The sequence below is a fragment of the Watersipora subatra genome, chromosome 4 (assembly GCF_963576615.1).
Source record: "Watersipora subatra chromosome 4, tzWatSuba1.1, whole genome shotgun sequence".
Taxonomy (NCBI): Eukaryota; Metazoa; Bryozoa; class Gymnolaemata; order Cheilostomatida; family Watersiporidae; genus Watersipora; species Watersipora subatra.
In genome coordinates, this window is record NC_088711.1 from 49,500,215 (window position 1) to 49,572,303 (window position 72,089).

The 72,089-nt window shown below is 35.9% G+C and overlaps 1 pseudogene; it reads left to right on the forward strand.

Annotated features, from left to right (window-relative positions):
- The first annotated feature begins 4,187 nt into the window (after nucleotides 1-4,187).
- On the forward strand, nucleotides 4,188-44,382 carry LOC137394326 (dolichyl-diphosphooligosaccharide--protein glycosyltransferase subunit STT3A-like; annotated as a pseudogene).
- Nucleotides 44,383-72,089: the final 27,707 nt, after the last annotated feature.

Below are 72,089 nucleotides of genomic sequence, written 5' to 3' on the forward strand. Positions count from 1 at the left end.
ACGAGTCTGTTCATCGGCTCGAGCCGATCACTGCCGAGTCTGTTTATCGGCTCACCATCGAGTCTGTTTATCGGCTCACCATCGAGTCTGTTTATCGGCTCACCATCGAGTCTGTTTATCGGCTCACCATCGAGTCTGTTTATCGGCTCACCATCGAGTCTGTTTATCGGCTCACCATCGAGTCTGTTTATCAACTCACCATCGAGTCTGTTTATCGGCTCACCATCGAGTCTGCTTATCGGCTCACCATCGAGTCTGTTCATCGGCTCACTCTCGAGTCACTTTATCGGCTCACTCTCGAGTCTGTTTATCGGCTCACCCACAAATCTGTTTATTGACTCATCAAGTTTGTGTGAACTCGCTCTTGAGTTGGGAGTTGTCTATCCTTGTCGAGTAGAATTTACTTCACTGGTTGCAGCGGTGGGATATTTCTGCTAGAGCAATCTAGACGAACCCAGAATACCTACACGCACTCGATGACAGAGGTTAGAAAAGGAAAGGTTAGAGAAAGAGAGGATAAAAATGGAACGGGGGTGTCATGACCATTACAGTGGTGATGAGGAAGAAATAGGGCGACCACACATGAAGGCAGCTGTCCCACCACATCATCCAATCCCCGCACCCACATTTGATGGAACAGAAGATGTAGACACATTTATCACTAGCTATGAAGCCATTGCTAAACATAATAGATGGAGTGATGCGGAGAAAAAGCTACGTCTGCGGCTATCCCTAAAGGGCCCTGCTACAATGGGAACTACTGGCGACTCATGTGAGGAAGTGTACGATAAGCTACAATCGCAGTATGGACTCACTACAGATATGGCAAATACTCTTTTGCGGGGGTTGAAGTTAAAACCTAAAGAAAGCGTTCATAAATTTGGGGGAAAAGTAATGACATTGGTGAAAAAGGCATACCCAAATTTAACAACTGATCAACCGGATCAACAAGCGAAACAGGAAGTTCTGTATGCAGGGTCAACAATGCCACAATTGGCATGGACATTACGGTTGTCACCACCAAGTTCTCTCGCAGAGGCATTCGATATCATCCATAAATATTGCTCAATGACAACTGCCGATGTAGGGATCCACCAGTTAGAGACAGAGGACGTCCAAGACCTGAAGAAGCAAATAGAGCTGCAGGCTGAAGAGTTTCGCAACTCTCAAAAGGAAACGCTGGATAAATTTGCTTCCATGCAAATGGAACTAACCCAGAAATTGGTGGAATCACAAAGACAGTTGGCAACCTCCCAGCGTGAGCTGTTAAATGGACTGGTGGCTAACCAGAGGCCTCGAACCACCAAGGACATACGCTGCTACAATTGCCAGAGTTTAGGACATATTTCTCGTAACTGCAGACAAAAGAAGGCGGGAAACGAATCAGTTCAGCAGTCATAGGCCCCGGACAAGCTGAACCAAACCTAAGGGGTGACACACCAGTTAGTTTCTGTCAACCTTTCGAGCCCACATCGTATTATGTTCGGGCTCAGGTAGAGAAGACAAAATTTACGCTTCTTCTCGATAGTGGTTGTTCCCAATCCATAATTCCTAAAAGAGTCCTACAACAGTTACCCCCGTCTTCCTTTACCCACCCCCTACCTTTTGAAGGCCAGGGTGTGCTTGCAGATGGCCAACGAATTCCATTGGAAGGGACAACGAAAGTCACATTGAAGATGGGCAATGAAGTATTTGTAACAAACTTTTTCATTGCCGAAATAGATAACCATATCCTGCTGGGTTTTGACTTCTTCAAGAACTTTAACTGCCAGATTGATTTCAAGAACAATCAGCTGGTCTGCCAAGGACAGAAGATTGATTGCTGTGCTGCCAACGGAGAACCTTTGCAGGTCAAGGTCTAGGCCAAATACACTACATCCATTCCACCCCGTAGTGAGAAGCTCATTCAAGCTAGGTTGAATCGCGTTTGGAGGCATGGGGCAGCGTGTATAGAGCACACTGGCGGGCTGCCAGTGCTAGTAGTGGCCTCTTCCATACATCAACCAAAAAATCAAGATGTCTGTATACGCATAATGAACTATTCAGATGCAGAAATTGAGCTGAAGTCGGGACAGGTCATCGCAAGCTGTTCCATAGTTGGGGCGGTGGAAAATAACCCAAACATGGGGCCGACCAACGGAGCGCTTCCGGAAGACTTTGAGAATGCTTTTCAACAACTGTGTCATAGGTTGGACGATAACCAAGTAAAATGGGCAACGGGGTTATTGCAGAAAAATCAGTCAATTTTCAGTACAGGCAAGTATGATCTTGGAAGGACAGCTGTTGTTCAGCATACCATTCTTTTGGTTAGAGATGCACGACCCATCAAACAAAGGCCTTATCGGCATGGCCCTGTTCAAGAGGCAGAAATAGAGAAGCAAGTGCAAAAGCTCAAGGAACATGGCCTAGTCAAGGAGGGCCATGGCGCTTGGAGCTCCCCAGTTGTGTTGGTGAAAAAGAAAGACGGCAGCTGGTGCTTCTGCGTGAACTACCGTAAGCTGAACGAACTCACCACCAATGATGCATACCCCCTCCCTAGAATTGATGATAGCTTGGATGCCTTGGGTGGTAGCAAGTGGTTCAGTACTCTAGATATTGCCAGTGGCTATTGGCAAGTGGAGCTAGAAAGTTCTGCCAAGGAAGCTGCCGCTTTTACTACTAGATCTAGTCTTTGGGAGTGGCAAGTTCTTTCTTTCGGCCTCACCTCAGCACCATCTACATTCGAACGATTAATAGAAACAGTTCTACGGGGCTTGCATTGGCGCACACTGTTGATCTACCTAGATGACATAATTGTGTTCTCTGCCGATTTTGACACTCACCTAGAACGCTTAGAAGAGGTCTTTCACAGACTCAAGGCTGTCGGATTAAAGCTGAAGCCATCTAAATGCACGCTTTTCGGGGAGAGGGTACATTACCTGGGGCATGTGGTGAGCGCTGATGGGATGGAAACCGATGCGACCAAAATTGAAGCTGTTAGCGAATGGCCCTTGCCGAAGCATAAGTCTGATGTCAGGGCCTTTCTGGGCACTATTGGGTATTACCGCAGGTTCATTGCAAATTATGCAGAGCTATCTCGACCACTCAGCCAGTTGTGTTCTATCCGAGCAGAATTTTGCTGGGACAACGAGTGTCAGCATGCCTTTCAGACTCTCAAGAATCGTCTGACAACTGCGCCGGTGCTGGCCTATCCGGACTACTCGAAACCATTCATTCTAGATACGGACGCAAGCCAAGTGGCTTCTGGAGTGGTCCTGGCACAAGAACAAGATGGTCAAGAGAGTAATTGCATACTATTCTAAGATGCACTCACCGGAAGAAGCAAACTATTGTGTGACGCGGCTGGAGCTACTGGCTATTGTGAAGGCCCTAAAACATTTTCGTACGCAACTATATGGACGGAAATTTGAGATACGCACTGACCATGCCAGCTTGCCATGGTTACTGCGAGCTTCAACGCCGACAGGTCAGCTAGCCCGATGGTTCGAGGTACTCTCGGAATTTGTATTTACTTTGAAGCACCGCAAGGGGCTGAACCATAATAATGCAGACGGACTAAGTCGGCAGATCTGCCAAGATTGCAAGCAATGCCAACGCTACCTTGTCCCCGAAGCATCCCAAATGCAGCCAGTATGCATTGATGCAGTATCCACTCATCTAGCGGGACGACAAATTGATTTGGCCAAGGCTCAGGAGTTGGATGAGCACATTGGGGATGTGTATCATAGGGTCCGGGAACAGAAACCCCTTTCAGACCGGTACCTAGGAAGGCATGCAGAAAAGCTAGTTAAATTATGGGAGCACCTAAAATTAGATGAATCTGGTGTGCTGCACGTAGAGTTGCCTTATCAAAGTAGACGAGCCTCAAGGGTGATATGTCCCTGAGTTAAACAAGCAGAGGTAACACAGACCGCGCACCAATCTGCCCATCTTGGTTTTAATAAGACCCTGGCCATAATCCGCCAAAATTGGTTTTGGCCTGGCATGACGAGTTATGTCAGGAAGTGGGTGAATGGATGTGTTGCTTGTCAGAAAGCAAAACCAGCACGCCACCGACACTCTGATCCCCAAAACAAGCTGGGGACCGGAAGACCATGGCAGGTTATTGCGGTAGATTTATGTGGGCCCTTGCCAGAGACTACCGAAGGTAACACCCAGATTTTAGTCCTTGCAGATCATTTCACCAGATGTACGACGCCATTCCAATCCGTGATGGGCAGGCCTCAACAGCTGCTAAGGTTCTAGATGAGCGAGTGTTTAGCTACTTTGGGATCCCTGAAACAATACACACGGACCAAGGAGCACAGTTTGAGTCAGCTCTATTTAGGGCCAGCTGTGAACTATGGAACTGCAAGAAAACCCGTTGCGCTCCCTATCATCCCCAGGGAAATTCGATAGTGGAAAGATTGAGCCGGACACTGGGAAATTCCTTGAGGGCTATGCTGGCCGAGTCAGAACACCAGGAATGGGATCACCTAGTGCCCAAAATCATACGGATCATACGGGCTACGCCACATCGAAGCACTGGAGAGACGCCCAACTCATTGATGCTAGGGCAAGACGTCCGACTGCCGCATGGCCTCCTGGTCAACTACCCCACTGGGTTAGATTTTACAGAGGACGAGTATGCAGCACAACTACAAAAAGACATGCAGACCGCATACATAAAACTACGGCAGCATCAAAAATGCAAGCCTCGGACAGATGACAGTGAAAAAGAGCCAAAATTTGTCAAAGGTGATCAAATCTGGCTCAAATCATACTTTAAGACAAAAGGTAGAGGAACAAAACTTCGACCCAAGTATGTTGGGCCTTACCGCATTACCAAATCTCTGCCCTATCAAACGTACGAAATGGAGCGAAACGGAAAATTGTCTGCAACAAAAAGAGAACCAAACCCCATAATATAAAACAAGCCCCAGTGAGGGGCTTGTAATAAAAAAAGTGGACGACCAGTACGACACCGAGTTTCCACCATTGTTGTCGCAGAACAAAACCCTTAAAACGGAAATGATAGCCCTAAAAAGGGCTGAGGTGGTTGGTGAGACTAGTTGCACTCAAAAATCGATTTTGACTGGTGAGTCCAGTAGCCCGAGAGGGTCACTGTCGTCCCCGATAGGATCTACGGATGGGCGAATGGTCTTGGACCCCACTTCATGCTTGTAAAAGCGAATGAGCTGTCAATCAGTATGTACCCGTATTTGTAGACGTCAGAATGCGTATGAGTTGATGACGTCTTTTTTAAGCCTATAATCCGGCAGCTTCAAATTGCTAACTCAACGGATCTATATTACGTTCATCGCAATTCAGACAAATTTGAATAGTCATTTATAAGGCGCACGCTTAACATTTGTTCAATTTAGAGTGTATGTATGTGTGATACTAGCAATTTTTTTATGTTAACCATTTATTACCATATTGTTCTAAGATTTGCATGATACTATACAAACACTAAAAAAAAATTATTAATACTCGTATTGCGTGATTAGTTGGTGACAAATGTTATCGTTTTTGTATTCGAAATATGTTATTGTAGAATTGGTTGACCTGATTACTGTGCAGCCAATCAATTGTGGATTTTTATATATATCCTGCCGGTTTGATCAATGTTGGTGTGTTACTGCTTGGTACTGAGAGATATAACACCAATAAAGATACTGTGTTTCTTTACAAATAGGCTCTGCTTGTGTTTGAAAAGCAAATAGGTATAACATTCTTGTCACTGTTTCTGACTTTAGCATTGTGATATTAGCCAGCGTATTATAGCTGCATTTACTATAAATGCTATTGACCGAACATCAAGAATTATTGCGCTTGGCTTGCTAGGGTGTAATAGTTGAGAAAAGACACCATCGAGTCTGTTCATCAGCTCACCCACGAGTCTGTTTATCGGCTCACTCCCGAGTCTGTTTATCGGCTCACCATCGGAGTCTGTTTATCGGCTCACCATCGAGTCTGTTTATCGGCTCACCATCGAGTCTGTTTAACGGCTCACCATCGAGTCTGTTTATCGGCTCACCATCAAGTCTGCTTATCGGCTCCCTCTCGAGTCTGTTTATTGGCTCACCCGCGGGTCGGTTTATCGGCTCACCATCGAGTCTGTTTATCGGCTCACCATCGAGTCTGTTTATCGGCTCACCATCGAGTCTGTTTATCGGCTCACCATCGAGTCTGTTTTTCGGCTCACCATCGAGTCTGTTTATCGGCTCACCATCAAGTCTGCTTATCGGCTCCCTCTCGAGTCTGTTTATTGGCTCACCTGCGAGTCGGTTTATCGGCTCACCATCGAGTCTGTTTATCGGCTCACCATCGAGTCTGTTTATCGGCTCACCATCGAGTCTGTTTATCGGCTCACCATCGAGTCTGTTTATCGGCTCACCATCGAGTCTGTTTATCGGCTCACCATCGAGTCTGTTTATCGGCTCACCCGCGAGTCTGTTTATCGGCTCACCCACGAGTCGGTTTATCGGCTCACTCTCATGTCTGTTTATCGACTCACCATCGAGTCTGTTTATCGGCTCACTCTCGAGTCTGTTTATCAGCTCACTCTCGAGTCTGTTTATCGGCTCACTCTCGAGTCTGCTTATCGACTCACTCTCGAGTCTGTTTATCGGCTCACCCACAAATATGTTTATTGACTCATCAAGTTTGTGTGAACTCGCTCTTGAGTTGGGAGTTGTCTATCCTTGTCGAGTAGAATTTACTTCAGGCTCTCAGTCTGATTTAAATTGTCTGTAAGCCCCACAGAGGGGCTTATAATAGTGCATGAGTTAAATCAGTCACTACAAGGCAAATATGGTAATCATTATTCGATATCAAGTTGATTTCAACCCTTCGGGCATCATTTTTGCAGATCTGCGAGTGTGCAGTGGCTTTGTGTAAGACAGTTTTGTAACTGATCAACAATTTGAGGTTTCTTACCAAATAACGTCAAATCACGTCCATTAGTAGTGAATAAATCACTCGGCGATATTCATTCAGAACTCTTTTGGCAGTTTTAACACAACAACATGAGTATAGGCAGCGGTAATCACATCGGTAGTTTCAAAAAAAATCACCAATTTCTCGGAATCTCCAACAGGTATTCGGCGTTAAGTATGACTCGCTTGGTCTTCCATAACCGTGGTTTTACGACGCTTTGTCAGTTTACGTCTATTAAATCTTTACAAAGAGATTAAACACTCTTTTGTATTACTGTATTAAAATATCAACCGAGGTTGTTTGTGGGCATATACATAGAATTTAGTTATAATTTTTTTGAGACTTATGAAGTTCGATGCGTGGGAAAGATAAAAATCCGCATCGAACTTCTTCGAAAGAGTTTAAAGGTATGCATTTACATCGTATTATGCCTGAAAATATTGGACAGGGCAAAACTGGGAGGAGGAAATATCCGCCATATTGATTTATTTTCCCTGTGGTTGTAGTTTAATTAATGATTTAACGATGCTTAACTCATCTGCAATGCTTGCAATAAAATTCACAATATAGTAATAATTGATATTGACACTTTTTGCAATCGTTATTGCAGGTGAGTAAAGTTTTTTGCATTGGCACAAATTCAAGTTTTTCTCTGTAAATAAAACCGAGTGTTAAAGACGTTGTTTCTAAATAATTGTACTCCATGGTGGTAAACTGCAGTGGATTATCGTTCTTGGATGCGTTTGACGTTGGAAAACAGCTTGAAAAGCATTTGCGGGTCATAGAATGGATATAATTTGTCTTTAAAATGTCACGATTCTGTAAACAGGAATTCATTAAAAAGAGTAGGCCTATGGCACTAAAAGGGTTACATATTGCTTTCGTTCTTTAACTGTACCTCTATGCTTCAAGAGAAATACAACTTTATATTTGATATTTTCACGTATCGCAACCGTGTTATTGAATGTCTTAATAACTAATAAAAACACTTTTGCTGGTTGAGTGAGCTTTTGCTAATAGAATTAAAATGGCTTTGAAGCCATATATGCGTGAAAAAAAGGTGTAAAGCATGTTACCGAGTAGTAGCATGTGTCTTTTGATTTCATTACCTACTTCAGAGGCATTGTTGATAATAAATCTCATTGCGAGAGACTGTGTGTTGTGGACAAACGGAGTAATGGTGAATCATTAATAGTTTTTGACTGCCATAAAATAGAGAAGACAACTCTGATGTGACCAACTCATACAAGTTTGAACGCCATTTCCTAAACTTAATTTGAAGAATTCTTTCTTTGCCATTATTTTTGTCTCCAAAATTTCATAAAGATGAAGATCTATACGCATATATCAAATGAGTAAAGACATGTTTGTTAGTCACTGAGCTACTAAACTTGTTATTCAGTTGGAAAATGTTGAGCAATATTAGTAGTGACCAACCAGCAGTTTTTAGTGGCCAGATTTAGGGTTTGAAACTACAAGGTTATTGGTTCAATCTCAGTCCAAGTCCATCTGATTCATTACCATATAGATAGTTTATCAATTTGTTGTTTGCAAAATCTCTAATGTGGTTTGTTTGCGATTTTTTAGAATGAATCTCACAAGATCTAGCCATTATCTTTGCAACTAATCGTCTAATCGCTATCTAGTCAATCACCACTACTATGGTCAATTTGCCAACCATACACAGGTTCAACATACCATCAACAGTGAATTCTCCATAACCAATTGAATCGGTATCAATAACTTTGAGACAGGTGAGATCTAACCATATTTCTTGCATTTTTCCATCACTATTCCAAATTTTCCATGTCTGTGTTTTTATTATACATGTTGTAGGCTTACTAATATGTTATCAATATGCTTTAGTTCAGCTACATGGAAAGTTTGTTTATTTGTGCCCTAAGCCCTTAATGTCGTGACAACCATATCAAATTCGATAAACATACCATATAATATTCAGTACACAAGACCAGTCCTTCTAATGCAATGTCGCCTCGCGCACTGACCAGTGTGTTTTTATGCTACACCTACAAGCTTCCAGCGTGCTGCGCTGGAAGATGTTACCATAGAGCATTTGTGTTTGAATCCCAACAGTGACTCCGTTTCTTTCATGAATTTAAATAGTATTGCTGCGGTGTCTGCACCAAAAAAACGACGGTAATGTAATTCATGGCACGATTTCTAGTAAAATTCAACTTCAAAAAACCGTTGCAAATCAAAATTATATGATATCACATATAGGAATTTATTTATAAAATAGTGAAATACCAGTAATCCTACTCAATGTGAGCTGATTGGAACACCAGGCCCCCATTATTCACCATTCAAAATGTCATCACTAGGATTCTCTTTTGGAATTACGTGATATGTTTTGAATTTGATGTTGGTTTTTGTAGTATCTGCCTACAAGGCCACACATCAGTAATCCATTTGACATATCCACTATTGGGCATTCACACCTTTTTCTTGTACATGAATCACGATTTCTGACAGAAATCTGTCTCGCGGCATTGCTACTCTGTTGAATACCTATTATCCGAGGTAGCGGTTTTGTTCTTGTATTGAGGTGAACCAGTATGTTGGTTAAGTGCTTGTTTGTTGTTCCCTGTGATCTTCACCATAACATGCTACTCTCAGTCTTTTGTTAATTGTAGTATTCCCTACGGCGCCAAAAAAGGCGTCCTTACTGATGGTGTTTTGAATGCAATTTCCTCAGCTACGCATTGCCCGCCTCTCATCCCGATTGAACTATTAGCGAACAAAAGATTTGGGCCAAGGAAGAGGTTACGGTATGTACATGTCCAAGCCAGGATTTTCGAACCAAACTTCAGATCTCGACTTGTACTCTGGAATTTACGATAGATCTATAGTTACTCTCCCTTTAACTGTGATTTTTGTTATTGAAAGTTGGAAAAATTAGTTTCAAATTTAGAAAATTCTGTAGTACAAAACGTAGATTTTTTGGCAGATTGGAAGCACATTTCAACACTAACTACCTAGCACATCAGAATTTTAAGCAGAGAAAATATTGAAATCTAAGAGTTGTGTGCACATGTACATAATTAAGAAAGCAACTCTTGAAAATTTGCATTGTGTTAGATTATGTATAACTTGTGATAAGCATGTTAGGTTGAGAATCGTGCTGCCTTTCACCAAATCGTCAACTTAGAGCTAGTAGTACGATGTAATTTCTTTTTCTCTTTTTATGACATGATTTTCAGCTATTTGATTGTGATATAAGATAGGTATGATTGAAGAATTTGACAATATGTAAGAGGCAACAATAGCCGATTGACTATGTATTTTTAAAAGAGTGTACACGCTAATTCAAACAAGCTTATAAAGGAAATTTAAAAAGCAGGCTGCTCGCATACTTCTTGATCAACTAAAACTTACAAAATCTTATCGTTTAATTTTTTATTAAATATCTGCACGGCATTTCTTATAGCTTTGGAACAATCTGCAGTAGCATTAGCAGTGCTTCTCATTTATCTGCGTATATAGCTGTTTGCACATATAGCGTCTCATCAGAAAGGTTTACTCCAAGTGAATAACTTGAATAATGCGGAGTTGTTAGCTTACAGTTTGTTATTATTTTTTAATGGATATTTCCAAGTTCATGTTTTTGGCTACAGGAGATTTACTAATTAATTTACCGCATTGCTATTCTACAACAACTCTTTTTTAAATTTCAAATTATTAAAATGATAATTCAGCATAAGAACAATGCAACTAGGACATTAGTTGCTTCTGAAGAAACTTACTATTAGCGCAACCGTAAGTATGATATGCTTGTGCATTTTTCATAATATGCCAATATGAAGTTCCAGCCTTATAGAAAGCTCAGTTATGAAGCCATTAAATAAAAAGCTGATCGGGATGATTTTTGAAAATATGGTGGTTGTGCACTTTTGTATCCAGCTGTTCCTATTATGAGGAATCGCGATTCCAAAAACTTGAGTAATGAGTGGACAATATTACCTTATTATAGAGTGCCCACAAATAGTGAAAAGAAAAGTATTGCTGGTACTATTTCATGTATCTAGCAAGTGACACTGTGATTTTGCAGATCAACCTCGATGTTCATAATTACTTTGTTAACAGGTTGTTGCCATATTTAGTTTATACTCATATTTGCTTTGTTTGTATTCTGTACTTTTTAGCAGTTCTCATATGCTAATATAAATTCTTGTTCACATTTCAGGGCTTAAAGGATTGTACTGTAATCTGAATTGTTGGATGAAAGAACAGCCTTCGCCACCACAATCCAAGGAGGGACGAGCTGGAAAAACTTTAGTCTAATGTGGTAAAGCATTTGGTGGACTGTAGCATTATTCACAAATATGATCATAGCTTTGCTTGTTTGTCTCTGTGTATCATTGATATATAATTTATTCTGGTGTAAAGGTTGTGGTATTTTTCTGCCATGTTTTGATGATGACAATATATATAGAGTTTAGTCATTTTATGGCTATATTTTTATTGTGTTTCATGTTATTTTTTGTTATTATATCATGCAACTGTTTGTACCAAAATATACAGCTTCGGAACCATGCCCTAACTATTGAGATGCTCACAAAGATTATTTTAAGAATAATCTAGTAAAAGTCTTTGTATATATCTAAGGTGCAATATTTGTTGAATGTCCTGCAGCCTTGAGAAGAGATGTTGTGCGAAGGTTAAGCATGGCACATTATAGAAAAATTAGGTTGCTTCGGAGACGTAATGTTGGTGAAATGTTGTATAGCTTAAGGAAAGAATATTGTCGACGGTTATGCTCGGTACATCATAGTAACATTGTACGCAATTCATTAGAGGAACATTCTGTGAAACATCAAGATGTTAAAAATTGTCTACACAGTTACACCCCACTAATGTTCTGCATGAAAACGTTCCTGGGATGTTAGCTAATATCTTTGAGGCAACATCATGAAAGGCATGCTTGTGGAATGTTCTGTAACATTCTCCCCATGTTGCAGAAATTTTGCACCAGATCATCTGCTGAATGTTCCATAATGGTGAAATGCCATACTGTTCCGAATATATTAGAAGACAATGTTATGTGAATGTTTATACCCAGACATTTCAAAGTAGCAATCCTGTAACATTGCTGGGACATTCGATGACAATGTTTTGTAACAACGTTATAATAACGTTAGCAAACCTTTTCCTCTAACGTTCTAGCTAGAATGGTACAAAAATGCATGATTCATTTCTTGGAAGTTGTCCCCCTTTCATAACAAAAAATTATTTAAAATGAAGCGAATTAAAAATGTTATAGATTTTTCATTACAGATATAAAAACAAACAAAATAATGAAAAAGAATAATGATAAATTTGAATGATTTATGTAAATGAAATGAAGAGTCACTACAAATTTCAATTTTCGCACTTCATTAGACATATTGCAAAAATGACTAGGGTCTATTAGGCTCTAACTATCCGTTAAACGGGTCAAAGTAAGACGTGACAGTGTGAACACATCGCAACTGACCAGGTCGCCACATATACATATTGTGTCAGATGGATGGTGATAGTCTATCTACCGATTGATTAACACTACGTGTCGTCTGACAAGCCGACGTGTATGTAAATCATTTCGTTAGTAGAACGAAGCTAATGCCCATTAACTTGTATGCCTTTATAATTATATTTCGTTTTAGCTCAACGAGATTACTGCGGCCAGGAAAGCGATGCGCAGTAGCTAGGGATATTGTATAATAAATATGGAAAATCCCTACGCATCAATGTCCCACCAATGTTCTATGCGTAACCTTCCTGGGATGTTAGCTAAAAGCCTTGAGACAATATTATGGAAGAAATGTTCGTGGAATATTATGCAATGTTCTCCCAATATTGTGGGAATGTTATGTAGGATCATTTGCTAACATTCCAGCAACGTAATTCCCACAACGTTGCTGAGACGTTGTGGGAAATACGTCCCAGCAACGTATTTCCCACAACGTTGTAGGGACATTATGGGAAATACGTTCCAGCAAAGTAATTCCCACAACATTGATGGAACGTTTTAAGAGTTACGTTCTAGCAATGTTTTCCCCACAACGTTGCTGGAACGTTGAAAATGTGTCTACAAATAATCTTGTGACAACGTTACGATGTAACATTTCTGGGACTTTTCGGAACATCCCTGGAACGTTCTGAGGACGTAAAATTGTTAGTTGGGTGTTTTGGCTACGAGATGTGAAACGCTTCTCGCGATAGTAAATAATTTACAGACTAGCTCTGGTTTTTCAGGAAAATCAAGCAAACATTGTGTGGTAAAGGCATTTGCCCACAACCCCTCGCCATGATTTTTCAAAACAGAAGAACAGATTCTGACTATTGCGCTTCAAATTTTAACTCCATCTCCACGAATATGCTCCGAAGATCCTCTGTTCAACGAACGGCGCGTGTATAGTCTATAGGCGACATTCGCGATATGCAGTTTGTTCAGAATAACAAATAGGAATGTGACTTTTTGTTCATTCATCATTTTTCCAGTGTGTATCTACTGCAGCATTCAGTTGATTTTCATGAATATCGTCACTATTAACAGACTGTAAGTTCACTACACCCATGATCTTAAAAAGAATAATTTGACCGTGCTGCTCTTGCTGAAAGAAAAGAAAACGATAACTTTTGGTTTGATTTTTCTATTGATCTATTATCTTATCTATGATTATTTTTTATGATTAATATAATAATCATAATGCATATTATACAAAATAATAATAAAACTGCGTATAAAATAAATGATGTAACTAATATAATTTGTAGAAAATTCCAAATGATAACCGAGATTGATGATTGATGTAATTGATTCCATTTATTAGCTAAAAGTTAGATAAAAAAAATATTGGGTTAGTTCATTGCTATTAGTTAAAAAAAACCTGAAAAACGCTAAAGATGAGTCTGAATAGGGAAGCTAAGTAAGAGAACAACAAAACTGAGCTGAACTAGCAAGTTAGCAGAATGTTGCGAAATAATAGATGCGTGTAGTTATTTTATGGTAAAACTAATCTACACGTCAGAGGGACTGGTTCGGAAATCTCAGAGCAATAATTGTTAGGCCCAATTTGATTGTTCTATACTTCCAGGGATTAAACCAATTAAAACGCCGTGATTGTTATAAGAGAGCGTATTAGTTGGCTTAATTGACCAATGGCACACAAGTCGATTTCATACGTCATATATTGATGATTACCAAAACACTTATGTTTTTTGGTAGACCTGTGTTTGGCTGGCTATATCTCAGCTTCTGGTTGGTCAATCTCCTTGATTCTTTTTTTAGAACATCAGTCAACACTTCAAGATAAATAATAAAGCATAATAATATTATGCTTTCTTTATTCTTTAAGGCCGAAGTGAATGCCACCTATATTTTGCCCTCCCTCTGCTGAATCAATATTAACCTTGTTAGATGCAATAAATCGGCTAACTTACTTCCGACTTGTCAAATATCTCTTAAAAATATGCATTGAGACGCCAAAAAGATCTCTACCAGTTAATATATATCGCTTGCAATTAACCTGCAATGATATTACAGCCTGTGTCCTACTTCAAGATTGTATATGGACTTTGATACGTACAAAAACAATGAAAGAACTAATTATTGTTGATGTAACCAAGTCATTATTAGTACGAGTTTGCGGACACCTTTTTACTGATCACTCGCTATTATGATTTCGCAAAGATCAGAGAATGTCAAGGTGGCAGCCAAATCAACTGACGTTCAATTAAAGGGTGGCGCTCTTTTTTCAACTCTTCTCCTATGGGGTCAGTCAAATAAAGAAATATGATGGTTGTTCAATTAAAGGTTTTACAATAGCTATGAAGGTACAATAGTCCTAACAGAAGCCTTGCTTATGGTTCACAATCTTGTTATTCAATGATTATTAATAAGTTCGTCACACCCAACTACAATCTATATCCATGTACACAGATATAAGGAAGGTTAACATTAGGTTTATTACAGAGTTAAGACAGGTGTGAATATCAATTCTGAATTATATGCAAAATGTTGTTTCATTGTTGAGTTCACAGACCTAAAACCTGTCTTTAAATTGAGTTTTAATGTTTCTTTGCGTAGCGAAGACTAATGTACTCATTCAACACAGCAACACTTTGAACACACAGCAAACATTCTGTTTTATTTGTCACCTTTGTTTAAAATTACTGACATCCATTCATTAATAAATGATTGATATTTTCTGTCAGTTTAGCGTTTCTTGGGAACTTCCATAGTCGATAATTTTTTTAAATATCAAAAATGTAAATTCCTAATCTAATACTAACTGATAACCAAAGAAGAACTCTAACAGTCCCGTTGTGGCCTAGTCTTCAACAGTCGTAGTGAAATGAAGTGTAACATTTATATTCGTGTCAGCGGAATGCAGTGTCTTATGCTAGTTACCACTCATGTCTCACACAGACAGTTAACTAAGAGCACAGAAATTGGCAGCTGCCAGTAATTAGTCCTCGGGCCATATGACATGGTGTGGCTGAATACTTTATGTAAAATGGTAAAAATACTTTCAGGGTCTATAGACCCTGCTCATTGGCAGTATGTTGCCCACAGGAAAAGTCTGGACCCTGCCGATGGGCAACCTATTGCCCACTGGCAGGGGCAGTATGTTGCAGGGCAAGTAGTGATAGTAAGGAGAATGGTTTAGTTAGTGTTTGCTATCTGATATTAGTTTTAACAGGAATAAACTATGGTAATCTCTTTTAATGACACGTCTTATATATATACTCACCATCAAATGTCACAATAATAATAGTGGTCAAAGGAGTCTTTGCACATTAACTTTCCTTAGCTACCCACGCTTGTTCATGTTTCCATTTTTCCTATGTTGAAACTAAAATCATTCCGGCTTTTACAGATCAATTTTTTTAACTAGTGGCAAGTAGTATAGTGAGAGCAGATCTACACACACTAGGCGGAGCTTAGGGAGCAGGAAGTGACATCACATCAGGATCTGTTTGATTGACAGTTGGGGGGCGGAGCTAGGCGGTGTTGAGTCATGGTGTGAGTCATGGCGATCTGTGTGATTCGTGGTGCGAGTGAGTAATGGTGTGAGTTGGTTGGTGACGTCGCAGTGGTGGTGTCGGTGGCTGAGTGGTGAGTCGGGCCGCGAGACGATTCGCGGTTGTATTTGGGATTATCGGATTTCGTTGGCGTCCGGTAGAGGTCGCTCTTCCGTGCCGTTTCGGGGATTGACGGAGAGCTCGGTGGCGACGGGTTGACGGACGGTGGCGGATGGATTTCGAGATCGTCGGAGCTTGTATGTATTTTCTTTTTTCCGATCCCGAATGAGAATGATGTGTCTGCGAACGAATATTCATTTTGATTGTAAACTTCATAAATTCTGAAATTATCTATCGCCTCTAAGTCTTCATCAGGATTAAAACTTTTCAGAATTGACGGAGCATGCAATCTGAAGGAATTCAGAGAGAAATTAAAACAAAGATTATAAACTCTGTATATCAAGACAGTAATGAGTTAAGGAAATGATATTATGATTAAATTTTATATAGTTTATTTGATGATATATCATAGGGATTTAAACTTACTATCAATGGATATGTTATTGAATAAAAGTTTTGTATATAAAAATGCTAAAACATAATATAAAAAAGACTATTGAATTTCATTCAATCCCAATTTTCTTCTTCTTCTTTCATTGTCGAATGAGAATGAACTGTCTACAATCAAAACATACATTATTTTTAGTGAGATATAGTAAAAGTAAGACATACAATCAGATTAGATCATTCATTCAAACTAAAAATCAAATATAATGTAATACTTACTGAAGAAGAAGAAGATCCATCCTTTTTCTGAATGGAATCTTCCTGTTGAGATACGGGAGCCTGCAATTGCAATGATTACAGTCAGGATGGTTTACCATATCCTTGCTGAGATAGTAGACTCTACATTCACAATGGACTCCAACTTAAATTGTAAATTTCAATTGCATTAGTCATCGAATCATAGAATGATATGCAAGATGTAATGCAGACAGAAGATGATATGCAATCAGCTAGAGTAGGACATACAGACAATAAGAAAAACAAATATGTTACATCACATAGTCAGACTAGGACACACAGACAGAGGAGGATATTCAGTTAAAATAATCTGTTTTACTCTGAGTAGGGATATAACATACACTTTGCTAAGATATTGGAGTTTGCAATTGCAATGAATACAATCAGCCTAGAACACATAGTTACTACTCAGAAGAGAAGATTCATTGTATCATTCCTACATAACATCTAGATTGAATTTGTAGTACTTACTGTAAACCGTAATCTTTCGTTGAGATCTTGATAGAACTTTTCATGTAAGAGAAATCGACAAGCTTTTCGCTTCCGAACGCTTATTTCCATTCCATGAGAGCAGTAACCCCATCGCTTCACACATTTATCTACACAATGTAATCGTTCTTGAAATTTCCTTTTTCTGTTGTCTCTGGTACTCATTGTGAAGTTATGAACTGAATTGAAAAGGCATATTCGCTTGAAGGATTTATAACAAGTAGAAGTGTTGTCGCGGTTCAATAATTTTGTGATCTAATGATATATATAAACAGTTTTCGCGAAATTCAATTTCGCGAAAGTTGACTATATAATATATATGTGTAATTTCGCGAAATCCAATTTCGCGAAATCCAATTTCGCGAAATTCACTTTCGCGAAATTCAATTTCGCGAAAGTTGACTATATAATATATATGTGTAATTTCGCGAAATCCAATTTCGCGAAATCCAATTTCGCGAAATTCACTTTCGCGAAATTCACTTTCGCGAAAGTTGACTATATAATATATATAATGTGCAATTTCGCGAAATTCAATTTCGCGAAATTCACTTTCGCGAAATTCAATTTCGCGAAAATCTGTTTACTATTTTCGCTTCATTAATTCCTTTGGACACACCCATCATTCTTCAATTCACTATATAAGCGTTGCATAATCTGATGGAATATTCTGCCTCATTAACCATCTCTTGATACCTACTTATATTTGAGAATTTGGGTCGATCGAGTGTTGATACCATAAGGCTTGTATGCTTCAGCTAGAATTCTGTTAGCCGGCTACTCGCGATTAAGTTCGTTGAGTGTCGCTGTTTTCAGGGGCTGTTGTGTGGACAAGCGCCTTGGCATTCGACTTGATTGTTTTCCTAGGTTTACCTATGGAATTCTCCTGTTTGGTTTGGCTTAACCATTCCATAACAGTTTCTCGACCAGTAAATAGATGAAGATGATGAACTAGTAAAGGGGCATACATGGATTAATATGTGGATTATTTTGAGGATAGCTCCAACTCAGTGTGAGTATATCAATATATAAAACTTATATCAAAAAGTAAATAATATTCGGTTGTATTTGTTACCAACTTTATTTCGATATAAAGTATATATGTATATTCAATTGTAAAATATAGAAAAAAAAAATTTATGTCAGATCTTCTAGTAATTTAACAATTTGGGAAGTTCCTTGAATATGTACATTGTCAACACCTTCATTTTCTTCGTTATTAAGACTTTTACTATTTTTTTTTTCATTCCAATCATATCTATCTAGTATAGTTTTTCGAACTACATGATCTCGTGTATCTGTTTCAGAAATTTTTAGCATAACTGTTAGAAAATCTTCTATTGAACATCCTCTGCTCCAAAATATTGCAAAGAGAAGACAGTAATCTCCACATGTTGTTGAAATAATTGTTTCCAATGAAACAACCTTGTTGCCAATGACGTGCAACTAACTTTTTGGTTCAACAATTCCATTTCTAATTATTTTTTCAAAAACGGTAAAACCAGACCGTTATCGTCATGACAATAAGAAACACACCGAGTTTGTTCAACGCAAAGAAAAGCGTCAGGAATTTTGTGAGAGTAAGAGTTGCTAAACAATTTTACACCTATCTTGTGGAGAATTTTGTTTTGAATAAGATACATTTAAAAGTAAAACGATATATGTTTTCATTTTTTGAGATATTGCTTAAATACTAACGGTATATCGGATTTTTTAGAAAATCCGTTTGAATTAACTTGGGCAGAATAATCGTTTGGTCAACAATTAATGTGGTAGCGAAAGAGTTAATATACAAGTGAGCAGTGATTATAAATGTATATATAATAATAAAATGTGAGTAAGATAAAAGCTACTGAAGATACAATAAACAAAGCTAGGATTGTGCTAGTCCATGTTGATATACAAGGGAGCAGTGATTATAAATATATATATATAATAAATCATGAGTAAGATAAAAGCTACTGAAGATACAATAATCAAAGCAGGATTGTACTAGTCTATGTTGATGTACAAGTGGGCAATGATTATAAATGTATATATAATAATAAAATGAGAGTAAAATAAAAGCTACTGAAGATACAATAAACAAAGCTAGGACTGTACTAGTCCATGTTAATATACAAGTGAGCAGTGATTATAAATATATATATAATAATAAAATGAGAGTGAGTAATGTGAGTATATATAATAATACATTTTATTATTATATATAATTATAATCACTGCTCACTTGTATATTAACATGGACTAGCACAGTCCTAGCTTTGTTTATTGTATCTTCAGTAGCTTTTATCTTACTCACATTTTATTATTATATATACATTTATAATCATTGCTCACTTGTACACCAACATAGACTAGTACAATCCTAGTTTTTGTTTATTGTATCTTCAGTAGCTTTTATCTTACTCACATTTTATTATTATATATATTTATAATCACTGCTCCCTTGTATATCATCATGGACTAGTACAATCCTAGCTTTGATTGTATCTTCAGTAGCTTTTATCTTACTCACATTTTATTATTATATATACATTTATAATCATTGCTCACTTGTATATCAGCATGGCCTAGCACAATCCTAGTTTTGCTTATTGTATCTTTAGTAGATTTTATCTTACTCACATTTTATTATTATATATACATTTATAATCACTGCTCACTTGTATATTAACATGGCCTAGCACAATCCTAATTTTGTTTATTGTATCTTCAGTAGCTTTTATCTTACTCACATTTTATTATATATACATTTAAAATCATTGCTCACTTGTACATCATCAGGGTCTAGCACAATCCTAGCTTTGTTTTATTGTATCTTCAGTATATTTTATCTTACTCACGTTTTATTATTATATATTCATTTATATTCGCTGCTCACTTGTATATTAACATAGACTAGCACAATCCTAGCTCTGTTTATTGTATCTTCAGTAACTTTTATCTTACTCACATTTTATTATTATATATACATTTATAATCACTGCTCACTTGTATATTAACACGGACTAGCACAATCCTAGCTTTGTTTATTTTATCTTGAGTAGCTTTTATCTTACTCACATTTTATTATTATATATACATTTATAATCACTGCTCACTTGTACATTAACATGGACTAGCACAACCCTAGCTTTTATCTTACTCACATTTTATTATTATATATACATTTATAATCATTGCTCACTTGTATATCAACATGGCCTAGCACAATCCTAGTTTTGCTTATTGTATCTTTAGTAGTTTTTATCTTACTCACATTTTAACATTATATATACATTTATAATCACTGCTCACTTGTATATCAACATGGACTAGCACAATCCTAGCTTTGTTTATTGTATCTTCAGTAGCTTTTATCAATTATTCTAAAGTGCTGTAAAAGATCATCAGGAGTGTTAATAAAGTACTGAGAATAAGTATGTGTACAATTATTATAAAGTGCTGTAAGAGAACATCAGGAGTATTAATAAAGTACAGAGAATAAGTATATGTACAATTATTATAAAGTGCTGTAAGAGATCATCAACAGTGTTAATAAAGTACAGAGAATAAGTATATGTACAATTATTGTAAAGTGCTTTCAGAGATCATCAGGATTGTTAATAAAGTACAGAGAATAAGTATATGTACAATTATTATAAAGTGTAGTAAGAGATCATCAGGAGTGTTATTAAAGTACAGATAATAAGTATATGTACAATTATTATAAAGTGCTGTAAGAGATCATCAAGAGTGTTAATAAAGTACTGAGAATAATTATATGTACAATTATTATAAAGTGTAGTAAGAGATCATCAGGAGTGTTATTAAAGTACAGATAATAAGTATATGTACAATTATTATAAAGTGCTGTAAGAGATCATCAAGAGTGTTAATAAAGTACTGAGAATAAGTATATGTACAATTATTATAAAGTGCTGTAAGAGATCATCAGGTGTGGTAAAAAAGTACAGATAATAAGTATGTGTACAATTATTATAAAGTGTAGTAAAAGACCATCAAGAGTGTTAATAAAATACAGAGAATAAGTATATGTGCAATTATTATAAAGTGATGTAAGAGATCATCAAGAGTGTTAATAAAGTACTGAGAATAAGTATATGTACAATCATTATAAAGTGCTGTAAGAGATCATCAGGTGTGGTAAAAAAGTACAGATAATAAGTATGTGTACAATTATTATAAAGTGTAGTAAAAGACCATCAAGAGTGTTAATAAAATACAGAGAATAAGTATGTGTACAATTATTATAAAGTGTAGTAAGAGATCATCAAGAGTGTTAATAAAGTACAGAGAATAAGTATGTGTACAATTATTCTAAAGTGCTGTAAAAGATCATCAGGAGTGTTAATAAAGTACTGAGAATAAGTATGTGTACAATTATTATAAAGTGTTGTAAGAGAACATCAGGAGTATTAATAAAGTACAGAGAATAAGTATATGTACAATTATTATAAAGTGCTGTAAGAGATCATCAAGAGTGTTAATAAAGTACAGAGAATAAGTATATGTACAATTATTATAAAGTGCTGTCAGAGATCATCAGGATTGTTAATAAAGTACAGAGAATAAGTATATGTACAATTATTATAAAGTGTAGTAAGAGATCATCAGGAGTGTTATTAAAGTACAGATAATAAGTATATGTACAATTATTATAAAGTTCTGTAAGAGTTCATCAAAAGTGTTAATAAAGTACAGATATTAAGTATATGTACAATTATTATAAAGTGCTGTAAGAGATCATCAAGAGTGTTAATAAAGTACAGAGAATAAGTATATGTACAATTATTATAAAGTGTTGTAAGAGATCATCAGGTGTGTTAACAAAGTACAGATAATAAGTATATGTACAATTATTATAAAGTGCTGTAAGAGTTCATCAAGAGTGTTAATAAAGTACAGATATTAAGTATCTGTACAATTATTATAAAGTGCTGTAAGAGATCATCAAGAGTGTTAATAAAGTACTGAGAATAAGTATATGTACAATTATTATAAAGTGCTGTAAGAGATCATCAGGAGTGTTAATAAAGTACTGAGAATAAGTATATGTACAATTATTATAAAGTGTAGTAAGAGATCATCAAGAGTGTTAATAAAGTACAGAGAATAAGTATATGTACAATTATTATAAAGTGTATTAAGAGATCATCAAGAGTGTTAATAAAGTACAGAGAATAAGTATATGTACAATTATTATAAAGTACTGTAAGAGATCATCAAGAGTGTTAATAAAGTACTGAGAATAAGTATATGTACAATTATTATAAAGTGCTGTAAGAGATCATCAGGAGTGTTAATAAAGTACTGAGAATAAGTATATGTACAATTATTATAAAGTGTAGTAAGAGATCATCAAGAGTGTTAATAAAGTACAGAGAATAAGTATATGTACAATTATTATAAAGTGTATTAAGAGATCATCAGGAGTGTTAATAAAGTACTGAGAATAAGTATGTGTACAATTATTATAAAGTGCTGTAAGAGATCATCAAGAGTGTTAATAAAGTACAGAGAATAAGTATATGTACAATTATTATAAAGTACTGTAAGATATCATTAGGAGTGTTAATAAAGTACTGAGAATAAGTATGTGTACAATTATTATAAAGTGATGTAAGAGATCATCAAGAGTGTTAATAAAGTACTGAGAATAAGTATATGTACAATTATTATAAAGTGCTGTAAGAGATCATCAGGTGTGGTAAAAAAGTACAGAGAATAAGTATGTGTACAATTATTATAAAGTGTAGTAAAAGTCCATCAAGAGTGTTAATAAAATACAGAGAATAAGTATGTGTACAATTATTATAAAGTGTAGTAAGAGATCATCAAGAGTGTTAATGAAGTACAGAGAATAAGTATGTGTACAATTATTCTAAAGTGGTGTAAGAGATCATCAGGTGTGGTAAAAAAGTACAGAGAATAAGTATGTGTACAATTATTATAAAGTGTAGTAAAAGACCATCAAGAGTGTTAATAAAATACAGAGAATAAGTATGTGTACAATTATTATAAAGTGCTGTAAAAAATCATCAAGAGTGTTAATAAAGTACTGAGAATAAGTATGTGTACAATTATTATAAAGTGCTGTAAGAGATCATCAAGAGTGTTAATAAAGTACTGAGAATAAGTATGTGTACAATTATTATAAAGTGCTGTAAGAGATCATCAAGAGTGTTAATAAAGTACAGAGAATAAGTATATGTACAATTATTATAAAGTACTGTAAGAGATCATTAGGAGTGTTAATAAAGTACTGAGAATAAGTATGTGTACAATTATTATAAAGTGCTGTAAGAAATCATCAAGAGTGTTAATAAAGTACTGAGAATAATTATATGTACAATTATTATAAAGTGCTGTAAGAGATCATCAAGAGTGTTAATAAAGTACTGAGAATAAGTATATGTACAATTATTATAAAGTGCTGTAAGAGATCATCAGGTGTGGTAAAAAAGTACAGAGAATAAGTATGTGTACAATTATTATAAAGTGTAGTAAAAGACCATCAAGAGTGTTAATAAAATACAGAGAATAAGTATGTGTACAATTATTATAAAGTGTAGTAAGAGATCATCAAGAGTGTTAATGAAGTACAGAGAATAAGTATGTGTACAATTATTCTAAAGTGCTGTAAAAGATCATCAGGAGTGTTAATAAAGTACTGAGAATAAGTATGTGTACAATTATTATAAAGTGTTGTAAGAGAACATCAGGAGTATTAATAAAGTACAGAGAACAAGTATATGTACAATTATTATGAAGTGATGTAAGAGATCATCAAGAGTGTTAATAAAGTACAGAGAATAAGTATATGTACACTTATTATAAAGTGCTGTCAGAGATCATCAGGATTGTTAATAAAGTACAGAGAATAAGTATATGTACAATTATTATAAAGTGTAGTAAGAGATCATCAGGAGTGTTATTAAAGTACAGATAATAAGTATATGTACAATTATTATAAAGTTCTGTAAGAGTTCATCAAGAGTGTTAATAAAGTACAGATATTAAGTATATGTACAATTTTTATAAAGTGCTGTAAGAGATCATCAAGAGTGTTAATAAAGTACAGAGAATAAGTATATGTACAATTATTATAAAGTGTTGTAAGAGATCATCAGGTGTGTTAACAAAGTACAGATAATAAGTATATGTACAATTATTATAAAGTGCTGTAAGAGTTCATCAAGAGTGTTAATAAAGTACAGATATTAAGTATATGTACAATTATTATAAAGTGCTGTAAGAGATCATCAAGAGTGTTAATAAAGTACTGAGAATAAGTATATGTACAATTATTATAAAGTGCTGTAAGAGATCATCAGGAGTGTTAATAAAGTACTGAGAATAAGTATATGTACAATTATTATAAAGTGTAGTAAGAGATCATCAAGAGTGTTAATAAAGTACAGAGAATAAGTATATGTACAATTATTATAAAGTGTATTAAGAGATCATCAAGAGTGTTAATAAAGTACAGAGAATAAGTATATGTACAATTATTATAAAGTGCTGTAAGAGATCATCAGGAGTGTTAATAAAGTACAGAGAATAAGTATATGTACAATTATTATAAAGTACTGTAAGAGATCATCAAGAGTGTTAATAAAGTACTGAGAATAAGTATATGTACAATTATTATAAAGTGCTGTAAGAGATCATCAGGAGTGTTAATAAAGTACTGAGAATAAGTATATGTACAATTATTATAAAGTGTAGTAAGAGATCATCAAGAGTGTTAATAAAGTACAGAGAATAAGTATATGTACAATTATTATAAAGTGTATTAAGAGATCATCAGGAGTGTTAATAAAGTACTGAGAATAAGTATGTGTACAATTATTATAAAGTGCTGTAAGAGATCATCAAGAGTGTTAATAAAGTACAGAGAATAAGTATATGTACAATTATTATAAAGTACTGTGAGAGATCATTAGGAGTGTTAATAAAGTACTGAGAATAAGTATGTGTACAATTATTATAAAGTGCTGTAAGAGATCATCAAGAGTGTTAATAAAGTACTGAGAATAAGTATATGTACAATTATTATAAAGTGATGTAAGAGATCATCAGGTGTGGTAAAAAAGTACAGAGAATAAGTATGTGTACAATTATTATAAAGTGTAGTAAAAGTCCATCAAGAGTGTTAATAAAATACAGAGAATAAGTATGTGTACAATTATTATAAAGTGTAGTAAGAGATCATCAAGAGTGTTAATGAAGTGCAGAGAATAAGTATGTGTACAATTATTCTAAAGTGGTGTAAGAGATCATCAGGTGTGGTAAAAAAGTACAGAGAATAAGTATGTGTACAATTATTATAAAGTGTAGTAAAAGACCATCAAGAGTGTTAATAAAATACAGAGAATAAGTATGTGTACAATTATTATAAAGTGCTGTAAAAGATCATCAAGAGTGTTAATAAAGTACTGAGAATAAGTATGTGTACAATTATTATAAAGTGCTGTAAGAGATCATCAAGAGTGTTAATAAAGTACTGAGAATAAGTATGTGTACAATTATTATAAAGTGCTGTAAGAGATCATCAAGAGTGTTAATAAAGTACAGAGAATAAGTATATGTACAATTATTATAAAGTACTGTAAGAGATCATTAGGAGTGTTAATAAAGTACTGAGAATAAGTATGTGTACAATTATTATAAAGTGCTGTAAGAGATCATCAAGAGTGTTAATAAAGTACTGAGAATAAGTATATGTACAATTATTATAAAGTGCTGTAAGAGATCATCAGGTGTGGTAAAAAAGTACAGAGAATAAGTATGTGTACAATTATTATAAAGTGTAGTAAAAGTCCATCAAGAGTGTTAATAAAATACAGAGAATAAGTATGTGTACAATTATTATAAAGTGTAGTAAGAGATCATCAAGAGTGTTAATAAAGTACAGAGAATAAGTATGTGTACAATTATTCTAAAGTGCTGTAAAAGATCATCAGGAGTGTTAATAAAGTACTGAGAATAAGTATGTGTACAATTATTATAAAGTGCTGTAAGAGATCATCAGGAGTATTAATAAAGTACAGAGAATAAGTATATGTACAATTATTATAAAGTGCTGTCAGAGATCATCAGGAGTGTTAATAAAGTACAGAGAATAAGTATATGTACAATTATTATAAAGTGTAGTAAGAGATCATCAGGAGTGTTATTAAAGTACAGATAATAAGTATATGTACATCTAATCTGATTGTATGTCTTACTTTTACTATATCTCACTAAAAATAATGTATGTTTTGATTGTAGACAGTTCATTCTCATTCGACAATGAAAGAAGAAGAAGAAAATTGGGATTGAATGAAATTCAATAGTCTTTTTTATATTATGTTTTAGCATTTTTATATACAAAACTTTTATTCAATAACATATCCATTGATAGTAAGTTTAAATCCCTATGATATATCATCAAATAAACTATATAAAATTTAATCATAATATCATTTCCTTAACTCATTACTGTCTTGATATACAGAGTTTCTAATCTTTGTTTAATTTCTCTCTGAATTCCTTCAGATTGCATGCTCCGTCAATTCTGAAAAGTTTTAATCCTGATGAAGACTTAGAGTTCATGTAAATCTCACTTCGATCCAATATCATGAGAGCTGGTGTCAACCATTGAAATGATGAGGGAATGTTATACTTTTGAGGTTCGATGATCGAACATAATACCACACGCTCTCCCTTACGTTCAACGAAGAATTGCAACGCAATCTCACAATTGTCATTTTCTTCAGACTTATTTGCTTGTATTACTTCTAACGAAGCTGGAATATCCAAAACTTTTAGATCAATCCATTTCCATGGTTCTTGCATTTCCTCGGTTTTAAAAACTGTTGCAATAGGTGACGTAATTTTCTCATCTCCTTCCATATAATTTTCCTTGGATTCGAATAACCGCTTTACTACCGAACTTTTTCTTGATGATCTTCGTAATGACGTAGTTCTGTTCAATCTAGACTTGGTTGGTCTTCTATACTCTCTTTGTTTCATATTCAATTGGGAAGTTCTTTCAGAAATAATGTCGATATTCATACTATTGGAAGTTGACTCCTCAGAAGCTCCAGTAACAATCAACACTAACTAATAATACTTCATCAATTTATACATTATCTTTAAAAAAGTAGTGGAACAATAACAGCGATGGATAATTTCAGAATTTATGAAGTTTACAATCAAAATGAATATTCGTTCGCAGACACATCATTCTCATTCGGGATCGGAAAAAAGAAAATACATACAAGCTCCGACGATCTCGAAATCCATCCGCCACCGTCCGTCAACCCGTCGCCACCGAGCTCTCCGTCAATCCCCGAAACGGCACGGAAGAGCGACCTCTACCGGACGCAAACGAAATCCGATAATCCCAAATACAACCGCGAATCGTCTCGCGGCCCGACTCACCACTCGGCCACCGACACCACCACCGCGACGTCACCAACCAACTCACACCATTACTCACTCGCACCACGAATCACACAGATCGCCATGACTCACACCATGACTCAACACCGCCTAGCTCCGCCCCCCAACTGTCAATCAAACAGATCCTGATGTGATGTCACTTCCTGCTCCCTAAGCTCCGCCTAGTGTGTGTAGATCTGCTCTCACTATACTACCGTGGCAGAAAAAGTATAGATAACTGGCATTATATGTGTTATTGTTATAGATAAAAATTAAGGCTCTTGTAGTAAAGTCTGCTGTGTTTCTATTGGTATCCATGTTTGATGGTCACATCAGCTGCCTTGTTTGAAGTTTGCACTATTTTAACATGGAATTTGACATCGGAAACATCTGCGTTTCCCTGGTTCCCATTTTTCTCGGGCCTCACTCCTTCTATTACATACCTTCTGACCAAGGAGCTCAAGGTTTGTTGCAGTTGCTGAGATCATGAGGGTTAAATGTGTGTTTCTAAGCAGCAAATACGTAGATATGGGTTGTAAATTTCTCAGCTGACTTGAAATGACAAAAAATAAAATACTCATTCAACTTTTATATATCGTTCACTCAGCAGGTCTTAGTTTGTATCCCATTTGTGTTACATCTCAACCTACCTGCACTGCCTGTCAATATTTCTTATTAAGATTGGATTTGGCAACTAATTTTTATTTAAATTTTAACTTGTTATATGACAGTTATAGCTGGTATGAGTTTATGGTAGTCTTACATGACAATTATAATCTATATGTAGTTATTTTACAATAATTATACAGTTACTGTATGCATCACATAATCTTATATACCTCAACCTTAGGGGTTACATGAACTCTATGGAATTTTCTAACTACAGCATATTTGCTACATAGTGACCACAAAGTGATAGCGCAAGTATATGAGAGAGAGGTCAAAGTTCAGAAGGAAGCATCATCATAGCTTGGCATGATGTATAAATCATAAGTAGAGTTTAGTTTAAGGAACAAATTGGAAATGTCTTGTTGACTTCATGCAGGATCAATCGGCAGGGTCGGTGGCTGCTGCTTTCATCTCCATAGTACGGGGCTATATCAGCAGGTCTGTCTCTGTTTCTTATGACAACGAAGGAATCGCCATATTCTGCATGTTCCTAACCTACTACCTCTGGATTAAAGCTGTCAAAACTGGTTCGATATTTTGAGCTGCTGTTTGCACTATCCCCTACTTTTACATGGTTAGCAGTTTCCTTTTTACATTTATCACTCAGCTAGCTTTCAGACAAGACATTATGTTCTCGCTCCCAAGTATTAGGTATGTTCATTCATTTCGTTTAGTAATGTTTATTTTGTTATAATGTATGTTTATTTAGTGATAATGGATGTTTAAATACCGATCAATACATGGATTGTTGTAACATATCCTAACACAGTAATATAAGTACAGTAGACGCTCTTATTACGTATACCTCCTATAATGTGAATTCCACATAACGGAAATAATTTATTTAAATTTTTCGCATTGTACTCTGCCTCTCTTGCCGCAATTATTAGAGAAAATGGCAAATACGATTATCCAGCTTAACTCTATTATTATATATATTAGTACCCTGGCAGTCTACGTGGCATCAGAAATCATCAGGTGTGTCGTTTAACCCTTTGAACCCTAGTCGTTTTTGGGAATGCGTGTCAGTAACTCTGGGTAATCTGTCCAACGATCCTAAGTTTTTAAACTTTCATTAAATTTATATAAACGTGCTCATAATACAGTGATATTTGGTAAAGCACTGGTAACAAAGTTGGGTAACTCACAGCAAATGTCATCAAACAGAAAAAAACAGTGTTTCACCATTATTTGGGCTAAAGCTATGAAAGTTTGTACGATTTTATAAAACTCGTAGAAACACTTACCGTAGCATCATTTCTATGTAGCACTTGTTCATCATCATTTCACGACTCAAAATATACTAGAAAATTATAATTAGTATTATAAAATTCTTTATTTGCACCAAAATAATTTATGACCTACCGAAAAATGAGCCGTATCGGTTTTTTCACGATACCGTTCTAATAAAATTACTTATTAAAACAAAGAAAGTAGGTAAAGATATTTGAAAACTGTTACAAATGGAAGCAAACTTTCTGGTCTAACATCTCATGCCAAAATTAAACAGATTGGTTTGCGTTGTTGCTTAGAAACAGGGATTGTAAACAGAGTCGTGCCAATGCCGGTTTTGTGGCCACTAGGGTTTCTTACACACCCTTCGTAATGTCGTAAGGTTAATGCCGTTAGGCTTCAATGAGTTAAGCACAGACATTAAGTAGTTGTGCAGTTGTTCATAAATATTTAAAGGGAATAATTTTGAAACTTGAATACTTTTATTACTTGAAGGCAATAAGTAGGTGCTGGATGTCACGAGTTGTAGTCTCATCTAATACTCTATTTTATCTTAACATCAAACTTTGGAGATGATAGACAGACGGTCAGACAGACACTGCTATTATTATGTATAGTAAATAATATTTAAAGGCAATAAGTAGGTGCTGGATGTCACGAGTTGTAGTCTCATCAAATGCTCTATTTTATCCTAACATTAAACTTTGGAGACAATAGACAGACGGTCAGACAGACACTGCTATTATTATGTATAGTAAATAATATTTAAAGGCAATAAGTAGGTGCTGGATGTCACGAGTTGTAGTCTCATCAAATACTCTATTTTATCCTAACATTAAACTTTGGAGACAATAGACAGACGGACAGACAGACACTTCTATTATTATGTATAGTAAATAATATTTAAAGGCAATAAGTAGGTGCTGGATGTCACGAGTTGTAGTCTCATCAAATGCTCTATTTTATCCTAACATTAAACTTTGGAGACAATAGACAGACGGTCAGACAGACACTGCTATTATTATGTATAGTAAATAATATTTAAAGGCAATAAGTAGGTGCTGGATGTCACGAGTTGTAGTCTCATCAAATGCTCTATTTTATCCTAACATTAAACTTTGGAGACAATAGACAGACGGTCAGACAGACACTGCTATTATTATGTATAGTAAATAATATTTAAAGGCAATAAGTAGGTGCTGGATGTCACGAGTTGTAGTCTCATCAAATGCTCTATTTTATCCTAACATCAAACTTTGGAGACAATAGACAGACGGACAGACAGAAACTGCTATTATTATGTATAGTAAATAATATTTAAAGGAAATAAGTAGGTGCTGGATGTCACGAGTTGTAGTCTCATCAAATACTCTATTTTATCCTAACATTAAACTTTGGAGACAATAGACAGACGGACAGACAGACACTTCTATTATTATGTATAGTCCCACGAGCAAACGAGCGGAGCGATGTGTGGGAGTTTTTACGATAAATGCCTGTGCTCACAACTTGCGAAAATTATTCATCAACGATGAGACGAACCCTTGGCTAGAAATTTCATCAACAAATTTAAGCATCGGAATGTAAAGTCGTTAAAGTATAATAACGATACAAAACATATTTAAACCTATTTAAATATGTTACCAAGTCTTTGTAAACCGTCGGTATTATCTTTAAACTTACCCATCTGATCGGATTATACACAAATAGACAGATTTATTTGAATGAAAATTGCCACAAAAAGCTTGAAAAGCTCGGTTTAATAAAAGTTAAGACCGAAAATTGAAACGCCAATAAAGCCGAGGGACCGATTGTAGAACTATTTAGTAGAGCGTATTTCACGAGAAAACCGTGTTCATTTCACCAGTCTATGGTGCTGTTTACTTGTAATGGAATTTATTGGAAGGTTTTTTAATAAACGTAGACCGTTTTAGGCGTAGACCGATTTACAGGTACGAAATTGTGGTACACCGTTTATCAGCCTATGTTTTTTGTCCAATCACCGAAGGTTTCATTATTTAAAACATTAGCCAAAATTCTTTACAACTTACGTACCAGCTAGGGCCGAACTACAACGCCCGTTTATGACGATAACATTTTTTTATTTTGCTTCAGTTTTATACGCGTGAATGCTCCTACTGGCTTTCTGTTAAAGATCGCTTATCAAAACCATTCTACATTCAACGCAACCAACTTTCAAACTGTGTATAGTTCACAGTAGCTTGCCATTTTACTTCTAATTTTGCATTTCAGAGTTATAATAAACATATTTCTTTATTGTTGTTGAATTACATACATTACAGTAAATTAGGCCTACAGCTTTATAACACTTTTATAACAGCTTATATTTTGCTGCAGTTTGTAGAAATCTTCGAGACGCGTGAACGCTCATAGGTTTTCTAGTATTGCTGTATTACTATATTAACAATATTGGTTATTTTAATAATATCAGTGCATTTTACTTATAATATTGGCCAACATTGCATTTCTCCTATTGCAAGGGAGTGATATAAATGTGTAATATTTTCCTTTCATTGTTGTTGTTCGTCATGACCAAACACTTTTTAAATAAATTTTCTAAAAACCTATATAAATACCACAACTTCTCGATATTGCTACCTATGACGTTTTGAAATGTAAACAAAATTGTGTATTGGTTTTCTATTATTACTATATTAATAAAATTGATTATTCTAAGAATATCAGTGCACTTTACTTCTAATATTGGCCAATATTGCATTTCTCCTATTGCAGGGGGAAAATATAAACATATTTTCCATTCATTATTGCTTATTGTTGTATATAATTAACACCCACACCCAGTACATTACAGCTACCATTGCAGTTATCCTATTGCACTGCAGAGCCATTTGATTGCTAATATTGCATTTCTCAACCATCAGTACCCTTTATTTTTTTGCCATTATCTCTGGCCATCTCTTTGGTCGTGGGCTGTATGACAGTGGAATTTCTAGCAAATATATATTTTGTTTTACTTTATTATCCTTAACGTTAATTATTAGTTGACTTTATTAATTATTACTACTTTAATTATTTATGCTAATATATTACTTTGTTTCTAGTATCCTTCCTGTCATGCTCATATTGTTATATTAAGTTGGCCATTTACTATGAGACATTTTATTTATTCGAATCATTATAGTTAGCTAACTTTTAAAGACAGGAAGTATATTCCTTAGATGATTCAACTGAGTCATCTCATCTCTTACTGGGTTTTTCTAATTGGGTCAAAATCACTGTTAGTTTGAGACAATAGTGTTAACATTGTTTATAGGTTTTGCAGAGACTGCTGCTGTTTGCAAGTTCATTGGGAGCTCAATAGGATTGTTTGTGTCACAATTTGTTCGACTGAGTCTCACACTTTTCTTTTCATGTCCGAGTTTTGCACTTGTTGTCTCTGATACATTATAGCACTTAGTATGTCCAAGTTTTGTACTACTTGCCTTGTATGTAATGCACATCAGTTCTTGGTTGTCAGGTGTCCTCTTGGAGAGGCTATGTATTTCCCATCAACCTTATCCCTCTTCACTTGTTGGCACTTATGGTTACCGGAAGGTTCTCTCATAGGATATATGTAGCCTACAGCGCAGTAAGTACTATGAGATACACTAGCGTTTATGCGATACAATCTTGACTATGAGATATACTTGCATCTATGGGATATTCTTGTCTCTATGAGATACACTCGCCTTCATGACGTCTTTTATACCATATTTTATTTCATATTTCATTTTTAAAAAATAAAATTTTAGTTAAAAATGTATCTAAAGAAGGTTGCCTATTTTCTTCTGTTAATGGGGATTGTAAAATGTGAGGGACCTAGGCTAAGTCATCAAATAAATAATCATTGTGTGCGTTCCCATGAATTACATTAGTACACTAGTTCATTATCTGGTTGTAGTACATCCTTACAACTTAGTAGCCTGTGTTCAGGTTGTGATTCACAATCAATGTAATATCAATTAGACAGGTAGTCTGCACCCTTTGTTCAATTGTTCAGACATGTTTAAAATTGTATTTTCCATTTATCATTAGGTATCAAGGCAAGCAAGTTAAGGATACGTTATGCATGTTTGACCCAGAGAATTATCTCCCCTTGATGTTGTTCTGGTTCAAAGAAAGCCAATGCAATGGCATCAATTTGGATTACTAAAATTTCTGAGCCATTTTATTTATAAATCAAGCTTGTCGGATCTGTGTCTACTAGTGTAATGGCCGTATGATAGCTTTATGTTATGTTGTTGAGCCTCATTCTAGAGTTGTTGGTATTGTTGTTACAGGTTAATTGTCTTGGTACCCTCTTGTTTATCTCCTTTGTTGGATTCTAACCGGTACAGTCGAGTGAACAAATGACTGTAAGTACCTACACGTCATTGTAGTAAAAGGGGAGATGTAGGGCTACACAATATGTAAACAACGGTTGACAATTTGAAATCTAACCTTGTACACATGAGCAAGCCTTTTCACCCTATATCGGTTACCAAACACCACTTGCCTGTAAAAGTACTTGAGGTAGCACAATTCTTTGTGGACTGAAAATAATATTGGAGCTCCGAATCTGTTATAACCAAGTGAAAGAAGTAGAAGTAGTATATTGCAGAGTAAAACTCAATAAAAAAGAGAAGTAAAATATTGCAAATAGTGTGAGGAAAACTGGTGTGTTTCCTTTACTGCTGCACAAGGAAACAAACCACTGAGTGCAAAGCAATAGAAATATATATATTTGACAATATATATATATAATATTACTGCAGCAGATTAGATGATCTTAAAAAGATATGATCTTTTTAATATGCCTTTCCCTAGGTGGTAAGATATCCAATTGACTAAGCGGGATTTTTCATTTCTTGGGGGGTTGGAAGTGTCATTGCTATTTTTACAAAGTTTCAAAAACTAAGTTTAATCGACTCAAAACTTCAGTATTACAAGATCAAAATTATACTGCACAAAGCAGCAAAAAGTTCATAAACCAGAAGCATGGAAGTACAAAAAGAACTAATGTTCTGTCAGCAGCCGTTCTTTAGTTCACGGTCAGCTAAAAGTGCCTTCGGAAGTTTTGCTATGCCTCAATAACGAATAGTCTAATGGACTTGAAGCTATGAATTTATATTGACATTGTATACACACAAAACAATTGTATACGCACAGACAAAATTTTTTTAATCCTCTATATACCGGAAGTACAGAAAAACACAGCGGAATTATGAATCCAAGGTGAATCAGATAGGTAAACATTTCCCTGAACTATCTGGAGCGCATGTGTAAAAGTGTTAAACTTGAATTGTTTTAAACATTCAGAAGTGGTCTTATCATGAGCTAGAATATGATAGCAAAAGATATAATATAGTGAAACTAGTTGACTTTGAAAGTGGGTGAAGTTTGCTGCATAAAATTATTCCTTAACCCTTTCACTGCCGTATGCGCATTTATGCGAAATCTATGGTTGAATGTCGTGTGTGAATTTTCTGACAATTGCATAGTAACCTAATTTTATTATTCGTAGACAACATAGCCAACGACCTTTAGTACCTTTATGGTATTGACAGTATTGTTCGGAAATGTATCTATAAAGTTAGCCTAAGTTTGCGAAGCAATTTTGAATCTTTGTTTGGGATTTACCAACTCAAAAATGCACATTTTTTATTTTTAATGTTCAAAATATTTATTGTTACATGGCTCCCTCAAGTACCTCCCAAGTCAGAAAATTAAAAAATACTTATGTTGATGGCATTATGGCCGATTCCGATTTTAGTGATTACACAAATAATGAAAGCAATAGCTCTGACGACGATGAAATTAATATTAGTGTTGCAACAATATGGCATTTTCAAAATTATAGTTTCACATAGTTTTAGCAAGCTATATAATATAGCCACAAAATTATAGCTTCACATACATGTAGCTTTAGCAAGCCATTTAGTATAGCTAAATTGAAATTTCTTGTATTTGTATGTTTGACTGTATATAGATATATTTCTCAAAGTTGGTCGTGTGTATGTGTGCATGCCCAGCTATAGCTATTGAAATCTTGGAATAAAGATTCTGTATCGCAAACGATGAGACATCGAAACCCCCCTATTCACTAGTCTGACACCTTACTAAACAAGCCAGACGAGTTTGATAGATTCGCTAGGCAATATATGCTGTTATATAGAAACAATTACTCTACCGTTCTCCATTACGACGCAACATGATGACGCAACGGCATGGACAGCGGTGGCGTAATTTTATGCTTGCTCAATCGTGAGAGCAAATACAGTCAAACATGGATAACTCGTCCACGGATAGCTCGAACACATGGTTAATTCGAACATTTCCTTTGGTCCGTTCCCACGTAATGATAAATTTCTATAGATAACTCGAACTCAACACTGTTAATTCGAACTGTTTTTTTGCCCAACAGCTACCGAAACGGTTGTTTTCGCTTTAGAAAATCACTGTATTCAAAGCCATAGAGGTAAACTTCATCTTTTCGTAATTCATAAGCGTCGTTATTACCACCTTCGGCAAAATATTTTTGTCAACGACTTTTCTAAAAGTTTGGTAAAATTTGATTTATACTGCGATACGATGAATAGCACGGGCTAGCCGGGTCACGCGCGCAAGAATTTTCGCCACGCAATTTTTGTTTTGTATGTACAAAACAAAAATTGCATGTTGTTTTGTATGTGCGTGGCGAAAATCCTTGAGTGCGTGACTCGGCTCGCCCGTGATGAATAGTTTTCTGACGTTGATTCCATGTTGAATCAACGTCGGAATGTTTAATGTTTAAAACGTCTTAAAAAATGTTGTAATTAAACGTATACGTTGTCTGAGCCACAAAAAAACTATTCATCGTTTGACCTAAACACAGAATACGTGTGTACATTCAATAAGTATCTATTAAAAAAGCGTGAGTGATATAGAATGTACCATAAAACCTCGTAAAACTTCTAATTGAACTGCCTCGGAATGTTGCTCTTAACGAATCCCAGGTAAAGTAAGGTAATCTGCATAAACTTCAAGAAAAAACGGCAAAATTGATCGTGGGTAAAACCCCAAAAGAAAAAAATGTCTTTTCTTTTGAGCATTTCAACAACGATCAAGTTTTGCCAATGTCAATCTGAAAAACGTCCTGGCAATAACATCAGCTCAAACAACAAATCAATCTCAAGTGATAGAAAAATCTCTATACTTTTTCATGAAAACGTTTTAAACTTTACATTAGAAGCATTTAATTTGAAACAAGCCATTTGTGCTTTTGATTTATATTATAGTTTGTATATGTACATATATCTACTAATAAATAAGTAAATATATGGACTTGTGACAGTGCTCTGATAACTTGAATGCTCTGATAATTCGAACACTTTTGCTCGGTCCCTTGAAGTTCGAGTTATCCATGTTTGACTGTAGTTAGCTTTTATTAGTAAACTTACTCAAATTAGCCATTGACAATGGGCCAGGCTAATAGCAAGTGGCAGGGAATAGCAAATAACAATTACTTCTCATTGTTTATAAGCTGATTTTTAATACCCGGGCAACGCCAAGCATCTAGCTAGTAATTGCAAATGTTGTTATATGTTAAATACCAATAAGTTTTTTGTCCAAAGACTTTTTTAGTACCCGGGCAACGCCAAGTAGTACAGTTTTTTAGCATACATATGCCTTATTGAGGAGTTAACAGTATCAAACTTTGATGAATTGTTGTGATGTCGGAGTTGTCCTCTTATTAAAACACTGCAGCTGTACTATACTTTGTCCTAATACTGTTTACAAACTATAATGAGATTTGAACATTTCCATGGTCATATTATATTCACAGTAACACATAAGCACAGAAATTCATCTTTTTAATAGCTAATCACGTTCTTATCCTTTCCTTAATAGGCATTCGGCAGGTTTGGATTCTGTCAAATTAACGCGTTTGTCGACTATGTCCGAACCCAAATAACATATGACCAGTTCACCCTTCTGGTCAGGACCATAGTGACTGTTGTTGGAGGAACAGCGTTAGTCATAGGGAACTGCTCACAGCTACAGGTATTGTTTGTTATAAAATATAATTGTAGAAGTTTGAATCTGTCACACCGTCTCTCACTAGTTTGTTTGTATGTAAAACTCTGTTTATGGGTTGTCTTCTCATGCAGACTTCAATATTGACTAAAGTAACTCATGTGCATCATAAAATTTATATTTCTCTCTACAAACAGATATTAGTTTGAAGTTAATGTCTCGTTATATAAAATTTGTCTTTGACATCTGTCTTATGTAGAAATAATTTTGCTGCTTGAAAATTAACCAACTTGATGAGTTAATGTAAACTGCAAGTGAAATGAAGGCTAAATCTGGTCTTCACAGTAAATACATAGCAAACATATAGTATTGTTATATCTACATAATATTTAAATATAGTTGTGATATATACATTTTTATTTAGTTGTTCTTTCATAGTTGGTTTAAGCAAAAAGTAGAAGTAAACACTCATGTCTATATTCATACTGGAGTGTCTGACCAGTGAGCAGGGGGTTATAGTTCCATAACCAGAAAAGGCAACTGGTGTTGGCAGGAATAGTATCCAGTATAACACTGCTCTCCATAACTGAGCATGTCCAGTCGTAAAAGTTAACATTCCATTGGCCTCAGACGTGTTCAGCAACAATCACAGAGCAATATGCTTAATTTTTTTAGTATTGCTCACACAGACATCTGGTAATTGTTTAGGTAAATTCTCTCCTTGGACCGGAGGGTTCTACTCCCTGCTTGACCCATCTTACGCTAAGAACATCATCCCCATCATAGCTTCAGTTTCTGAGCATCAGCCTACAGCATGGAGCTCATTCTATTTTGACTTACAAATGCTCGTTTTTATGTTTCCAGGTAAGAAAATGTTATGTAGAACATTTTTGCATCTATGGAATTTGGATGTTTTATAGATGTTATGTTATACTGGTGATCCAAGCATACAAACCAAAAACTACTGGTATAATGTAAGGACCACGTTATGGTTGTCGGGTACAGATAAGGTCAAGGTAGCTTAAGGGGAGATCACACCTTTCAAAGTGAGTTTTATATTTAACCTGACCATGAATTGAAAATGTTAATGAGTAGTAAAATACTTTATATAACTTTGGACCACCTGTTTTTGTAGTTTGTGCCTGACTTTATAAAGTTCTTTCTTTTGCAGCCGGAATGTACTTCTGCTTCAGTAGGTTCACGGATGCCAACATTTTTATTATTATGTACGACCTTACAAGTATCTATTTTCCGGTGAGATTCTTAGCTGTCATTATGACTTCGTTTCTTACTGTTTTGCTTGATATTCTGTTTGCTCTATGTTTTTTGAGGCATTTAATTATTTTACCGATAATATTTTCAACAGAACTATGATTGCTGTTTGTATTTGCCATTCTGGGGAGTAATGGTGTGTCTTATGTTGGTCTTGGCTTCTGTTATGTGCATACTCGCTGGCATCAGGGTCTCCACCACCCTCTCATTGTACATGAAAAATATGGATCCAATCTTTGGGTCAAAGAAATCTGAACCATCCAGTAAAAAGACGTCTAAAAAGACAGTTGGAGAACTCAACTACCCATTTAAAAATGAGGTGGGTTAACGGAGGGTTCTCTGTAGCTTGTATGTAATACTTTTAAAATGTTGATGTGTGACTATATCATGCCTACAGATCTACAAGCTTTAGTTACCGAGGGAACTAGATGGGACTTCAAAAAGTGGTACTTTCTGAAAAAATTGTTAGCGGGAAGAAAATTACTTAGAAAATGGAGCTTGGCTAAACTGATCAATTCAACATTTTCCATGAGCATTGTTTCCATGAGCATTGTTTCAATGACTTGTACTTATTTAGGAGTTGTTTCCTTTTGAAGGTGGCCACTGCTGTAGTCTTCACCATGAACCTTTTCCTCATCACCTATGTTTTTCACTGCACCTGGGTCACTTCAGAGGCTAGCCTGTCTTGACAAACTGTTGTTTTTGCGGAGTTGTTTCCCCGTCCGTGGGCGAGCAGCACAACAGCTTGTCACAAGACGTACTGCACCTGATGCATCAGCTGCACTTATAGGGAGTTGTTCTCATCCGTCTATGCCGCTTGGTTGCGATGTTATGTCGGTCGCTCCATTGGTAATCATAACAAATTTTGCGCAAAAATTTATGTAGAAAAAATAAGATGATAACGTTTAACCAGCGACCAGTCTCTGGGGTAAACTTTAGTAGAACTTGAGAACTTAGACAACAACAACAGTGACTAAACATGTCGTTATTTGTGCGCTCAGTCAGTTTTAATTCTATTTTTGTATCAGCCAGTTTTATTTGTTCTTATAGATTTTATTTTCAATTTATTTTATTCTTAAATTCTACTAACGTTTACAACAGAGACTGGTATTTGGTTAAACGTTGTAATCTAATTTTTTCTGCATAAACTTTTACGCGAAAACCATTAAGATTACCAATGGAGCGACCGACATAACATCGCAACCAAGCCGCATAGACGGAAGAGAACAACTCCCTATAAGTGCACCTGATGCATCAGGTGCAGTACGTCTTGTGACAAGCTGTTGTGTTGCTCGCCCGCGGACGGCGGAACAACTCCGTTAAAAACAACAGTTTGTCAAGACAGGCTATTCAAAGGCCTACTCCAGTCCTTCCATCGTTCTCTCCGCCAAGTCAGGCGATGGTGGCCGTGTTATATTTGATGACTTCAGGGAAGCTTACTACTGGCTGAGGCACAACTCTCCAGAAGTAACAAGGCTGTTCTTCACTGTAATATTTAGTTATACCGTTAAACGCCAATGTTCATTCGTGTCCTGCTAACTCTTGCTAAATAACATTGTAGTTAAATTGATATTTACTTTTTGTATTTCAACATCAACTATGAACCTGTTAACAATGTCTGTTTTTCATTTGAACACTCACAATGGTTAATCATTTTTCATTCACTTTTTTGTTGTTTTATTCGTCTAGAACTTTCCTCCTCCCTTTGCAACGTGTGCTAGTTGTTAGTCATTGACTAGTTAGTCATTGGATTCTCGCGCTAAGTTCATATTCACACTTGCTTTTTTGCCCAGGACGCAAAAATTATGTCTTGGTGGGATTACGAATATCAGATAACAGCTACGGCTAATCGAACAATTTTGGTAGACAACAATACTTGGAACAAGACTCACATATCCAGAGTTGGGCAGGTGGGCATCGTAGGATTGACTTTGCTTATTCCTTCATTCTGCGACGGTCGAGAGATCTATCACCTGATCACACAGTATTATCCCATTAACTATGTTGCGCCGAATGCTTTGTCATGCAGGCAATGTCATCACCCGAGGATAAAGCCTATGAAATCGTGAGAGAGTTGGATGTGGGATATGTGCTTGTTATATTTGGTGGTCTCACGGGATATTCCTGAGATGGTAAGTGCTCTTTCTTAAAATGAAATTTCATTCAAACACCTCCCAATCGATCTATCCCACTCATTTCTCTCTCCCCACTCATCTCTCTCTCCCACTCATCTCTCTCTCCCACTCATCTATCTGTCACTCCCACTCATCTCTCTGTCACTCCCACTCATCTCTCTCTCTCTCCCACTCATATTTCTCTCCCACTCATCTCTCTCTCCCACTCATATCTCTGTCTCTCCAACTCATCTCTCTCTCCCACTCATCTCTCTCTCTCCCACTCATCTCTCTCTCCCACTCATCTCTTTACCCCACTCATCTCTCTCCCACTCATCTCTCTCCCACTCATCTCTCTCTCCCACTCATCTCTCTCTCCAACTCATCACTCTCTCCCACTAATCTCTCTGTCACTCCAACTCATCTCTCTCTCCCACTCATCTCTCTCTCCCACTCATCTCTCTCTCCCACTCATCTCTCTCTCCCACTCATCTCTCTCTCCCACTCATCTCTCTGTCTCTCCCACTCATCTCTCTGTCTCTCCCACTCATCTCTCTGTCTCTCCCACTCATCTCTCTCTCCCACTCATCTCTCTCCCACTCATCTCTCCCTCTCTCCCACTCATCTCTCTCTCCCACTCATCTCTCTCCCACTCATCTCTCTCTCCCACTCATCTCTCTCTCTCTCTCTCCACTACTCATCTCTCTTTCACTCATCTCTCTTTCTCCCCCACTCATCTCTCTCTCCCCCACTCATCTCTCTCTCTCCCACTCATCGCTCTCCCGCTTTTCTCACTCGCGCTTTTCTTACTCACTCCTTTCTCACTCGCGCTTCTCTCACTCACGCTTCTCTCACTCACGCTTTTCTCACTCACGCTTTTCTCACTCGCGCTTTTCTCACTCACGCTTTTCTCACTCACACTTTTCTTACTCACGCTTTTCTCACTCACTCTTTTCTCACTCGCGCTTTTTTCACTCACGCATCTCTCACTCACACTTTTCTCACTCACGCTTTTCTCACTCACGCTTTTCTCACTCACGCTTTTCTCACTCACGCTTCTCACACTCACGCTTTTCTCACTCCCGCTCTTCTCACTCGTGCTTTTCTCACTCACGCTTTTCTCACTCACACTTTTCTCACTCACGCTTTTCACACTCACGCTTTTCTCACTCACTCTCTTCTCACTCGCGCTTTTCTCACTCGCGCTTTTCTCACTGGCGCTTTTCTCACTCACGCTTTTCTCACTCACGCTTTTCTCACTCACGCTTTTCTCACTCACGCTTTTCACACTCACGCTTTTCTCACTCACTCTTTTCTCACTCGCGCTTTTCTCACTCACGCATCTCTCACTCACACTTTTCTCACTCCGCTTTTTCCCCTGCCCCGCTCTCTCCCCTTCCGGGTCATTGTTGTTCCCGCACCTTCTGCTCCTGCTCCCGCTCCCTCCCTCTCCCCTCTCCCCCCTTAGAACATGACAGTAGTACGCCGATGTCTTGTACCAATCATACTAATGCTCTTTTCAGATATTAACATGTTTTTGTGGATGTTACGTATTGGCGGCTCAACACCAGAGGGCGCTCACCTAAAGGAAGCAGATTACTACACTCCCCAAGGAGAGTTTAGGATTGACAAAAATGGTTCTCCCACTCTACTCAACTGCCTCATGTACAAGCTATGTTATTATAGAATTGGTTCAGTCTACACTGAGCAGAGTGAGTGCATATTTGTTTCTATACTGGAAATTCCACTGTCATACAGCCCACAAACAAAGTGATTTTTTGTTTACATTTAAAAACGTCATAGCTAACAATATCAAGAAGTATCAAAAAGAATATCCAAACTTAGTAATAGTAATACAGTAATAATAGAAAACCAATGCACAATTTTGTTTACATTTCAAAACGTCACAGCTAACATTGTCAAGAAGAATATCCAAACTTATAATTAAATATCGTAATAATCTCATAAGAATTGTTAGAAAAAAATATCATCTTCATTTCCTTTACTTACACTGCGTTGGACATCAGTTAAAACTACCAAAGTATTCAAAATTGTCTAAAATGTCAGTTACTTTGAAATCAGCAAAAATGAAACGATTTCTGTACTCTTACATTAATTACCGAAACCTTCGACAAGGCTAAAGACTGGTGAAAATTGCACGTTATTTTTTCGTGAAATGCGCACGACTTAATCGTTTTATTCTCTGTCGCTCGGCGTTTCAATTTCCAGTCTTAACTATTGTAAAAGTGAAGCTTAGCAAGTTTCAATAAAGATTTTCGTCCAAATAAATTTGTCTATTTGTGTATAATCCGATCAGATGGGCAATTTTTAAGATAATAACAACGGTTTACAAAGACTTGGTAACATATTTAAATAGGCTTATATGTGTTTTGTATCGTTATTATACTTTAACGACTCTACAAAATGATGGTTAAGTTTGTTGATGAAACTTCGTGGCAAGGGTTCGTCTCATTGTTGATGAATAATTTTTGGAAGTTGTGTGCACATGTGCATTTATCATAAATCTCCCAACCAAACGCTTCGCTCGTGTTTGGTCGTGGGATTACTGATATTTGTATATCTCTGTATGAGGAATCGATAGTTTGTGAGGGTGTGAAGGAAACTGCTGGTTCTCTTTACTTTTCCACAAAACAGTCAAGCAATGCAAATAAACACACAGTCTCTAGTCATCAAATAATATATATTTCTGCTTAAATATATATTATATATACTCACAAAAGCAAATGTGTGTGCAACAATTATCAGCCATGCAGAGAGACTGCGCTGCTCTTCTGGAATGAGCCAGGCAGGCTTTTCTATGCTTCTTTTGAGAGTGGGTTCCGGCTCCTGCTTATCGCCTCTAGACATCTTCCTTTGTGATGTAACTCGAGTATGTGACTCGGCTCTCGAATCTAACTCATTATAGGGTCATTTAAGCCAAGCCAAATGTAGCTGAGCGGACTCACTTTGTTTATAACAACTGGGACGGTCCTGTTGCCGTGACAACTTGATTCTGTTTGCGAGCTGACTATTGCTTTGGCTTAAAATTCATGCCACTACTTATTGATCTTCCAGCCAGACCGCTTGGTATTAGTGCCTGGCTGATGGCACTACAATAGACAATTAGAATGTTGGTTTATCTCCTACAGTGAAAGGTACTATTTTGTCGAAGTAGGTCGAAAATCAGCAACTACGTGATGTTTATAATTTTGTGCAGTTTGTTATGACATTCTTCATCTTTTTTTGCAAATTTGTAGCCAAGCCATCCGGATACGATAGAGTACCTAACGCCGAGATTGGTAATAAGGACTTTGAACTCGATGTGTTGGAGTAGGCATACACCACAGAGCATTGGATAGTTAGAATATACAAAGTGAAAGACTTGGTCAACCGAGGCGTATAGAGAACCCATCAAACCTTTTGCATAGTTTCTCAGCCTCATGCTAGTGCGTTCTTTGGCTTACGCAATGGCTCAGCTACAGGGATATATAGCATCTGGTTTGATTCATGTCATGAATAATTCTATATAGCCTGCTAGTAGCTTTCTTGATTTACAATGCTGTTTAAACTTAGTTGTACAGTTCAATAAAACCTATGCATTCCTCGGTGGCCTTCATTGTATGAATTTTGTATGAATTTAGCTAGTGGATGGTTCAAATATCAGGTATCTGATACCAGGGCTCGAGTATCAGATACGATGGGTAGATACATATCAGTTCATAAAGGAGTCTTTTGTTTGAATATAGGAGAATATTGTTTGAATAATCCCCTAGTGAACACCAGGTAAATGAACCAATTGATATTTAGCAGGCCAGTAATAGATGAATACATGGTGGTCAAAACTAATGATGTTTAAGCAGCTCTATTCATCTCTATAGAATATTAATTTATATCTTCTGACCACAAAATAAGCTGGCCTCCCACCTTCATCATAAACAGGCTGTATAACAGACTAGTTGTCTAGGTTAACCCAGGTTCATAAAGACATTTACACAGGTTATTTATGTGGTAATAAATCCCACCTGGCAATAGGTTACTACTGAGAAGCAATAGGTTACTACTGAGAACAGGTCGGTTCCATACCCCTATTCACAGTATCTCCTTACAGTTTACTGTTCTACTGTTAGTTTTGCCGTATTTGAGTAGAGAAGACCGTCAAGAAGCTTCCATTTCTATAGAACACACATTTGTATTACATCACATATTATTAACTAAACATGGTGGAGTTGTAAATACCCAACATAATCTACTAATAGTTTCGAGAGAGTCTGTTCTACAATGGATGGAAGCATTAACATGTCAGAGCTTTGAGCATGCCACTAAGGACTAATTGTTGTCTACTCTAATACTTGTACTATGATTAAATACTAAAGTTATAGTTTACTAGCTGATTCAAACTCCATACATTGTATCTATTAAACATCAATTTGTGATTATTATCATATAGACCCAATTGCACTATGAATGTAGTAATGCTCATTCACTTGGTTGTGGACGACCGGATCTATAGCTGAGTATGTCCTTCACAGCTAGCCGGCCAACTGACGGATAGAGGGTCAGCCAAAGAGACTTGGACCAGACCAAGACTAGCAGAGACTGGGTTGGGTGGAAGTATGACCGGCTTGATGCCAGACAGTGGAGAACAGACTGGCTGGCCACTGAGCTGGCACCTGGAAGACTAATCAAAGGAGCGCCAGAAGAAGGCCATCCTAGAGATTAAATCGGAGCCTAAACCTCCTGCGATATAAAAGAGGCAAGACGATTGATAGCCGGGCAGAGCATGGAAGATGGCAGATCACTGTATGCGCAAACATTGACTGTATCTTTATATACATTCAACACTCCTATACCGTATACCTCCTATAACATAAATTCTAGATAATGTATTGAATTCATGTAAAGTTTCTGCTTCGTATTGCATAAAAAATTCCATATAATGTAGTGTCTAGTCTGGTGAGTTCTCAAATTCAATTTGAATGTTACTCAATCTCGCCACGGCTCTTCCAGAAAAAAATGAGTCACGTAAAGTGTTATAATTACATTTAGTATACACGCAACTTTTACAACATTTTAGTTCGTCATGATAGATCGTCAGATGTGTCAGCAGAAAAGAGAACAGAATAGCTGCGCAATTGTTCCTAAACACAAAGGCGATCGATTGGTGCAGGAGTTACAGCGTTGATCTACCAATTGGAATGTGACGAGTTGGAGTATCATCGACAGTTCTGTTTTATCCTAACCTTGACCCCTGGGTACAGATAGACAACAAACAGTTAGTACTGCTTTTCATAGTAAACATATTTTTTGCTTTGCTTTATTGTAGTGTACGAAATACTTGTTATCAGTTTTACTTTGCAGAATATACTTTGCTGTTCAAAAAAATAAGCAAATCGTTGTAAACGATCGTCGAAGGTATGCGATCCCCATCAAATTACGGTAAAAATTACCACAATCATGGTCAATAATAATAGGGAGATTGATCAGAAATATGAGAATAGCTGTCGATGCAAACCAATAATACTGCAGTTACGGTACAGCCCGCAAATTAATGGAGTGGTGTCAAGTTTTTCCTTTTTGTTTAGCCAGAGGCGTGAATTGGGAAAAGATCTTGGAATGGATTATGCATATTCCGTGTATCTTACTATTCTTATATCGTAAAGTCTCTATAAAGTAAACGCTCCCGGAACGAATTATTTACGCTGTAGGAGTGCCTACTGTATTTATTTATATAAATATATCTATACCTTTCTACTCGATCAAGCGGTTAGTCTATTGGAGAGCAGTAAAAAGTTGGCGGCAGTTCTTCAGCAATAGTATGTCTCAATGTATATATATTAGCTTAGCTCACTTTCGTGTTACACAATTTATCATTATTGAACCGACTGCGGTATAAATGCAACAATGCTTATTCACCAATGTTAGCTTGGTACATAGATAACAGCAAAACCTTTTTGATTTATCTACTCATAAGTTGAGAGTAGTTTTACCAAAGTTACTGATTTCTAGCTTTTTTGTCTTACAGCCAGCCTACAGATTCCAGCAAGTGTACCTCTAAATGCCTATGACTCATGCAATGGCTCGCTATCAAAATATATGAATATAAATGTTGATTATATGTTATTATATTAGTATATCGTATATAAGTGTTTGTTTGTTACTCAATGGCTCAGCTACAGTGACCCGGATGTCTCTCAGAGATGTATCTCTGAGGGTATATGTATGGTACATGTCCAGTTATACGGAAACACCAGTCTTGCAGACCAGCCATACTAACCAATTTGTCACACCGCTGCCTTCCTAAAATATAAAATAAATGTGGGCATACTTATTACACCTGTCAAATCTTTAATGATGATTGGTTAAAATATGCAGGCCTCAGCGAGCACACTTGAACTTATAGAAGAAAAGGATATGCCCAGACTTCACCAAAATGCTATAAACTTGTATATAGGGATATATAAGGCTATTTATATAGGGATATATATTGGGATATCTATATAAGGATATTATGATAAATATTGAACTTGCAACAAATACCACGAATTCATCAATAAGTTTTTTATTCGGACGTTCTACCACTGAGCTAGAACGGCATAGTGATCAAAGAGATTTTCATATAGAGTATACAGAATTTATATACATGTAAATGTAGCTATAGCTATGTATATATATATATATATCTATATACATATATATATATATATCTATATACATATACATAATATATATATATATATATGTATATATTCTAATCAGGATGCTCATATCAATATAAAAGGCATGTTAGAAGGCATATATATTTATATATAGCTATATATATGGAGATATATATATATAAGGCTATTTATATACGGATATATATTGCAATATGTATATAGGTATATATGCGTATTGGGATATCTACATAGGAATATATATGTATTTGGATATCTATATGGCGATATATATTTTTTTTTTCTAATCAGGAGGCTCATATCAATATAAAAGCCATGTTAGAAGGCTCTGAAAAATTAGCTGTTTAGGAAGCCTCCATATTTTACATATATATAGAATATAAATATATATAGGCATATAAATATATTTATATGTAGCATAAACCGAATTAAACTTATATTGCACACAGAAATAAAAAAACTCTTTCATTTAAAATGGTAAATGTTGTATATGTTTATTAAAATTAACTTTTCTGTACAAAAACCTTTTTATTACTCGTGTAATGCCAGACATTCATCTAGTTGATAATAAAGTAACTGATTGTAGGCTAAACTTAGATATACCACTCAAGGAAGTGAATAGAACTAAACTTTTATTTTAGTATGAAACTGATGTTTATACGCTCAGGTTCACATTATTATCTGTTAAATGATTGGTTGCCAACAGGCCATGATGTGACTGCATGGCTGCATTGATATTAACAAAAAAACCTTTGTGTTAGCGATAGATTGTGTCTGCGAAGCCATTACATTAGCTACGAGTGTTACAGCTTGGAGTTCTAGCACTTCTACACTGAATGAGAAGTTATACGGTATATAATATCTTAAAAAGATCATTTATGAGTGACGTTTGCTCTCATCTACAAACCTGACTAAAGTTGATATGCCATTTGCTGATCTCACCCAAAGTTCCACCATCCTTCTATAAAAGTGACTAAGGTTAAAGACTGCCTGGTAAGTATTAAAGGTTTCTAATTTTGCTGTACCACGATGTTCTATGAAGGTTAAGGTGAACTCCATAAAAGACAGTTTTTCTTTTTTTGATAAAAAGACAGCTGGTCTTTCTGCTCTAGTCATGCGCAAGTGTTTGCTTCGGTAAAGAGGTGGGATGTTTTGGTTGATTATTCTCTGGTTCTATTCAGTGTACCACTAATTAATATACAGTATTTGATCTGGATTTTGTGCTAATAACCTAACATCCATCCTTTCCAGCTTGTTTGTTCCTTTTGATACTTTATATATTGATGTCTCTAAAATGAGTTTGAGGTGACCTTCATAGAAGGATCATGAAATACTGAGAATACCAGATATTATAACATATTTATCTGGTTTGAAAGTACCATATGGTTATCTACAGTACTCTGTTGTAAAGGTTGACATAGTCACAGTGATTTATATTCAGGAACTTATACTTTTACTTTACTGCTCGGACTTACATGTACATAATATCAATAGCGGGTGGAGTATTGACTACTTATCTATATATTTATCTATAATATGGCTATTCAACTAATTATAATTAATTTTAAATTGATACGGATAATAAAAAAGTGTCAGCTAAAAATCCACACAAATTTTGAATGAAAATATAGTAATATAATATATGTAGGGTATAGTTTGCCTTATCATTGATTGAGTCAGTGAGACAGACAGAATTTCAAGTGAGAGTCTACTGAGGTGTGGACGCTCAAATGAAACTAATGTTTCGGCTTCACTTTAGGTAGTGTGTGAGTTTCATTCCCCTGTAAACCATTCCATTAATCCTTTACACATGATAGACCTCTTGTGTTTATATTGTTACCAATATACATAATTTCTATCCTTTACATCTCGGACTGCACTGGTTCATAACTTATTGTTCTTATTTGTATGCCTTGGCTTACATTCAGCATTCTTGTTCACCTATTTGCCTTTCATAAAATAATCTGAAAGTCTGGCATTTAATTTGCTTCATCAGAAGTTTGAAAGGCTCTTTGTATTATAACTAACCCTGACGCAAACCTAAATCCTATAGACGCTTGCTTCACAATGCAAGTCATCAAAAGGGCTGTTTTAAACACAGCCTCATATATTTAGCTTTCATAAGATGAAAGCCAAATACAACGTATATTGAATAAATTTTCAAATTAAACGCCAGGCTTTCATCTGAATGCCTGGTGTTTAATTTAATTGTAGTAGCAATTACTCAGTGAGACTGAGACTTTATGTTAAACCCAGGCCCGTATTTCCTGGGGCGGCTGGCCGGCTGAGCCGTCCCAACTTTTTAAGAATTTTTGGCGGCTAAGTATAGTCAAACTAGGATAACTCGCCGTCGGAAAATGTAAAATTTTATTACGAACACTTGGTTAACTTGAACGGGTTTGTTTGGTCCGTTCCCAGGGCAATGATAAATTGCTTTAGATAACTCGACCTCAACAGCATTAACTCGAACATTTATTTGCCCAACGGCTACGGGAACCGTTTTTATTGCTGTAGAGTATCACTTTATTCCAAGCCATATACGGTAGATAAACGTCAACTTTAAATAGTTCTTGGGCGTCATTATTATCATCATCGGCAAAATATTCTTGTTAACGTCTTTTATAAAGGTTTGCAAAAGGTCAAGTTTTAACAAACATCCGCTTGGCAATAGCCCCACGAAAGCGTAAAAACCTTAGGATGAACTTAAAATAAAAACGGCAAAATTGATCTTTGTTGAAATGCTCAAAAGAAAAAGATATATTTTTTCTGAGCGTTTCAACTGCGGTCAAGTTTAGCCTATTTTAATCCGAAAACGTCCTGGCAGTCACATCACCTAAAACAAATAAATCTCAACTGATAGAAAAAAATGTTTATACTTTCCGATAAAAAATTTTAATACATCACATGAGATGCCCGGTGGAGGCCCTACATAAAAGAAACTGTTGAGGGGCTGACAAACCCTCCAAACCCCCAGATGCTCATAATTAGTCGCCTAACATTAGCCGCCCCAACTTGCTTAGCCGCCCCAACTTGCAACCAGGGAACGCAGGCCTGGAACTTAAACCAGTGAGTGCATAGTGATTGTGTTTAAGACCGCTTGTATGTAGGATGAAGTAAGAGAGAGGTGCATAGAGGTAGGTTAGATTGCTTTTAAAACAACATCTAATATCTAACAAATACCACCTGTGCGCCCTCATTTGTTTCTTCATCTGTAGTGCTTATGCTCTATATTCAGATGGTATTTGATTGAGTTAGTAACAGTGCTTATTTTACTGTTAAATGATTTATTGGTTTATTAGTGTAATAATTAGATTGAAATAAATATTGTAAGCAACATGGACGGATGCTTACCGCTAAGAATGAATGGGAATTTAGCGTAAGAAAATAAATTCTGCAGCAGTCCATCGTAGATGCCTATTGTATTACCAAAATACAACTTCTAATGAACCACACTTCTCCATTAACCTCGATTTCTGCTCAGAGATTGTCAACTTTAAATGAGTATCTTTTTGTCATTTAGGTTGTGTTTTACCGTGCCTTTGAATTTCAATCGCTGCCTGCCAATACCATGCATGAAGCCATTCTCTGAGTTATGAATAAAGGCTCTATTATGGTAGTCTGGCGTCCTCCATTCCGTGAGCATGGCCAGTCAATCTTGGATTTTTTTAGATGAGAACTTTATACATGTTAGGTAGGTTGGTATGAGCTAGAATATCCTCATTTGGGATGAAATCTCAAAACTTCACATTTAAAATCAGATGCAGATGTCTCATCCTATAAGCGTCAAATTTGTGACCAGTTAGTTTGTATAATGGCCAGCTCTCCACTCCTTGTAACAGAGAAGATAGAATGATGGCCCGATATACTGAGCATTTAGTTTTAAATATCAGATCCTTGTCATATCACACCTTTGCCTTTACTTGTCCAAAAGGGATTGAAAAACATCCTGGTGGTTTATTCCATCATCCATTTTGCTGCTACTCATGACTGTCAACCCAAGATATTTGAACTTGTTGACACTGGCTAGCTGCTCATTGTTGAGGTAAATACGCTGACCAATATGTCATGTACTTCAGGGATAGGCTGGAGTAGTATTTCCATTTTTGTGATGTTTATTTCAAGTCTTAGTAAATCTTCTATTTCCTGCACAATATAACTGCGTATCATCATGAGTGTGTGCAATGAAGACAGTGCCATGAGCAAACACGAGAAACACGTTCTCATTAGTAGTCTTCATTTGAGAATTAACATCCTTGAGAGACGATAACATGCAGACACCATCTATTATATAGGCTTTAGTGAGGTGAGGCTATGTCTCTGAGGGTCAGAAACTGGAAACTGACTGAGCATGAAGCTATAGCTAGTAATTTGTTGCACCTGAATTATCCTAACTTGAATAAATTCCATATTACAATAATCTGTCATATATATCATCTGGCCCAAATTTAATCTAGTCAACAGTGACTAAAACTGTCCAATAGCAGCTAAGATGCGTAAGCGTATGTCCTGACCAAGTGACAAAATCATTTTTATGGTCTGCTACACTAGAGCAGGGTGGAAGGAAGGGCTGAGAAAGAAGCTACATAGTTTACTACAGCAATCTATTTTACTTACCTTTTTATGCTTATGGAAAATTTTTACAACTACTATAAGTTTATTACTAACCACAAAATAATACCAGGTTAATAACAAACTATATATACAAAAAATTTCATTGTCACAATGACAATTTTCTCATTCTCATCTTTTCAATTTTGACACATATTCAGGAGTTAACCCTCAGAGGCCCCTTTTTGTCAACATTCCCTCAGATCTTTATATTATCTCAGATTCTTATGTTACCTCAGCTTCATATGATGCTTTTGTGAAATGCTGTGAAAGCCAGGTGTTTATTCTCTATTAGCAATCACCATAAAACTTGTTCAGAGCTTTAAAAGCCTCTCTTATGTTACTACTAGCACTTGTCGCAACCTAAATTCTATAAACATAATTGCTTCACAGCGCAAAGCTTAAAAAAGCTGCCTGAAATCTTGCTCTCCAATTAACAAAAAAGGTTTACTTTTCAAAACAGAATTGCATGGTGTTCAATTAGAGGTTTTATGGTATAGTATTTATTGTATATGTTTATGTACAAAAACTTACATATACAAGTATATTTAACTACCACTGAGCAGTTGCTTTAAGGTTGGTGTAGTGCCAAGTGAAGGAGTCTCCCAGACTTTCTTTACATCTTGTATTACACGTTATATTGGAAAACAATCATATACATATACGTTATCATATTGAAACAGGTTCAGATAGTTTCATATTGGAGTATAATTGTATACCTTGTCATATTATCACACAATTGTGTACATTTGTACTTTGCCATGTTGAAACATAATCCTATGCCTTGTTATATTTGAACATAATCATATAACCATATCATATTGGAATATAATTATACACCTTGTCTTATTGAAACACAATCAGATACCTTTTCATATTGAAACCCAACCATATACATTGTTGTAATGGAACATAATTCTGCACCGTGTTATATTGGAACACAATCCTTACCATATTGGAACACAGCGTTACTGGTGTTACTTTCACCTGCTCCAACGTTAAATGAGTTTACTTACACAGACATAATCCCTAGCAATACAAATCAATGTTTTCATTACTAGACAACCAAAACAGTGTTTTTAATTACATCTCTAATCTCTGCTTATTGTAGAGAAAGAAGAAAAGACTGAGTACCTAATGGATGTGCTCTTTTACATAGAATGGTTAGCTAGAACTTACAAAGAGAAGGCAAAGCAGTCTGGCAAATGGAGACACTATCTACAGGTAAGTTTACTATCTTTTAGATCAACGAGAGTGAAATGTGAAGATGTATACCAGTAGACTGAGTACATTGAGATGGTGAGTCATAAATTTGACGACTGCAACATAATTTAATGGTTATTTGTGAGCAGAGTCTATTTATTTATAACGCTAACTTTAGTACCGTGGAACTTGAAAAGTTGTGATTTTGCCAAATATTCAATTTTTACTCCTGAATGTAATATATTACTTTATATGTTATTTCAAAGGTGATTCAGGCAATTATTATTGAAATGGAGGTTATAAAAAAATGTAAAATTTAGTAGGCCTATAGATCGCATTTTAAATCAAAACCAAATTGTATTTATCTGATGAAGATGGAAAAACGAAGACTTTTAAACTTTTAATGAAGTCTATTGTAGTACAAATATAACTTGTAATAAATAAGGCAAGTGTTGAATATTATTGTATATTGTGTCATTGACTCAACATACTACTAACATTTAACAATTTACTAGATGAATGACTATAACAATACCTATTTGAGACTTTAAAATAATATTACTGAGTCAAATCATTATAATATTGTATAATGTAGAAGGTATATTGATTCTCTTCGTTGTAGCTATGGCTTAAAACAGGAAAATTATGAACACTCCTTTACAACTGCTCCTTGCTAAAAACAAACATTCTGTAGGACACCTTTGAAGTTCTATAAATTCTGCAACCGAATTTATAGATGGCTGCTATAACATGTAATATTATCAAGTCTTTAATAGTCGGTCCTGAGAATTACCATAAACCTTTTTATTATGTTTGCTATGACTATATATATAATTGCTATGACTTGTGATATTATCAAGTCTTTACTTGTCCGTCCTAAAAATTACCATAACTTTGTATTATTTTTGCTCGCATAACAGTAAAATATCATAGCAACTATTATGAGGTGATGTCACAGTGTTGATTACTGGTTGAAGCTGAATTTAGCTGAAAACAAAAATACGATTAAGATTACGAGTAAAAATATGATTAAGATGTACCTAAGGCTACGAAACACTGGAATCTTATTATTTTGCTAATAATTGTTTACAATCTTTAGGCTCATGGGCTAGCTAACTTCTGCCTTGCTCAATACTCAACTCTAGCAAGACGTAGACTTGTATATGAAATAGAAAAAAGCTGGTACAAAGGAAACCATCCTCTCAGCTATGATCAGCATCAACAGTTAATCAATGAGCACAAACTACTTCTGACAAACTACAGAGAAGAGACTAGAGAGAACGTTGCTGGTTTAGACAGCTTAGTCGAGGCTTTAGACACTGATGAGCTATTCAGTGAAGGAAGTTTAACAAATGCTGAAGAATTCTGTCAAAAACTATTTCAAGCAAGTAAAACTTGTACTGATGGACTTACCAAAGTGTCGAGAATAATTCTCCAAGATAGTGTTACTATACTAAAACAAAGAGGGAAATACCCGCCATGCCAATTTGCACTGATAGGGCTTGGATCGATTGCCAAAGGAGAAGCAACTCCTTACTCTGATTTAGAATATGCCCTCATTGTTGATAAGGAATCAGACTACTTTGAAAAATTAGCTGTTGACACCTACTTTAGAATAGGGAACCTGGGAGAGAGTCCGCTTAAAGGATTTGATATTGAAGAACTCAAAGGCAATGATAATCTTGATAATCATATGAAGCAATTCACAACTGGTTACAGAATAGACGGATTAACTAAAAATTCCGGAAATATTCCGACGGGTAATGGCAGAGAAGGAGGTCACAATATGATCCTCACAGTTGACAGCTTGATGGATCTCTATCGACAAGAAGCAGAGGCTAAATTTGATGGATTTCCAGGAGACAAATCAGACATGCTGTCTTCTACTGTAGTCATTCTCTTTAATGGAGAAACACTTGATAGTAGCCAGGTCTATGATCAGTTTATTACAGCAAGAGAACATTATGAAAATTCTGTGCTGAATGAAAAGAAAGTTGTTCAGCAAAAACGCCTCATTTCATTTCGAATGGATATTGAAAAGTTTTCATTTGCGCCCGACTTCATTAGGTTTCAACCTCCAGATAATCTAAATGTGAGGGTGAAAGAGAAGATTTTCCGTTACCCAACTCTACTAGCAAACAACATGAAGATGTGTCTAGGATTACAGTCTAAACACTCATGGAAGATATGGACAGAAATGCATCAGCTTGGCATCTTGTCAACAGAGAATCAAAAGTACCTAAATATTCTTCTAGCAACTGCCATTTATTTACGAACGTCTGCTTATCTTAAGTCAAACTCTCAGATAAATGATGTGCAAATTGACAAGTACCATAAAGGAAGGCAAGATACAGTCTACACTGTTCCCACACACTTTTTTGTACTTATGGGCTACTTACTTGTACAAATCAAACGATTTGTTTGCTCTGAAATGTCTCAAGTTACTACTCCCTCTTATGCATCTTTGTTGCCACAGCAACTAACAGTTTCTCTTGAAAATCATTGGTTGCTAGCTAAAGTACTTTATTTTACTGGACAGTACGATTCGGCTAAAAAGGCAGTCAGTAAATCTATAGATCAGCCACTCAACAGTGACAGCGACGACATGCTGTGGGAGATCATCCATCAAACCACACCACAAACAAGCGACTTACTCGACTGCAAAGATATTCCACACAAACAATCTGAACTTTGTGCCTACCTCCTATACTACACAAAAAACTATAAGTCAGCGTTTCGTTTTTTCAATTACTTCATTGTCACACAAAAGAGGCAGCATGCTCTTTGGAAGCTGTTGGCAGCACATTGCAGTAAAGAAATAGAAGATTACATAAGAGCTCAAGAACTACTCAGAGATGTGAGTGTTTATGTGTTGGTATAAATTTCACATCACTTTAAACATTTATAGTGTGGAGATTTTATAGTTTCAGGATGAATCTTTGAAATGCATTCTTTCTTGATAAAATGACTTTTCATTTATAACATTTGGCAACTCAGGCTCTGTTTGTTTTTTTGGTTTTAAATTCTTTTTTGAAATTCAATTTCTTTAATGTTTTATTTTATTTTTTTCTCTATTGCTCATGAGGGATATTTGCCTCAGAAAGATTGATTGATTGAAATATTGGGAAAAAGTAGTGGTGATAGCACAAAGCAGTCAGAACTGTTAAAAAACCGTTTACGTGTAACAACACGTGTCCATTAGTAAATGATAAAGTACTAAGGTAATGAGTCGAGTAAAACAAAAAAAAATATAGTAATAGTACAGACCTTTAAAGATTTCAGTGTTATGTATCTGTTGTGTAGCTACCACTCTTCAACACAGACTATCAACAACTTGTGTTAGTCTTTGGTTGACCTTAAACAACACAGAGAGAAACCTATGTTGACTTTTGCTCCAATTTTTGTACCCTTGAAGAGTGATAAACACTGTGGAAAAATGCAAATACTCCGCTCAGAGCAGTTTTTGTTTGTTTGTCATGATCTAGCTAACTCTTCTTGCTGCCTTCTTTGTTTGTCCATGTTTGGGGTGAACGATTAAAAACATATAGTCGCAGTTATGTGTTTCTTTATTTCAGCTCTTCAGCGCAACACTTTAGTGACAAGCAGCATTGTTTAGTTTGTATAGAATGAAATGTCGGACAGCACTCGATGTGTCATTAGCAAAATTACAGTCAATTCAAACCTGGAAATATGAAAACTACGAATTGGTTGACTCCCTTACTTTTAACATTAAGATGAATGTCGATTGCGAAACAATTCAATTTCGACTTCGTGCATAAGATGTTTTAAATATCTGATCTCAATGAACCTTTGATTCATCATTTAATAGTAAAAGTAGCAATGAATCTGATGATTTATATAGAGACTGTGATGTTGTGGTAATTAATGTTTCTATGGAAAGCTGAGCAAAGAGAGTTATCTAATGGAAAATTCGATTTTTGAAAATCCGAATTTTTAAAATATGCAAATGCTATTGTCACATCTATCAGAGCTGGGTAGTCAAGTTAACACATTTGCTTTAGCAATTCTCACTTCACTAAGGAATTGAAAATAATCGATTCTCTTGTATCTTTTACTTACTTTAGAATTGTATTGACTCGCAGCATCCTACCAGTAATAATTGAAATGAATCAAGTCGTTACTGTCACCATAGATGAATAAACTCAAACTCTATTTTTTATAAGCAAAATTACTCGAGTCTAAATGCAACAATCCTTCCCTTTATATTTATTGAGTTGATGAGAAATCTATCACCAACAGGATGTCTTAGGTGACACAAATGGTTACTCGATGTGTAACAAAGCGAAGACATTATTGCAGCCTCATGCTGCCACCTGCACTTGCTTTGTAAGATTTCTATACCGCTGTGTATATTTTATTGGTCATTAATATGTACTATGCACTAGCTTTATGGTTTGTTTGTACACTGACAATAAGCTTATTAATAAGTTTTATAGCCGCTTGCCAATGTCGTTAATTCTATGTGAACCATAAAAAAGCTAACATGACGACTTTCCTTTGAACCTATACAAAACAATGATTACATATCACAGTATTATCAGATCTGCCCAAAACTTGGTGGCAATAAATTTAGGAAATTAGGTTATCTTTGTGCCAAAAATGAACCAGTTGCATAGATTTTCCTTAACTCACAAAACAGCAAAAAATCGTGGATAACTCTTTTAATTTCCCGCTAAAAATAAATGACAGAATTGTTGTAAATAGCTACTTAGACGTTATTCCGCGAGTGAATCAGTGAACAGCAGATGAGCCAATAAATCACACGGAATAATTATTAGCACAGTTAATCTTGAATAGAACAGAAAATGGTTGATCAGCGCAAGTGTTACAACGTAAGTTTACCAATCTGAATGTTGTGGGTTCAAAACCAGCTTATAACAATCTTTTCTCTCAACCTGTGACCAATACTTTGACAGACAAATGGAAGCACAAAATCACGACTTTTTTATAAAAAATATTGCAGAAGAGTGTGGCACACAGCAAGCTTTTTCGCTATCATCTTAATATATAGATAATAATATAGTATAGGTAAAGTGCCTAAGTTGAGTTACTTAGTTTGGGTATTGTTCTTGGCACTCCAATCATGGGAGTTATAAATGCTTATATTGGTGACAAGATATGTTATAATGCATTCTCCTAAAACTAAGAACATGTTAAAGTATGCAATATTTATTGTTGAGTTTCCTATAAAGATATCTGATATCTGTCTCAGGCTGAGAAAGACATAGAGTCATCAGATAGCAGAGACTTGTTCAAGGAGACTGATGACAGTAACAAAGATACATCAGAGGCATATAGAAGCATTGGTTCAGTGTACTTTGGTCTGAGTGAATATGAGAAGGCATTAGAGTATCATACAAAAGCTTTGAGGATGGACCAAACCATGTACGGTGAAAATGTTCATTATGACCTCGCTGTAGACTACAACAACATAGGTTCAATATACAACTCACTAGGTGACTATGGACATGCACTAGAATATCACAACAAGTCATTGGATATGGATAAAGCTATATATGGTGCTGAGGCTAATCATACTAGTATTGCTACTAGCTACAACAACATAGGTTCAGTATACGACTCCCTAGGTGACTATGGACAAGCACTAGAATATCACACCAAGTCATTGGATATGTGCAAAGCTATATATGGTGATGATACTGACCATACTGATATTTTTAGGGGCTACAATAATATAGGTTCGGTATACTACTCATTAGGTGACTATGGACAAGCACTGGAATATTATACCAAATCATTGAATATGTGTAAAGCTATATATGGTGCTGAGGCTAATCATATTAGTACTGCTACTAGCTACAACAACATAGGTTCGGTATACCACTCACAAGGTGACTATGGACAAGCACTAGAATATTATACCAAGTCATTGGATATGTGGAAAACTATATATGGTGCTGAGGCTAACCATACTGCTATTGCTACTAGCTACAGCAACATTGGTTCCGTATACTACTCACTAGGTGACTATGGACAGGCACTAGAATATCACACCAAGTCATTAGATATGCGTAAAGCCATATATGGTGCTGAGACTAACCATACTAATATTGCTACTAGCTACAACAACATTGGTTCAGTATACGAATCACTAGACGACCATGAGCAAGCGCTTGACTGTTACACCAAGTCATTGGATATACTTCACATAATACACTACGAAAAACCAAATCACCCTGACATACAGCATTTACAAACTATAATCTTTACCTGCATAAATGAAGTTTCTTCCTAGTAGCTATTTTATGAGTAATCTTTTGTGTCAAAATTAGCAACTTTAATACCACTACCAGTGCTTGCATCGTTCCTTTTTTTTCTACTGTATGTTTTGGGTATAATGTTTATCATTGGACATTCAGTTTAGCCTTCTGCATTAACTGTGACAGAAACATGCTTTATCATATCCTCCGTATATTCCTATGCGTAGTCCATGTTTACTCAAACAAGTCTTTAGAGCGTTTTCTTCTGTTTAAATTTATTGCATTCCTTTTTTATTATAATATATAATAACACTATACATATTATATATTTTTGGTACTATATAGTAATATCGACAGCTCTTGGTGAGGTATGTCGATTGTTCATAGTTGTTAATTAAGGTGAAGTCTAAAACTGGTCTAAAGGATTATACTAGTAGGCAGGTTTAATATTGCTACAGAGTGGGGATGCAACTCCAACTTCCACTATAATAACCGAGTTTTTATTATTATAAAGCTTGAGCTTTTGCAGATTTAAAATAGACCAGTGGCTACATGTATTAAATCAGTTGAATCAGTCTTTTTTCTTTGATTAGAATCAAGCATCATGCCTAACAAATGGTTATAAAGTCATAAATTAGTGTATTTGGTATTTTGAATTTCTTTATTCAACTGAACACTATGATTACTAAAGATAAACTGCCCTTGTTGTATCCAGCAAGCGTGATCAACTAGTATGATGCAAGATGCAGAAATAGCAAACAGCAAGTAAAAACAGCGGGGCATTGAGTGCAACCAAGCCACATCATGACACAAATCCTTAGCCGATATCATGCGATGCATTCTGCTTTTACAGTTCTTGCTTTGAGCGCTAAACTTTACAATTATCTCAACTAACGAACTTACATTATCAATATCTTTCTCTTCCACATGTATTCTCACTATCAATAAAACTCCATCTTAAATACAAGAGGGGTGATCCCACTGTACAATAACTTTTAACAGCAATAAGGCATGGAAACGCATAAAAATGTTTTTGGCATAATGTTTTCAGAAGTTGCTTTCTCTCGTCAGTCAAATGCCTAGCCTTTCACATTAATTTTAACATTGATAATTTGGTACAATACTATAGACCTGCTTTAAAAGAATTACTATTCTTGAGTATTTTCCTAGCTGTCTGCTCCTATCAACTCTTATAACTCAGCACCTCAGCATCTACTAGAGATGCCCCGATTCTAAATTCACCAGTCGATTCAGATACCGATCCGATATACCGATCCTAATTAAAAAATAATCCGATTCAGATACCGATTCAGATCTTTTGCGTTGCATAGATAGTTGCTCATTTTATTATGCAAATACAAACATAATGCAAAGAAAAAATGAATATGGCGTGCATGTAGTAACAAAACAGTCCATATTTCTTGCAATTTGTAAATAAAGGTAATTACTGTTAGAGGTACAGTTCTATCTGTGATAACGGAGTCCCTCTTCTATTGTTGGATAAACTGCTGTGCCTGTACAAGTTTAGAGCAAATCAATGTTTCTTTTAATTACCGTTAGTGATTCAATTATCTCAGTATAGTCTGGTGGCCACAGGGCATTTTTGTGTCATTTTTTTGCCAAGGTGGCACGACCATGGGGTATAATGAATCTTAGGTTTAATGGACAGAATAAAGCATCTCATAACTTTTTTACTATACCTACCGGAATTATTCCTGTCAAGCAGTGATTATTTGCCATTAAAAGATGGGTAGAAATACATAAATGAGATTTCCCTTGTGCCATGCGCAATTAGCCAAATCAACCAATCAGCTAGGTAAACATAAATCTATGCATTTGTTTAATACGGGGCGTATTTGCTTTCACCGATAACATTTGTGCCCTTAGTCTGTTTCCGCTGTTCCCTGTTAGAAACTGCCGTCTTTGTTGGTTAGTAGTCGCAAATTTAGTATCTTCTATTTAAATTGATTACCACAGCTAGCTATTATCGGTTACATAATTCATTATAATCAAGTTTTACATGCTAAGAAGTCAACAAAGCTTTACTAACGGAAAAAAAGCGATAATCCAAAGTTTTTATGAGATGTAGAGCACCATCTACAAAGAGTCAGATCACAACTCGCAGTGTTAGTCGTATGTAAATGCCAAACTGAATGCTTGAGGAAGATTGCTAGTGAGTCGAAATAACTAAGAGCTTCTCAAGTCGCAAAGAATCTCAAACCCCTGAAAAAACCAAGGTGAGATGATAGCAAACTCATTAAATGAGTTTGCTATCAATATTAAGTCAATTTTACTTAATATTTATGATTAATTAATCAAAGATTAAATGCATTGCTTTATTGAAAATCTTGCGTTTCCTTCACTGTTTACTGTAGTCCGTTGGATCAATGAGTGATAGGTGTTGATTATAATTAATCAAACTCTCAAGTCAAACTTCTCAGTCCAGATTTTACATACTGGTTACAAACTATACAATAAACTACTCTCTGTCGTAGGTATTGTGGCTCTGTCTTTAGACACTCAGTGTTTCATACACTCAATAGCTTAATTCAATTTGTTTAATTTTTAGGCTAAGACGGTAGCATTACTAACATTATAAGCTACTTATATTATTGGGCTTCATAAATAGAATACCTAGATTGGGTATTTTTTTAATAAACTAGTAATACTGGACTATTTGTAATATAGCATGCCTCTGCTGATTTTTGTTAAGACTTAGCTCGCCTATTTACAAAATTGGAGACTGTATTGCTCTTTGAAGCGTCAAACCTATATCAACACAAAGTGTAGAACATTCATGCAAATGTATGATTGTTATTTAACTGATGGTTTGGTTAGTTTTAAGTTACTATATTGTGTCATGCAGAACTTATCAGTACTGTATTATTGTGTTATTACACTATATTCTATTGTATTGTATTATAATAGCTGTATTATGTTGTATTGAACTGATTTGAATTGTGTTATAGGATTGATATGTGGCATTATGTTGTGTGATATTATATATAGTAATACATATTTTGTTGTATTTTAATCAATTATATTGTATTGTTATAGTGCTCACATATCAATTATTACCTTACAGAAGTATGCGATGTATGAGTTAACTAAGTATTGTTGTGGTTAAAGCTAAAGGGGGTACATCTATTACTTTTATGTAGGGCTATGCACATTGCGTACAGGTTCAATTCAGTATTGTAGCTCTTCCTATTTTCAAGTTTTAAATTTATTGCTACATGCTTTGATAGATCGTTTTTTGGATAGATTATGATCGATAAATATTGCACCATAATTGTATGTCAGCTTTTATATGTCTATATGATCATTTTGTATTTTGAACTCATTGTCTGTAATGGATGCGATTCTTTACATTGTAGTCGGCCGCCAGGGACTCGATATGACAAACATTTCTTGCCATCACCTCAGCCACTGATCTGCCAGAAACCCTCTTCATACTCGTTAGATTAATACCTGTACAACTACTGATTGACAGGCTATAATGTATACCTCATTGGGTACACTAGTGGTGACGCAGTCTAACTAACGAATCTAATGTAAACTTAATCTTTTAAATGAAATTATTATATTGCTAGGCAGCACGTGACAAGCATAAAGTATTTATTATGCTTATCTTAGTACTTTCCGTTGATACATGTTATTTCTTTTTTATTTAACTGACATTTATAAGCGAAATCTCTGGCTTAGCTTTAGATTTAATGTACTAGTAGCATGTTAAAACCATGCAGTATTTTGAAACCATGTATGGTTGAAATGTTGAATGTAACCAGTATGATGGAATGTATGGTGCAGTATGTTCGATGACAACCATTTTTCTGGATGATTAATTAATATCATGCCTTTGTATGGGTATCTTAGTACTTTGTATGATTATTATATAGCATGTTTACCAAAGTACATAGTCTGTTTATCATGATACATCAAAAACTGTTGATTGATTCTAGAAAGCATATTGCAAAGTATTTAATAAAACTATTACATATTTATTATCTTAAAGCTCATCATCACCGTCTAATAGATTACCATCCTCAATCTCGTCAGTCAATTCATTACTGCACTCGACACAGCCGCATAGACTTGTGCAAACTTTGTTTGCATGAGCAACTGGTCCATTGGACAAGCTGCCTAGGAATAGCTCTTTACTCATCAGGAAAGCATTGCCCAGAAATCTCAGCATCGTCTTTACTCCAGACATGGTTTGTGGGATCTGGGGGCACCATTAATGGTTGAATTTTCCACTGCTGTATTGCTGCTTAGTAATTGACCCTCATTAAATGCCGACGGAGAGAACCCTCTTGGTGGAAGATTTTGTTCTTAAGATGTCCTTGATGAGAACAACCTGTATCTGGCGTCGGCTTCACTTGTAGAATCAGACTTGCCATAAAGATGCAGTGTTGAACATGTTAGTGCGTTGAACAACCTTTTATCTTAGAATGTGGTAGTTGATTATGTTGAATTATGTAATCCATGACAGCTAGCTTTGGAAATCGTATAATTAGTAAATTAAAGTTTTCGAACATTACTACAAACGCCGACGGTCGCTCGGCGAGACAGGAAACTGACTACAAACCTAATTGATATCGGGGTAATTTAATACCCCCGTACTATAACATGACGTGAATGTTGGTCTACGGCTCTGATTAGCTGGACCGACTGACTGCACACGGCGTAAGAAAGTTTTTATTTTTGTATAACTACTCACCATTTGATGGCCAATTACTCTTAGCTTATCAACTAAAATAGCGGTAGGAAACTAAATTAATAATGAATAAATTAGAAAAATGTTAAAAGTGTCAAGCAACCATAGACCCCATCTTCTGCCACCTGTTGACACGATAATGCCCTGTGGCCACCAGACTAGCAAGGCGTCTCTTTCTTCCATCATTATCAATGTAGCCAAGCGTACTGAAGGCGGGGATTCACATGCCACAGATGTTGTAGGACAGGCTACATACCGATACGCCACTTGGGTTACCGTTTTTGTATAATACAAACGATCCATTGTATCGTCAGGAACAAGATAGTGATAGAAAACTTTATGCGTCGACTGTTTAAATTACTTTCGTAATGCTAGTAAATAAAAATATTACACTGCGTTCTTGTCTCCCATTTTTGTTATCTTGTTCGTGATTGTCTGCAATAAACCCTATCGCTGTAATTGGGAAATACCACACTTTTTTTTTACGTTCTGGCTAAAAAGCTTCCTTCGCTGTGTTGATCAGGCTATAGACATGAAATAAATTGTGTGGCAGGCCTGAAATTCATTAAGTAAAAGTAAGAAGCTTACAGCTGATGAATTTTTTTTAGTATAGCAAGCTAAAATACAGTTTTCTGCTAAATGGTGGATCTGTAAAAAGTATCGGGAGGTTCAGATTTTTTTTGAAAAGATCGGCCGATACCGATTCAGATACTTGACACCCATATCGGCACCGATACAGATTCCGATACCAAAATCGGGGCAACTCTAGCATCTACTCCTATAAATTAGAAACTCTAACACCACTCTAATCAACCTGCTGCAAGGTAAGTGATTATGTTGTAATAGCTTTACAGGCGTTAGCTTACCTAGCAAATGCAAATGTAAGCGACTTCAAGTTATCTTAATTCATTTGCAGCATGGTCTCTGAAAGGCCTAATCTTGGCTGAGCTTGTGTCTCTTCAAAGTTGACTTGCAACAAAATTCACATTTCCGTTATTTGATATGAAAAGATTCACCATGTCTTACTCTGTTGTGTCATAGGGGCAAAATATGTGGAAAGGTAATTACAAGCTCTTAAAAGCTCAAAAACGAACAGAAAATTGCAGCCACACGAGACCGCTGTAGTTTGGATTCCCTTTCCAAAACGGCTCAAATGTGATGTAGTTGTGAGAGATGGTTTCTGTTTACACTTTCTTGCAACCTTATTCATCAAAATATTTTCACAAATATACTTCATGCATTCAATAAAACTATGTCTATTTTTCATACGCGTCTGTTTTATCGTCATTGTAATGCTGCCACTTTTAGCACTGATATCTTATAACTTACCGTAAAAATCTGTTTAATTATTTAGCTTTAGCTTGAAGGAGTACATATCATTGTCTGATAATCATGACGAGTCTGTTGGTCACTTGTGATAATCGTAAAGTGCCGCAGAAATTTTTTGCGAAGTATTGGGTCACATGATCAGATTACGATTTGCCGATTAGACTAGGGCAAAACAAAACTGTAAAGTAGTGAGCATCTATATTTGATACTGGGCCTTCAGTGAAACCCGAAGTGTTTGTCATACACTAGTACTACAATAAGTTTTATATTGAGCTTTGTATTGGTCTTTCAATTCACGTGAGAACAAACGTGACAAGACGATAACCAAATTTCGTGCCTACGTACTCGAAATAAAGATATTCCAATCTACGGCGGCTTTTCGTTTTTGAGCTTTTAAGAGCTTTTAATCCCATTTCCACATATTTGGCACTTACAACACAACAGAGTAAGACATGGTTAATCTTTTGATACCAAATAACTGTAATGTGAAATTTGTTGCAAGCCAACCTTTAACCAACTCCACAAGACCATCAATACACCAATACAGCAGTTACTTGGTATCCTAAACAAGACTACAATTGATGAATAATCAATGACATCATAGCGTTGTTTTTTAACACGCTACGGCATGAGACGCTAAAAACTTCACCCCATAAATATTTAATAAGATTGTGATGAGCTTGTAATCAACCTGCTACATGTACAAAGTAAAATGATGGTTCCTGGGCAACCAAAACTTCCAAGGTGTAGGTTTTAGTTACGAAAAACTGCCTCTGTAACAAAAGTTTCTTTCATAACTTGGTTCAGCCATGGAAACAAAAGTTTACTATAAAATCAATTAGACAATAGATTATTATATGTAGAAACAGCTAAATGCAGTTGAATGTTCACAAATTGATCAATAATGAATCAATATTGAATCAATGATCAGTTAATGATCATTAATGAATAATTGATAATTAACCGGAATCACTTGGCAATATGAGAGGAAAAACTTGAAATAATGCTGACTTTAAGAGTATCTTCAGCTGTTTTATTTGAGACAAATGCTTTTTAGAAACTTTGGTTATTATTTTATCAACTCTTTACTATATATTACTAGCTTGATTTTCATTGTACAGTCATCCTCTACATCAATTCCTTTACAATCTCCTCTATATTACATTTCATCTGAACTACTAAACATTGCAAAGTGTATCTTTAGCAGAAAACCTCAAGACTCACATAAGCGCAGTCAAAAATTTAATGTCATCAACAGTGATACTTGTAGCTGCCTGCAAACCTTGCCTCAGTCTCAAAGTAAAATAATAAAAAGTGGAAAAGTGTCACTTTCTGGTCGTTCTCTAGCAAAAGCAGGAAGATACATATGGTTTACGAGAAAATAATTGTGTATAAATCAATACCTCTATCGGTGTATAAACTTGAGCTAACTCAAGCTATGATAATATATTCTCCACATTTTCTTTCTTAAAGACATTAACTTAACTAACAGACATGGTTTACCCATTTTTCCAAGTAAATGCGAAAAAACGATTGAAACTTTTTAAAAATGTAGTTTTTTGCCATATGTGGTTTTTATAAAAATGCATTATACTTCACGTATTATACTTTTACTATGCAAAACTTGGCATTCTGTAATATACCACAAGTTTACTTACCAATTGGTTTGCAATGATGGGAATTGCCTTGTTTTTAATTGTACTAAAATTCCAGCAAAACTCTACTTCCGCCTCAGGATTTGGTTTATTACTATTATTTACCTTGCGCATTCTCAAAAGGTAAAAAAAACCTCTACTTACAAAAAGGTCTACATACCTAATTTTTATTTTGTAAAACATCTTTTCGTAAAACAATTGCTTTGACTAAATAAAGATGAAACTAGACCCAAAAACTAAAAGTAGTTGCATATTTTGACCATTTAGTTCGAAAAACAAAATAAAAATATAAGACGACAAAGTAGACTTTAATTTTACTGTTTGTGTTTTTATGAATCTATTGGTATTGTTTTGAATCTAGCGAAGAACATTTCCTTTTCTCTTCTGTTAACTGTAGCCGCCTTCTTCCATTGTTGTATAAGTTGGAATTATCATTTATCACTTAAAAAGTAGGAAGACTTCAAGTTTTAGGTAATTATGTTCTACGTTTCCTGTATGAAGACAACTTTTTAGTTCACATGTATTTAAACAAATCTTTCTAATTACACTCCTAAAACATTTATTCTCCGTACAGCAAAACAAGACAACTATAAAACACCCACCTACTCTCACATCCCTCTACCCTTAGCCTCATCTCCACAGCCAACTGTAAAAAATCAAAAAACACCGTTTGTACTTTTTATTTGCTATTTATCTGTTCTTGCTTCTGTCCATAGTTGTTTTTTTCTATTTATTACGTTGTAATATATGACAGCTCCAAAATTTAATTGTTCAAGGTTTCAGCCATGTAGTGTATACATATTTATAATTTGTACAGATGTTACTCCCGAGATTTGTGGAGGCGTGGAAGGAATAAAGGAAATTATATTGAGGCTGCACTTTTATACTTTGTGTATCTTGATGAGACCTTGAAAGTATTACCTATTCAGAGATGAGAAAAATACCCTATACAGTGCACTCCCATGATTAATGTCATATGGCAAGGGTCAACGTGTACTTAGGTTTTTTAACTTGTATGTTCTACTATGTGCTTCTCCTTGTCTCTCCTCTTGCTCATACTTTCCCACCCACTCTTCCTGCCGCTTATTCTCCCATCCCTAACTATTCCCTTCTCCCCAAGGTGATAGTGCTGACTAAGATGGACAACATTGTTTATTTTGGGATGTTGCTCTCTCCTTCATTACTCATCTTTTTATTACTCCATCATGTTTTTGTATTTTATGAATTAACTATGTGTATCAATACTATAACTCCCTAATTGTCTGTTTCTGCATTTAAATGAAAGGGTTTGTATATTATGCCTAATTTAAGGCTTCCTACCAACCAAATGAAAAGCGTGAAACCAACAATTAAATTAGCTTTTTACATAGACGACAAGATACTTAAGCAATGTAATTTTGCCTCCAAGTCTAGTTTTAAAGGTGAAATTAGGTCAATCGTAATTAATGATATCTTTATGAAAAGATACACTGTTGCATAGGTCAAATCTGCCCTCGCGAGACGATGTCAATGTGAATTGGGTGAATAATTGTTAGATTAGGGTGCGATACAGAAGTGAAGGCGATAGAGAAAAATAATATTAAAAAGTTAAAAGAAGTTGCAAGTCACAATCGGTAATAGAAAAATCAACACAAACTTGTAGCATTATTATATTACGTTGGTTTACATGCTATCTTTTTACTCGTATGTTGCTGATTGTATTCGGAACAAATACACTTCACTGTCTCTTCCGGCACGCTACTCAATGCTCCTGATTGTTACTTAATTAGTCTCTACGAATATGCAGCGACATCCAACATGTAACAAGTGATAATACTATATGGTGGCAGCGAAACTCCTCTTCCTGACCAGTTGTTCATATTGGGAGAGGAGGAGAACCCTCAAGCATCTGTTATTCCTAGATTTCATGCACCAAGATTGACGCTTCCAGATAAATTCAATTTTGCAGATCTGGCTCAATGGACTAGATGGAGGGCAAGGTGGTTACAATATAGGGATGCCAGCAGGCCATCCTAACAGCCAGAAATCGAACAGATAAATACATTTGTATATACTTTAGGAGAGCAAACAGAAGATATTATACTAGCCAGGAATATAAACGAAGACACACATGATAACGTGATCACGGCCTTCAACGACTACTTTGGCATCAGAAATAATACCATCGTAGAACGTGCTAAATTTAATAAACCAACTCAAGGTCAAGATAGAATGCACAGTTACATACATAAACTTTATAGACAGGCAGAAAATTGTGCGTATGGAGCGTTGAGAGAAAAACTAATAAGAGACAGGTTAGTCGTAGGAGTTAGTGATGACGGACTGAGTGAAAAGCTGCAGTCAGAAGCAAACTTAACTCTAGCTGCTGCTGTAAAAATATGTAGGCGATTTGAAGCTGCTAAGGAAGCTCAACCTGTGGTAAGAGGTTGGTGGTCACGTTGCTGGTCGTACCGGTACGGTTGACATGGTGAGATCCAAAGGTTAAAACAATAACCGAAATAAACGCCAGAATAGTCACACACAGAGACTCAAAACCGCAGAACGCAGAGGCCAAACATAGACTACGCATAAACAGCATAACTTTAACAACAACTCTAGATGCACTCAATGTGGCAAAACTCCACCGCACAACAAGCAGTCTTGTCAAGCCATCAAATCCAAATGTGACTTTTGTAACCTCACACAATCTCGCCACTGCAAGATTATGTGTTGGAAGGAAAATGCTAAACTAACTGAAGTAAACTTACCCGACCCATTCTTAGGTGAAGTTAGACATGTTAACATTACAAACAAGCCTTGGTCTGCATCATTATTTGTATCCTTAGATGACAGTCATGAAGTAAAACATGATTTTAAGCTTGACACTGGCACGGATGTTTCAGTGTGTAGTGACTTTGGTTTGCATAGTAGCCAAATATGCCAGTCAGATAGACTTCTCATAGGCCCTGGCAACACTGTATTACCTGTTTTGGCAAAGTAAATGCTAGATTGAGAATAGCTGATAGGCATGTAAATGAAGTTTTATACATTGTACGAAACCAGCAAAATAATTTGTGGAGCAAAACCGTTTGTGTTTCTTTAGGTTTAGTTCATTGTGATACTGAGCATTTTATGAACGTTACTGATGCTACACATGTTACCGACTTATGTAGATTTAAAACGAAATATCCTGAAGTTTTTGTAGGCTTAGGTAAACTTTCCGGGTCATACGACATAAAAGTTAGGAACGATGTGGAACCTTTGGCGTTACACGTTTCGTATGATGTGTCACTTCCTAGACTGCCGATAGTCAAGAGACAGTTAGACAAAATGGAGTCAAGTGGTGTGATATCTAAGGTGACGAGGCCGACCAACTGGTGTGTGGGTATGGTCCAAGTACCAAAAAAGGATCCAAACCAGATTCGCATATGTGCTGACTTGTCAAACTTAAACCGAGCAGTTAAACGTGACACACATCCTAGTAGCTCAGTAGACAGTTCATTAGCTAAATTTTCAGGCGCTCGTTATTTGACTAAACTCGACGCCAACTCAGGCTATTACCAGATACCGTTAGCTGACAACTCACATTTATTAACAACATTCATAACGCCCTTCGGTAGGTATTGCTCCAACAGAGTACCTTTCGGATTGGTTAGTGCTGGTGACATTTTCCAGAGATGTATGCAGGACATACTCGATGGATTGGATGATGTAGTATGCCATATGGTCGATTTCATAGTTTATAGTTCTGTAAGTCGATCCGAGCATGATGCTCGCCTACGCCGACTTCTAGACCGACTCAAAGCGGCAGGCATGACACTGAATTATAAAAAGTGTAAATTTGGACAATCAACAGTTAAGTTCTTGGGGCATGTTATAAGCGCAAACGGCGTCGGTGCCAACCCGTACCACATAAGAGACATTCTCGAACTACTCGACCCTGGTAGTTCGAGAATATAACAAAATTCCAATCACTATTAGGATCCATCAATCAGTTAGGTAAATTTTTGTCGAGAATAACTGAATTAACCATATCACTCCGAGCTTTACTCCACAAGGACACTCCATGGGCGTGGGATTTTGCACAGCGTCAGGCTGTCATCGATATCAAAACTGAACTTAAATCTACTCCATGTTTGGCCTGGTATTGTCCAGAACGTTCCACTATTATTATGTGCGATGCATCTAATGAAGAACTAGGAGCATTGATGTTTCAGATTCAGAAGGACAACATTCGTCGCTTAGTAGCATGCAAGTCTAGATCGTTGACTGACACCGAAAAGAATTGGTCTCCGATCGAGAAAGAGGCTTTAGGAATAGCTTGGGCGTGCACCAAGTTCGAAATGTATATTTTGGGACACCCTGATGTCAGAATAGAGACTGACCACAAACCTTTAGTTCCAATCTTCAACTTTAAGGCTGTGAATGGTCTGACAATACGTATCCAACGCCAGAGACTATGAACCATGAAATACTCGTTCACTGTGTCACTCATACCGGGTAAAACCAATCACATCGCCGACCTACTTTCACGGCAACCGTCTGGAAAGCCGAGCCAGGACGATATCGAGTTGGCCAATAATGTGGAAGTCAGTGCTGTTTCAGACATTAACTATTTATCATTAACTGAGCCGAGATTAGTGGACCTCAAACGCAAACAGTCTGAAAATACCACACTTCAATTAGTTACCAAATATACGCAA